This window comes from Alligator mississippiensis, chromosome 4 (assembly GCF_030867095.1).
Source record: "Alligator mississippiensis isolate rAllMis1 chromosome 4, rAllMis1, whole genome shotgun sequence".
NCBI classification, from domain to species: Eukaryota; Metazoa; Chordata; order Crocodylia; family Alligatoridae; genus Alligator; species Alligator mississippiensis.
In genome coordinates this window covers 169,450,340-169,508,206 of record NC_081827.1, presented here as the reverse complement: position 1 = coordinate 169,508,206, position 57,867 = coordinate 169,450,340, and the positions used below count along the sequence as shown (strand labels likewise).

Here is a 57,867-nt window from a genome sequence, read left to right as displayed (position 1 = left end):
CACCTTTGCTCTGAAATGCCCCCTGCAACCACAGAGGCACACCCATAGCTCAAAACCCTGGCAGGACCCCTGGGCTAGGGGGAGATTTCCTTGCTATAGGATGGCTGGCTCATCATCCCACCCCTTCAGAGGAAGCTCAGGCTATTCATTAACCAGGCCAGGGCCCATTCACCTTGGTGGCATCACAGAGGAAGGCCCTTGGACTACTGAATCAGGAAGATTTGCTGTTACCTGCAGCCATGGAACATGAGTCAGAGCCGAGGGGGTGGGGGTCCATCCTCCAGCTGGGACAGGAAGAGCAGGCAGGCGCAGCCAGGATGCAGCCTGTGCCCTCCTCTTTGACCTGTTTGCTTGATTTCTTTCCTGTCCACTGAGAGATCAAACAAATCCCTCTGAACCAGTCCCCACCCCCTCCAGCCTCTCCCTGATCTTGTGTAAACTATAACAAGCCATTGAGCGCCAAACAGGGCAAGGTGGGGAATGGATATGGATATCACTGGGATTCCCCTCTGGCTCTGATGGACTTTGGATCAGGCTCCCCACAGCCAGGAGAGCACAGAATCAGGACTGCACAGCCCAGATCAGCTAGCTGGCAGCAGGCAGTTCTCCACCTCCATCCTCCCCTCCCCAAACAGCGCCCCAGGAAGCAGCTCATCCCTATTCCAGACATGTTGGGGCAGGGGAGGTATGGGCAGGCCCTGTCCTGCAGAAGAAGACAAGCCTGGAGGGCAGAGTTCCCTGTGAGGGGGAAGGGAAAGGCATCGTGGTGGCAGGAGGGTGAGGGTCTGCTTCCAAGCAGAGAAGGCGAGTTGTAGCATTCAGGGCTTTGCACAATACTGGGTTAGACTAGCTCCCCATGCCCCAGTACTGATCCCATGGCACCTCAGCCCGTACCCCAATCAAGGTTGTTTAACCATCAGCGCTCTGCCTCCCCAGTAAGCCCTTCTCTCTTCCACCCCAGAGGCTTTTGCTGACAATAAATAGCCCTCATGGCAGCTCACCCTCTCTACAGCCAAGGACATTGCCTCAGCAGCCAGAGGTCAAATGACTCAAAGATCACAGCATCAGGCAGAGCAAATTCCTTGGGGCAGAGACCTGCATGAGCAAAGCTCTGGCTCCTTGATGTCTAGGAGCTCCCCAGGGGCCCCAGGCCTCCTGGATTGGCAGCTGCCAGCTCTATGCACCACATCAAAGGCCCTCACAGTGGCTCATACAATAGAAGAATCTGGGTAAGTTGCACCCAGTGGAAAAAATAAATAGAAGGGCTTGACTGGCCCAGTGTCAGCTGAATGTGGAGCAGGGGGAGCAGTATTCAGCATGCTCTCCAGAGGCACATGGGGCTGGAGCTGAGTTCCAGAGCAGCCCCAAACTCAATGCTCTGGACAGCCCATTCACTGCAGGAGAGCTCAGGCTATGCTTGCCATCCATTTCCAAAACAGATCCATCCAGCTTGTGGATGGGGGCTCTTGTCCCCACTTTTCAAATCAACTCTAATAACAGACTGTCTGTCACAGCCCAGGCCACAATTTGAATGGGATTAGTTTCCTTGGGCATTCACTTTCAGGTCTGTCAAAAGAGCAGGTGCCCTGGGTTATCTAGAGACCAGCGCCTCTCCCTTCCCCTATATGGGTACCTCAGTGCTAAGTCACCCCTTACTCACTATGAGTTACCCCTGAACAATCTTGGCCAGCTACAGCCTGCAGGGCAGAGCAGAGCAGGAGCTGTGAGTGGGTCACGAGCAGGAGAGAGACACTGGTGAAGCACAGGATATTAAACCAGCCTTTAAATAAAAACATATCCCAAGCCGGCGCCTCCCTTCCCTCCTGCAGGGGAATGCCAGGAATGTGATGGGCTGATAAGGATTTGGACTCCCACCCTACCTGGTACAAGGCAGTGCTGCACCCTTCCCACCTGGCACCAGAGAAGGGAGTCACAGAATCCCACTTCTCAGCTCAGCATGGTTGTATTTTCTCCCCCTGCCTTGCCCCTCTGACCTGGCTTTCTTTAAGCCATGCCCAGCAGCTGCAGGTTGATTTCCAACAAGCCTAACAAGATGAGCTATGATAGGGACAGCAGTGGGTCCTGCTCCTGCAGCCCAGGGGGGTGACTGAAGCCAGGGGTGCCAGCAGGATTGCTACTGCTTCCTGCACAGGGGGTGCCAAGGACATGAGGGGCAGGGCAGAGCATGCCATGTTGCACAGCTGGGAAACTGCTAGAGGTTAGAGAAGCCTCAGAGCCAACTTACACCAAGGGCCGTACCAGCCTCCAGAGTACTCCAGAGTGCAGTAGGCACTACAGGAGCTGAAAGCTGCTTTTGCCCTTCACGCCATGATTTCCCCAGGACAAGAGGGGATGGGGCAGTACAAACTCTGGCCTGGTGACTCCTGATCCGAGCCTGAGCCTGGGTGCCGAAGTCTTAATACAAAGGCTGGAACCCCAAGGCTGGAGCATAAAGAAATTCCTGGTTGTTAAGACTGGACAATGCAGCACTGAGTAACAAGGACTGGCAACAGCTTCATGGATACAGGAAGACCAGGAGCTGCAGGGCTGGGGCACAGCTTGCCACAGGTTCCACTTGCTTACACTCTGTCCTGGATCCTGCTTTTGGGAGGCACAGATGCAGATGTGAAAGGCAGAGGAAGAGCAAAGACTCCTGCCCTGAGCAGGGGGGAAGCAGCTCTTTCCCTGGGCAAGAGGTTGAAGGCTGGGAGTTGCCACTTCTCTGCCCAGAAGACACAGCCCCTTGTGATGAGAACCTGGTCTGATCTGACACCCAGGACCCTGCCCCCTCCCCACACCAGATCCCTGACTACAAATGCTGGCCCAAGCTTCACCAGCCGGGCCTAATCAGAACGCAGCTGATGTCCATGCCTCCCTCCCCCTCTGTGCCCGACACACTAGAGACAGGGTTGTGTCCCCCTCCCGGAGCCTGCACCTCTAGTTCAGCTGTGGAGGTCACTGGTACAGTCCTTGTCTTGGCCAAGAGAGTGGCTGTCATACTTGCATCCTGGTATTGTGAAGCTTCCTGGGATAGACTCCTTGTCCTGCAAGGCAGTAGGCTCAAGAGACAGGCTCTGTGCTCCAGGTCACCACGAAGCCTGCTGCTCATAGCCGGTGGAAACAGAAGCAGCCCCAGCCCGCTCCAGGAAGCCCAGCCCACAGTGAAGGACATTCTCTTCCCTGTCCCAGGGATCTATTAGCAGCACGGCTGATGCCCAGAGCACGTCTTGCTCTCCTTCCTGGTTGACGTCACCTCTTGGCGAAGATGACCTAGGCTTCCCTTGGTGACACGGGCTGAGCCCCAGCGGCAGGAAGTCTTCACAAGCAGTTTTTACAACAATGCAACTTTTAGGCACCACTGGAAATCATGACTCAAAGGGACAAAGCACTGCATGACCATCTGCTGGAGCAATGAGAACAAGTGTGGCCAGTCCAGCTTGGATATCCCAGCTGGTGAGCAGCCAGAGATGCCCTATACCATCTTGGCTCCATGTACCACTAGCACTGCCCCAGCCAACCTTGGGCACAGGAACTCTACAGCAGATATTTTGCCAGGCAAGCCAGAAGGAAGCTCACCTGTGCCAAGGGAGGAAGGAGCCTTTTTGATTCAGTGTTGGCCAACTGGCCATACCAAGAGACAGTATCAGCTCACGTGGCATCCTCCAACCAATATGGTCAAGCCAACAGGAACTGTATTGGCCTCACTGGGAAGTGGCACATGGTGGTTCCTACTGAAGACATGGCCTTCTCCCGTAGCCATTTAGGAGACCTCAAGCCAGGCTGTAGGCCCTGTCTAAGCAGAATCACCCTTCCTCATACAATCAAACCCACAAATCAGTCCATTCCTATGGGGGCCCATTGGCTTTTCTGCCTCTCACTTGGCTTGGAGGAGGGCTGCAAAGCAGGCCAGTTAGGTTTGCTTTCCAGGTCTCTTGCCTGGAGGGTTCTGCTGTATTCAGGCCTCCAGCATGACAGCGGAGAAGGTTTCCATCCAAACAGACTTCCTGGGCACCATGGAAATACGGATAGCAGCTCTGGGCACTGTTTTTGACTGAACCTACCTTCAAGGAGATGGTGATGTCTTCAAGGCCAGGCTGGACTTTCCAATGGTTGGGAACAGGACCTACAAGAAGAGAGGCCCCTGTTCTGAGCATAACTATTCTTATTTGTTACTGGTACCATCCAACCTACCTTCACATTTCCCTTTCAAGCCCTCTCTTTTCTGACACTGCCTGTAAGGACAGGATTTTCCTTAAGCCTTTGTTGTGAGCTATTCAGCCCCCACCCTTCCCTCTCTTTTAAACCCGTGCTCCATTTTCCGTTAGGAGAGAGGAAGGAAGATTTTGTCATGAAATCCCTGCATCTGGCTTTTAATCCCAGTTTGACTGCCAGCTTGTCGGCATTAGCTTGGGCAAGCCACATCCCTCTGTGCCACCCATATGTGCGGTACGGACCCACTCCAATGGGAAATCCGGAGATTAAAGCTCCTGGAAGGCTCTCAGATCCTGACATGAAAGGCAGTTTTGATGTACGAGGCATGTTTGCTGCCACCCTGTGGCTGCACCAGCTTCTTGCAAGTGAGTCCACACTGCTGCCTAGCAGCCAGACCAAATTGGCAGGGATAACACAGGCAGGTGAGTTCATGCTTCTCCAGATTTTAAAGTGGGCAGAAAAGGGGAAAGGAAATGTTCTGCATGACATCTGGAAGTTCAGAGATACAGAGTGTCTGAAAGGGGAAAAAAACCCCTAGCTTTGGTTAGCAGGAATATTGACCGACCTGTCAGTCGGTCAAACATAGATTCTTGCTTCATTGGAAAGCAGCACTACTACTACAGCACACGCTGCTGTCAGTCTTCAAGGTGTCTGTTATCGACATCCAGGCACTCAGAGAACAACAGAGCAATACAGGACGCGCATATACATTTTTCTGAGACACCCTTTAGTTTTCGATAGTTTAAAAGTGACTGGTTTCTTCCTTCACCCAAACTGTTTCTTCTCATTTCAGCTCTTCCTTTCTTCACTTTTTTCCCTCTCTGGTTTGTTTCCTTCTCCAAATTCATTTGAGAAAGAAACAGAAAGAGGATTTTAAAAGAAAATCCCGTTTCCAAAAATGGCCTTAGTGTCATTAAAAAGGTTGTTCCCCCACTCTCCCCAGCAAAAAAATACTGTTAAAAAAGTTAAAATGCCTCCAGCTCCATCCATCCTCCCTCCCTCCCAAACTCCCTCCCTCAGCCCCTTCTTCTGGTTTGAACTTCATGCCCTTGCTCTCCCCACTCCAGATCCCACTTGTGTCCTGTTGCTCTGAACTGATCCTTTTAGTTCTGTACATTCCCTTCCATTGCTCTGTTTTGTACTGTAGACCAGGGCTGTCCAACTTCTTAGTAGCCGAGGGCCACACACCATGGGGGCTGCACCACCAGGAACCCCGTGTCTTAGGGGAATTCACAAGAGGGGCCCACGACTCTTCACCTTCCTGGCTACAAGCTCCCTCTGCACTATGTGGGCAGGAAGCCCCTTCCACTCTTGCCTTCACCTTTGGCCGTGGGCTCCCTGGACGCTGCAGGCTGTGCTGAGCTGCACTGCCCTATCCTGCCCCACCCCCTGGAGACAGAAGACAGGAGGAGCCTGGGGACCCTGGCTGCAGCAGCAGGAGGAATGGTGAGGGGGGACATGGGCCAGGGGCCACAGATTAACCCTTTATGGGCCACATGCAGCCCACAGACCACCAGGTGAACAGCCTTACTTTAGGTAAAACCTATGTGTCCTGAGACACTGGTGGGAGTAGCAGGCCAGCAGCCTTTGAACCACTTTGGCCCTGATGCTATAACAGGCTGAACCCCTGCATAGTCACTGACTCCCCAGGCTGGAAGTACACTCAGCACCATGCAGGGTCAGACCATTTGCTGGCCTTCTGTTCCTTATTTCCCCTGTAGCCTCTGCCTACAGGGAGTGAGTTCCTGGAGGTACCACTGTCGCCTGGTGGGACCTGGTCTGCCTTATCAGGAATGCTGCCAGCACCCCTGCAGCATCCCAGCACCCCAACACCTTGGTAACAAGTGCGGTTACAGTGATACAAACAGGGTATGGGGTGCCTGGGGTCTTTGGGGTGCTGTTGCAAGCAGAGACAAGCAGCGAGCAGGTCCAGCTGAAATAACTATGAAAGGACAGGCTCTTCTGAAGCCAAGCCGGAGTATGAATGACAGAAGGGGCCTGAGCAGTCAATATCCTTCCCCTACCTGCCTTTCTGAGCCCCCAGCTCTTGCCTTCTGTGGAGAGTGCTTTGAATGAGGCTCTTCCCAACCCAACCACCAGCAAGCAATACCGGAGGGCAGGCCAAAGGGCTTGTTCATAGGTGTTCTCCATCCAGTTTTGCGGGTTCAGGGGGTCTCGGAGCAGGGGGCTGATGCCATACTCCTGAGGGTCCAGAGCAACAGCCAACCCCCCACCTCACCACTACCTCACCACCACCACCACTTGGCAACAAGGGAGCAGCTCTCCTAGCTGGGCAATCCCTCCAGTTAATGCCCATGGCCTGTGCAGCTCCCACAAAGACACTAGGTGGAGCCATTCCCCAAGCAATGCAGCAGAGCCCAGCAAGGCCATGTAGACACCGTTGGCCCAGAGGCACCCACCCCACTCCTCTGTGCACAGGCACCAGCTGAGCAAGAAGCAGGCTCCCGTGGGCATCAGATCCATTGCAGCCTACAGAGAATGTCTCAGGCGGGTGGGTCACAAGAGGGAGAGTTACTGATCCAAGCCTCCCCTTTTCCAGATGCGTGGGGGAAACGGTTGCACCAGGCAGAGCAACTGGGGAAAGGGAGGGAGCAATGCACCTTAAGCTGAATCCCCCAAGTGGAGTAAGCCAGCCTAGGCCCAGCACTGTCACAGCTCCACTGACTGAGCCAAGTCCTTAGCACAGGACTGTACTCTTGTTGCTGAGAACTGCAACATGGAGAGAAATGACATCACATTTCTGTCTCATAGCAGCTCTGCCCTGCACCCTTCGTGGCATGAAGGCCTGTGGTCCCAAGCAGCCATATATGAGAGTATAGCACCTCCTGTACTGCTTGCACACATGGAGTAGCTCCCCATTTCTGTCACCTTTGCACCCTGCATTGAATCTGGAGCTCAGGCAAATGAGAAAGTAGTGAGCCAGCCCATGCTGACCCACTCACATGCCATACCAACACCCCACACCTTGTTGCCCTACCACAGCATCTAGCTCTAGACCCACAGCCCCCCTCCACACCCCATCAATCCACTCATGGGGCCCCCACAGCTCTTCCAATACACTTCAGTCCTGCCCTACTCTTCCAGCTCCAGATCCGTTCCCCCACCCCCTTCCCCCCCACCTCATCTTGAGCAGAGCACTCTGTTCTGTCCCACAGGCTTTTCATTCCTGGAGAGGATGATAGGCACCATCTCCTTCTAGCCAGGTCAGTAGTGAATGCTGAGACTATTCTCCTTTAAAGCACTTTGGCTTTCTTCTAGAGCTTCAGGCTCTTTGAAACAGCCACACAGAGGGTATCAGTGCCTGAAGGGCACCTGCCTAGTCAAACCAGCTACTCTCGCTACCCCAGTATGGTCCTGTTGGCTTCATGGACACCTGCCCTTGATTAGACCACAGCTGGGCAGGCACAACAGTCACCAAGCTGGCCTCAGCAGGGTATGAACCGAGGGGCTCCAGAGTTACACGTGGGAGGTCCTGCAGCGGGGCTAAAAGGCTCCATTCGCTTCTTACAGCACTAATAAACTTAGTTTCACATGTGCACATGTACACGTACACACACATACAAACACATGCACCCTCCCACTTCCCTCTGTAGCATTTCAGATCAGATGCCCCAGACCACTGCTGGCAGAACTCAGCTATCCAGCGGCATGCTCCGTGGCACTCAGCCCCTCAGAGCTTTGTCACAAAGCCTTAACGCAGCATAGACTTAAACCTCAGGAAACCAGGACAAGCAGAGTTAGGCACACACCACCCACACAGCACAGTTTAGCTCCAAGCCTGAAGCTGGAATAGCCAAGGGGGAGGGCACAGCAAAGGGTGGGGTCTCAACCAGCACATGGTGTATTTTGCAGTGCTGAATGCCAGCGTTTCTCTACGTGCACTTCAGCAGCATTCAGGGAACTCACTGGTACTGCCTGCCACTATAGCAAACAGCGGAGGGCAGAGCCTCTGTCAGTGCCCTGGCACCCCCTGGTGACCTGGCCTGGTAGAGCAGGCCTTCTATCACCCATGCCTCTAGCTCAGAGGTGGGCAATTATTTTGGGCGGAGGGCCACTTACTGAGTTTTGGCAAGCCATGGAGGGCTGCATGACAGGCAGCTAGGGGCAGATAAATATTAATTTTCTAAATTTGTTAGGGGACCCGCAGGCCGGATACAATGGCCTGGCTGGCTGCATCCAACCCATGGGCTGCATTTTGCAGGGCTTAGGGGTGCACCCCACTTGGGATGACAAAGTGCAAACTTATCTCAAAGCCCTGAGGCCTGAAGGCCCAGCTTGGGGTCCCCTCCAAGTTAATTTTCTCCCCTCCCAGAGAGGTGGTGCAGGAGCCCAGGCTCAGCCTGTCTCTACAGTCCAGTCCAGGGACCCAGGCTAAGCAACTCTTCTGTCCTTCCCTGGGCTGGTGCCTACCTTCCACACACGGCTCTTTCTCTCATGTTGCTCCTTCCACACTGCTTCCAGCCTGCCCCTCTCCATTTGCCAGTCTCAGCCTGTCAGGCCCCAAGCCTATGAAGCAGCTGCTTGCTCACAGTTGGAGTAGGTAAAAAGGCCCTTCACTTATCCTTTCTAGTCTGGTGTGGGATGTCCAGTCCCCTTGCACATGGAGGATTCCTTGCAACATCCAGGCAGAGCTTCTACCTGCTCTTCAAGGTGCCCTTGAAGGATCCAGAGCTTTGTTTCAGGGCTGAGGTCCATGGTTTGGTTCAGCATCAGGGCAAGGGGTCTTCCTGTCCTGGAGACTGTCGGCAATTGGGTGCCAAGGGCAGTGGTGTCTGGGTTTCGTGAGGGTAAGCAAAGGCAACTTCTCAGCAGGAATCTTCAGGGCTGGGGTGAGTGGGCAGGAACACTGAACAGGTCGGTGGCTAGTGGGGAGCACACTCTGAGCTGAAGGACAGCTAGGGGCAAGCACCTTCTGGCCCCTGTGCCTGACCTAGCCTTAGTTCTTGTGCATTCAGAGCTCCCATACAAGGCACCATTAGCTCTTCCAGCCTAGCCTCCTGCCCCACACAGGCCATTAGTTGTAACCAACCCTCCTGGACAGAAGCCAAGGATGTGTGTTTGGCTTGAGCATCTCCTGGGAAGATGTCTAGTCTAGACATGAAGAACCAAGAGCAGGAGAAGGTGCCACGCCACATCCCTTGGGAGTGGGTTCCAATGGCTTGTCCCACTTCTCTGCCATGCACATTGCTCATAGTTTGCATCTCCAGCCAAATGGTTCTCTTTTTGCATTTCTCTGCTGAACTAAAGATCACCTTTAGTCAAATGTTTGTTTCATACAGCTCTGACTGAACGATGATGATGGTCTCTTCTTGTCAATGAATGTCCGGCCGGGCAGAGAATGCCAGCCCCTAGGTATATCCAATATAGGGAACAACAGGGCAAGTACAAAGTGGTGTGGTATTCTTACAAAGCCTTCTATGCACGGGGCACGAAGAACCTCTACAGAAGGAGTTAGCATGCAGTAGTCAGTGCCCTGCAAATCCACACTCCAGCTTGCTGTACACTGACTTCCCTGCATGCTATCAGTGCCCTGGATCTCCATCAAAGTATCTAAGTGCTACTTGAATAATAAGGATTATGTTGGTAATAATAATGGCATCTGTTCTCACGTGGGCCCTTGAAAATCTTCCCATTTAAGAGATGCATTGTGCTGGAAATGAAACAATTGTCCATTACGTAGCTATGTGCCCTGCAGCCCATGCAGTCCAAACCTCCTCCAAGGTGTTCTGGCATTGAAGGTATCTGTCATAACTCCTTTCTCCCTCTCCCCAGGTTTCCTTCAAAGCCCGTTGCCAGAGAACATGGGGGTTACCAGCAAGATCAGTCCCTCTAGAGCTGCAGGAAGTTCTTAGAAATGGCCCTCACTTTGGTTCACAGACCCCCAGCCTGCCGAGAGCTCTGCTTCTGAAGGTGGACATGTTGCAATGCACTTGCTTCACAGAGAGAAAAAGATTGTGGGAAGGCATTCGTGTCTAACCTGCAGCATACCTGTACTAAGAGAGAGCTGTGTTTAGTCTAAAGTCAGTCAGAAGGGAGGGCAGATTTGCATGTAACTGAATAATATATATATAGACAGCACAAGCTACTATGAACCCAAATTCATTTAATCAAATGCTGCAGAAAGCAAAACATAAGAAAGAGAGATAAATCAGAATACAAAAGACAAAGGAGGGAGAGAAAAAGGGGGAGGGGGCAGTGCCAGGATCGAAAAGCAAAGGAGCAGTAAACCCATAGGAACAAAGTGGGTCACAAAACTGAATCCAGGTAATGCGAGAAGAATCCATAGTCCCTGTTTAAACCATACATAACATGAATTTGTGGATGATTTCTTGCTCCCCTGTTTCCCATACCGACTAGGCCTGGTCCTCACCTGAGGAGCTGCCCCTGGTGGGAGAGATCTGAAAGTGCAGCTCCCTTTCCTGCATTGCCCAAGGCAGATTTAGTGATGTCTGCCATGGGGCACTCTGGAGAGAATAGGTCCTCTCCACAGCACCACTGTCCTTGCCTCTCCTGCTAACAAGCAGAAAAGCTGGGGAGTAGTATGAGTGTCCCCACAAATAAAAGACAGGGGCACCAGGGCAAGCTCCCCAAAGCCACTGGCATAGACCATGTCATTGTTCTCTTCCAAATCCTTCCTTAACACATGACTGAAAAAACTGAAATACATGATTGAAAAAATCCTGGCAGTGTTTGAGCTGCTGCTAAGGTGAGACCAGCCAGCCCTGCTGCCCTGCCAGACATGTTGCTTCCTGGCACTCCCCTCTCTGTCTGGATCTCCCTGGTGCCTCCTGACTCTCAGGCTGTGTCTACACTGTACACTGAGAAGCAGGGTGGATTAGAGTGAGCAGAGCTCTAGGCTACCATGCCTAGACTGCTTCTGCTCATTCAGGGATAGCTGGGAATTGCTACATTGCAGAGGTACATACAGGTACATCATGTGCTCTTTAGGACAGGGACCATCTTTGTGCTCCAGCTGCATGCAATACCTAGCACCATCCAGACCTGGTCCAGGACAGATCCTAGGCACCACTGCAACACACACTGGCTGCTATTGTGAAAGACTTGCACTCTCCTGGCTGATATTTCTGGGCCCCATCTGTTATCTAAAACATATGAAGGTTGTATACAATCAGCTGCAAAATGTTGTGGCATTTTTAAGGCATCCATAGCCAGAAACCTACTGATTGTGGAGAAAATTAGAACAATGCAAAAGGAATAGACACAGCTGCCAGCACCTCCTCACTTGCCTACAGATCTATCAAGTGATTGATAACTTACATGAATGCCTTCCAGTGCAACAGCACCCCTCATCATCATCCCACAGGGAGCATGTCTGGTGGAATGGAGGAGGGCAAAGAATCCCTGACATGTACAATAAACTCAGCAGAGAGCTGCCACCCATCACATGATGCCCTGGTGATACTAGTGTGCAAAGCATGAGAAGGGGGCTCTGATCCCAGAAAGAACAAATAAGAAATGCATAGATTTGAAAGGTGGGAATAGACCTTTTGAATCCTCTAATACGATGTCCTGTGTGACACAGACAAATAAATCCAGCATTAAACCCCAAACTCCAGCAGTTAACCCCCAGGCCCCATTTACAAACTGGTCTAGAGCACAGTGTTCAGAAGGATATCTTGCCTTGATTCAAAGAGCTTAAATAATAGGGAATCCACCACATTAAGCAGGTCAGCTGGTCCAAGGGGTATAAGCTTGCCCCCTATTTCCAGTCTGAATTAGTGATGCTTCAGCCACTGGCCCATGCTCTATTGAGTTTCTTTGTGAGAGCCCCTGCTGTCGGAAGCCTTTTCCCCAAAGAAAGTCCTGTCAACTGGGATCAAGCTGCCTGTTAACTTTGTCTTGGATCAATTAAATATGTCAAAGCCATATTCCATGCTCATTGGAAGCTCTTATTTATTTGATACCCACAAGGGGAGTGACTGAGAGGATCAGGCAACATCTTCCCTAGCTGTTTTCTGGTTGCTTCCCTCAGCTGGGACCTGTGTTTCCCCTTTTGATTTGAAAAAACCCAGGCAAGATGCAGGTAGGTTTTCAGTCCCAGAAATACTCTTGCCAGGGACAGCTCAACTGAGGGCGAACACAGGGCCTGCAGCCCTATGGACTGCCCGGCAGGTGGCGGAAGCGCTCTTTGCATCCCAGCCTGCTTGTAGCCTAGTCTGATCCCAGTGACTCCATGCCCTTGGTTTGGGAGAACTGGGGGGTGGAAGAACAGGGGAGGTGACTATCTTAATTTGAGGGTAGAAGAACATCAAGAAAGACTAAGAAAACATACTGTCCTCTCCTTGGCTTGCCCCAGGCCAGGGGTCGGGGCAGGGTGAACTGGAGCAGAGAAGATTGCTATGAAGAAGAGAAGGGAGGAGGGGGAAAGGAACTAAAATGAGCCAAAGGCAACATTCCCTAACTGGTCCCCTCCCTTGCCCCATTCAGGCTGGGAGATGCAGGTGGATCAGAAGGACCAGGAAAGCCACTCACTGCAACCCCCTCTAGGAAGATGAGGCCAGGGTATATTTGTGTAAGAGAGGACCTGGGACAGGCCAGATGGGGATCTCACCATCAGGATGGTCTATTCAGCACTAGCCTGCTGGAAGCCTATTCACTCCCTAGCTGGTACTACTTGGGCACTGGGTTGAGTCCTTTGTGGATAGTGGGACAGGGTAAAGGCAACTCTCACTCAGTACCCAGGGGCTGAGCCCTGGAAGAAACCTGCAGGGCCGGCAGGGTCTGCACACAAGGTAAGGCACAGCTGGGTGGCATAATCTGCAAGGGGCTTGCACACCACACTGAGGCTCTGGGGAGCTGGGGGATGGAGCAACAAGACCTTGCCATGCCAGGAGCCATGAGACAAGGGGAGTTTGTTAGTTACTCCTATTGGCTCCTTGTTGCCCCTAAAAGCTATGGACAACCCCCACACCTACATTACTAGCTCTTTGGACACATCACCCCACAAACCTACTCCTATAAACACCCAAAGACCTATACATGTCCCTGCAGATACACCCCATCCAATAGACATTTTTCTACTCCTATAGACATCAACCACACCTTCCACATACCATGACAGACCCCCACAGACCTATCCCTCTGCCTACAGACATCCCCAAACCTACACATAGCCCTATAGACACCCACAGACCTCCCCCTCCCTAACCCTATAGAACCTGCCAGTGTATAGAAGCACAGGCACCCTCCAGACCTACACACAGGAATCATCTCAGCCCCTCTGAAATACCCTACACAGACACCCTACAGCCAGCAACCCCCATTGGGGCACCCCTACCCCCTGGAGACAACCCCCCAGCGACAGACAGACCCACCCCCACCCCTGTGTGCCCCACTGTGGAGCCCAAGAGCTGACAGGCTGGGACTGGGGCTTCTTTTTTTTTTCACCCACTCTTTGTTGTTTCAAAAAAAGGAAAAGAAAAAAAAGTCTGTTTTGCCTCCCAGGCAATATTTCTGGAGCCAATCGGAATGCAGCATCCACCCCAGCCTCGCCATAATTAAAGGTTTTAAGCAGGCTGCCTGGGCTGGAGTGCCCTGCACACTTGCTTTGCAGCAGCCTGTGGAACTAGTCCTGTTCTCACACAGGAGGAGGAGGAGGCAGAGGGAGGAAGCTCCCGTAACCCTCTGGGGAGACATACGCATACACGTACCCCAGCAGCCCCTGTGCTCTACTCACCCCCACGGCAGTCGTGGGGGGCAGGGGTGGGCACCATGAGTGGATCCTTTGACAAGAAGATCACCAGCATCTTGACCGATATCTCCAGCTCCCTCAGCTGCCATGCGGCCTCTAAGGACTCCCCCACCTTGCCTGAGTCCTCCGTCACCGATCTGGGCTACTACAGCACCGCGCACAGCCAGCACGACTATTACCCCAGCCAGCCATACAGCCAGCCGATGAACCACTACTCCTATCACCACCAGTTCAACCTCAATGGACTTGGAGGGGCCGGGACTTACTCCCCCAAATCTGAGTACTCTTACAGCACCTCGTACAGGCAGTATGGGCACTTCAGGGAGCAGCAGCTGCCAGCCCAGGAAACAGGTACAGAGCCCAGGGGAGGTGGGGAGCCTGTGTGTGGGTGGGGGGCTCTTAGCAGACAGTGTCAGCTTCCCCCCACAGCCTTAAGGGTGTTGGGAGGACAGCAGAGATCTTGGCAGTGTCACCCTTTTGCCGAGACACGAAGTTGAATCTTGGGTGCCAGCAGATGTGGGGCCAGGGATCGGGGGGTAGGCAGGCAGTACTGGGGTTTGCTGGGTATCCAAGATTCTGGATCTCGGTAGAGATGCAAACTTCTCCTGCTCCAAGTGAGGAAGAGTTTCTCTTTTCCACCTCCCCCAGCCCCTCTCCCCCCATGCACACGCTTCGCCTTTTGTTCAGGAGAAAATTCCTCCCATTTTCTTTTTCCCCCGTGTCACTGGGAGCTAGTTGCTCCTGACCCTAGAAATCATAACATCCTTCAGATCAAACCACCAGTGAAATAGGTGGAAACTGGGAATGATATTTTGGGGACAGGGTGGGGAATGGATTTTGTCCGTCCAGCCCAGACTGATGGGACAGTCAGACTATCCCATGTTAGGAATGAATAAGAAGGCAGTTGTTAGCTGGCAGCTTGGAGGTAGGGAGGTGGAGGTGGAGGTGGGTGAAAAAATGGTTTATTTTGGAACTAATCAAACTTTTAAATCAGATCTGAAATGCTGGGGAACAGGGAGAGCAGGGAAGCCTCAGACCTGAGCCCACAAATACCAAAGAAAGGAATGGGAAGGGGGATTGAATTTTTTTTTTAATTTCCTCTTATTGGCTAATTCCCCATTCTGGGAAGGCAGCAGGCAGTTGGGACCTGCTGGAGACTGAGAGTCGGGCTGGTCACAGCCTTTTGTACTGGCTGGGAGGGGAAGAGAGGAGCCAGATGCAAGAACCAGTTGGTTTGGAGCAGATCAGAACCAGCTGGTGCATTGCTCCCGCAGGGGAGCCGGCAGGCTGGGACAAGAGCAGGGACTGGAGAGCTAAGGGAAGTGGTTACCATCCAGAGACGTGGGAGAGAGAGGAGGAAAGACAGAGCAAGCCAGCGGAGGAGAGAAAGAGACACAAACAAAAAGCCCCGCAAGGGAGAGCCAGGCAGGGAAAGCAGGATGTGCCAGAGGAAGCGGGGGGAGAGAAATGCCACAGGAGGAGAAGCCCCTTCAGGGAGACTAAAGGCAGAGGCACCAGAGAGAGAATCCCCCACTTCTAAGTCCTCCCTGTGTGGCTGTGATCCTTTAACCCGGGAAGTCTGTCCAGAGCCTTCTCCCCGCAAAGAGCCTCGCCCAGGCTCCCATCAGTCTACTGCCCCCGCACTCAGCGACAATCTGGACTTTTGATAGCTTGTGGCTTGAACACTTCTCTGGACAATTTTTTCAGTTTGGGTTTTCCCCTCCACACCCAGCTAGGGCAGGAGAAATAGCCCAAAGCCCCCTGCTCCCAACACGACCTGACCTCTCTCCTTTTCCTCTCCAGTCTCCGTGAAGGAAGAACCAGAGCCGGAGGTGAGGATGGTCAACGGGAAACCCAAAAAGATCCGAAAGCCCAGAACCATCTACTCCAGCTACCAGCTGGCCGCGCTGCAGAGGCGGTTCCAGAAAGCCCAGTATCTGGCCCTGCCAGAGAGGGCAGAGCTGGCTGCTCAGCTGGGGCTGACTCAAACCCAGGTAACTTCACAAAGAACAAACAATTCCATTTACCTTCCCCTTCATGTGCCGGGAGGCGGGGAAGGAAGCAGGAGGAGGAGGAGGAGGAGGAGGAGGGAAGAGACAGAGCACTTGTTGCCAGTGCCGCACAGCCCCTGGGTTTAGTGGGCTGAGATGAAAGCGATGGCGCTTACACAATCAGACAGGGACCCAGCACCGAGGAGCCAGCTGTCTGGGATGGTGGGAACAAAACTGTAGGTTTTCCTCAGGCGCTTGGATGGGCTTCTTGGGTTCATCTGGGGGAAGAGGAATTCCCTTCCCCCAGAGGGGCCCGTTCCTCCTCCCTGGCACCAACCTAATTGTGCTGACTTCAGAGCTGCTCCAGACTAGCTCCAGCTCCACCATGTGGCCCAGTGAGATTAAAATGGATCCCCCCTGCCTCCCCAGTCTTGGGAGGGATCTCTGCCTCCTTGCCACAAAGTGAACCCATTCTGAATGTTTCGGGGAGGATCCCAAGCCCCCTGAAACTGGCTTATAGGTCCTCAAGGTCACCCGTCTGCCCAAGCCACACTGGCCCATGGGGCTGGCATGGGTCAGGGCCACTGGTTTCTATCCCCAGAGGGTGATGCAGCCAGTATCACTTGTACTGGCCTTGGATCCCTGGTCCAAATGCCCAGGTGCCCATTCCCAGCTGGGGCAGTTGTGAGTGGTCTTTGGTGCAAGTCTGGAGCACAGTCTAAACACTGCAGTGAGATGCCTGGAGCACTCTGCTCCTGTGCCCTGTGCCCCAGCCTCCCTGCAAATGTCCTCCCCTCTGTGGCTCTCCCCGTTGGCATCCCAGCACGGCTGCAAACCTGCAAAGCCAGTTAGGCTGTGGCGCGCTAAACCCTTCGCTTGACCTAGAAAAGCAGCAGGAACCCTCCCTCCCTCCCCTTCCGCTCCTCTCTGGAGCTTTCTGGGATGAGTTTAGTCGCCTCTTAGGAATCCAACGGCTAATTCAGACCAGAGAAGTAGACGAGGGAGAAACAACATCAACCGATGCTAAGAGCACATGGGCTGGTGGGTTTCCTGTTGGGACAATCCAAGCCACCTCATCTAGACCTCCAAGCTCAGACCCCAGCGTTCCTCTCCCTAGACCCAGGTTTTGCTTGCTGTCAGGCTCCAACCTTTACGTAGTCCTTTATTTGTTGGAAAGGACGAGCATTTCCTAAGTAAGAATCACTTGGCCACATGCAAAGAGAAAAGTGACTTTTTTCTAACCCTCTCCACTAAGGGCTATTCCCCACAGAGCCTGCTCTGTTTGGGGGAGTAGAGGAATGAAGACTTATTTTGATCTGAACGCCGCAGTATCTAGGCGTGTATGAGTCTGCTCTAGGGAAGCTAATGACTAGGAAGGAGTCCAAGCTACTGCTCCCCACCTCTCCCTGGAGAGCTGAGATGGGTGTAACCCTTTCATGCCTCTCTCCACACCTGGAGCCCTCCCAGGTGGGGAGGCATTGCTGTCACAAGTGGCGGTCAAATGAAAGACCCAGTTCTCCCGCCCTACTGTGGGCTGGGTGTCCACTGGGGACAGCGGAGGCGTTCGAATGCATGAGGCAAGCTGGGACCGGTCCTGCAGGCCTTCCACAGGCTGCAGTTTCATGGCCTAGATCAAAATGGAGTCTCAGGCCAGCATGTTTCCATGAGCTGCCCGTCCTGAAGCAGCCGCTCTGTGCAGCAGGACGGCAGGATGGCTTCAGTTGAATGTGTTTAGCTCTAGTTTGTGGTGGTTGCTATACATTAGCTGCCACAGGGACAGGGTCCATGAAGAGTCCTGAGCATGGCAGGAGTGGGATGCAGGGGTTTGGAGGGGAAAGATTTTTCTGTTCCTTTGTAGTCTCACTATCATTAGGGATTCTACTTTCTGAACAACATTTAGGCTCTTCCAAAAAGGAGCCTCATCACAAGATTTAGTGAGGGACACATGAAGCCCCTTCCCTGAGCCACAATGGGGCCTCAAGCCTTTAAAAAAATTGTTCTTCTTGGGGTCGGGGAGGTTGGGGGTTAAAAACAGTAGCCTTAGTTTGCAGTCTAATTTACCATATTTTCCAGTGTACAAGACACGCATATACCTCTCAGAAATATAAAAGGATAACATGGTGGTGCTGTTGGTGGGGGAGAAGTGTTTAACATAAATTAGTCTGAATTTTGGTCTGCTTTTTGGACCTCCTTTTTCAGGGTGGGTGGGGAGGACAGTTCTTACACATGGGAAAATATGGCAATACCAGTGTGCGTTTAGTATGAGGGGGATTTAGAGGCCCTATGCTTTTTTTTGGAGGGGTTGTATGCCATACATAAAAGAGCCACATCTGTTTAAGGTGAGCGCCCCTGAGATAAGGGTCCTGAGTACTGCAAAGGTCTTATGGAATGACCATCCTTAAATATTCAAAAATCCTTTGCTCAGAGCCCGGGAGCCTCTCTGAACTAGAGTAGGCGCCCACCATGGCGTCTGTCTGATGTCCTCCAAATCAAGGCCTGGTGAGCCTGCTGGGGAGCCATTTTAATCACAGCCCTCCCAGACAGGTGACACTGTAGCAACAGGGACACTTATAAATGTCTGAGGGAGTTCGTCATCTGCTCGCAAAGCAACATCCTGTTTTGGTGACAACTGCCTCCTCCCTGATGCCCTCCCCCGCCCAGCTAAGAGGAGAGGCAAAGCTGCTGACATAGTAGCATTTCTGTTCCCCATCCTTGAGTGTGTCCTCAGATTTCCTCTGCATTTTGCTGTTGCAGTGGGACAGCAAGAGTCACCTTTCCCTTCCTTCCTCCCCTCTTCCAGGTGAAAATCTGGTTCCAGAACCGGAGGTCCAAGTTCAAGAAGCTGTACAAGAATGGGGAGGTCCCTTTGGAACACAGTCCCAACAACAGTGACTCCATGGCATGTAATTCGCCGCCTTCTCCTGCCATCTGGGACAATAACTCTCACAGTGGCTCTTCCAGCAGAAGCCAGCTCCCCCAGCCGCTTCCCTACAGCTCTTCCCCAAGCTACCTGGAGGAGCACAACCCCTGGTACCACCCACAGAACCTCACTGGACCTCACTTACAACATCAGCTTCCACCCACCAGCACTATGCATCATACTTCTCCCGGGCCGCCTCCCAATCCAGGGGCAGTGTACTAACCTCCTGCCTCCTCCGACTAGTGGAGCAAGAAAGGAAACAAGGACGGTGACAGTCAGAACACTTGAGGGGGTTTCTTAACGTGTTCATTTCCAGGACAACAGCAACACACAAACACCCCCCTCCCCCTCTGCCCCCCATCTCAGGACCAACAGAACTGCAAAGGGTTCAAATGACAGGCCAATGCAAAGTGAGAGAGGAGGGGAGGTAGGGGATTGGGGAAGGGGATAAAGATTAGGAATGGAGGAGTCCTTTTTAGCCACACCCCATGTCTACATGAGTCCCCCCCACACAGCACCTTCCCACCCACTGCCACCCCACTCCTTGCAGAGGACACTGAATGGGAAGATTCTTCTTGCCTCCTGCTCTTTCTGCCAGAGATTTGCCTTTCATCTGGAAGGAGGCCAAGACACATTCTGCACAACGCCTCGCTTCCAAGAACAGCACAACTGTTTTTTTTACCTTCCCAAGTGAGCTGTTTGTGGGGTGTCTCCTTGAGGACTCTGGAGGAACATCTCAGGCTGGCAGGACTTCGCAACCACTCATCTTCTTCCACAGTGGGGTAGGAGTTTTCTACTCACCCATGTGATAAAGAAAGAAAGAAAGATATAAATATATAGAAAAATATATATGCCTTGCCATCAATCCACCCACGCAAGGGTCAAACTGAAGATGAAAGCACAGTTTAAGCTAAGAGGGAAAACAATTTGTAATAAGAGTTGCCACACTTTGTAGTCTTTAAAAAAAATCCCTATATATGCTAAAGAGCTAAAGTCAATTCTTAGATATGTCTAATGTATAGAACTGGATAGTATATAAATGTTAAATAACCTTATTGAAGGGAGCACGGTTAAAAAGGATGAAATTTCTAGTACTGGGGAGAGATCAGATTCAGAGCTTGTTTTTATGAACTTAAATCAAGTGTTAATTCAGGATCACACCAGATTACTCCTGGTCTATAGTGAGGAATTACAGTTCCCCATGTCTGATCATTAGCTGGTAGAAGCTGCAGGACCAAAATCCCTGTACTGAAAGAGGGCCAGATTCTGACCTTGGTTATACCAGAGTTAGAAAACAGAAGTTTGACTTTCTTGGTTGGATTTGCAAGCACGGTAAATTCCCACTGAATTCCAAGGAAGCAGTTCTGATTTCTGTTCACTGAGACTCTGACCCTTTGTTAGGACTCTGGGGAAAATAGAGTGGTTATTTAAAATGCAAAAAATATATATATTTTAATATTTAAAAGTGTGTTTCAGGAATGATTTAAGTTATTTTAAACCAAAAGTAAGACTGCTACAGTTGTCGGTTTTCTAACAGTGCCCTCCACACAGGTCGTTTAAGCTAATGGCAAAGAAAATGCCTATTTTTAAATGAACCAATAACCCAACACCCCTCCAAAAACTGAAAAAAAAAATCTCTTGAACATTTTTTAAAATAAGAATACTATTTTTTTTTTAAAAAGCTGCAGTTTTAAGAAGTGTTCTTATGTGTTGTATAGTCCCAGAGTTCTTATTTATGTCGCCTCATATAAATAAGGGCAGATAGGGGAACAAAAATGTACATAAGGTTCATTTGTATAAAGTTGAACAAAATAAGGTGGGGTTTTTTTGGGGGGGGGGTTTAACCTGGCTGTAAAATAAAAAATAAAGAAGAGCCCTCAGGGCTTTGCTCTAAATTTCTTTCTGCTTTGTTAGTGGACAAAACTTTATATATAAATGTTAATAAAAATACTTAGAATTTCTGACTATCCAAAACCCCGTTTTTTTCCAAGTCGCTATGGCAAAGAAGTAAGGGGCAGGGAGGAGGTGGGAGTGGGGGAGTAAGGTTCCAGCACGTAGAAAGATTTCTCATTGTCTGTGATGAAGTAGGGTTGTATATGAGTTCCGAACCAGCTTGTTACTGCGGCTTTAATACACTTTTATGTGGGAAAGGACTGGACTGGTGAGACTGATCCAGCTGCTGTTGGAGTCAGCAGAAGTCTGTGCTGGGGTTAGTGCAGGAGTGACTCGGAGGCATTCGGGGGTCTGTGTTATGTGGGAAGTCAGAATAAAGCCCTTTCTGGTTTTAAAGCCAGTGAGCTCAGTCGTGGCTGGTCTCAGGAATGCCAGTGAGACATTCTGTGTGCTTAAAGTTAGGAATACATGCAGGTGCCTAACAAACAGAAGGGCTGATCTCCCCCTCCTCCCCTCCAACTCCCTATCCCCAGAGACGGCAAAGGCAAACCCCCCGGGGCACAGCTGGAATGAACTGATAAATCAGCGAGATGGGAGCAGACATTCAGGTGGGAATGATCACAGAGCATGCAGTACCCCCCCCCACCCCACCCCACCCCACGGGAGGTGCCCCAGGGGCAGATTGCTGCATCCATCAGGGGTGTCACAGGGTGATGGCCAGGATTGACTAAGCATAGACAAGCTGAGACAGGGATGATGTCTCCTTCCACCTGGGCTGAGTCAGGTCTGGGGAACAGGACCCTGCTGCTCCTCAGCCCAGCACCTCTGGTTACCACTGCGCTGGCAGCACCCAGCCGTAAATGACGGTGCAGAGGCAAGACAGTGGAAGGCATCAGGCCTAGGCCTTGCACTCTCCAGGCAGGAGGCAGCGAACCAGTGCACAGTTGTACTTGGCCAAAAGGGCACTCTGTTCTCTCCTCCCCTGAAAGATGATGGCCAGTCCCTGGCCTTGATAGCTTATCTATGCCCTGGGTGCCCTTTGGCTGCCAGAATGGACTTGCCAGAGCCGTCACAACACAGCTTGTCATGCTTGCTGGGAAACTGGCTTGTAAGTGCTGCAATAAGAGCTGAGCATTTCAGAAAATCTGGCCCTTATTAAGGTCCCTCCAGCAAATCTGGCTCCACTGGTGGGTGCTACATCCCCGCAAGCCCAGCTCTCTGCTCATTTGAGCTGCCGGCCCAGCAGAAACTCCTTGTGTTTCTTTGAGAGGCAGCCGCCTCCAGCAAACCAAGCCTGGGAAGGCGCCTGTGTTTCCGACTGCTGGAATCTGTCCTGTTCTCTTCACGTCTCTTTCTCCACAAGTTCCAGCAGGGAGTGATGGGAGAATGGTGACTTCTTAAGAGCAGCCGTGCACATGGCTGGAGTCATGCAAGGAAGAAATCCTGCCACATGAAAGGAAGTCATCGATACAATCTACGGCTGCTTAGCAACAGCTGGAGAGCCAGTTGTGGCTCTACCATTTGGATAATGGTGCTAGGAAACGGACTCCAACCCCCAGCTCTGACACTGACTCTCTATGTGAACCCAGGCAAGTCACTTAAGCTGCTGGTGCCTTCATCCTAGACTCTTAAACAGGGGTGTGGGAACAGCTGCTTCCCCCAACAGAAGCATCTGACCTAGATCCAGTGGCTCAGGCATGTGGTGTGGATCACTTCACATGCTGGGATGGTCCCTTTTGACTCCACTGGCAATGCTTAGGCAAAAAGTAGGGCAGGGTGGCACCTTAGAGTCTAACTTAGCATTGGATGAAGGCAAGACGGTGTGTTGGAAGTTGCACATGTGCATGGCGTGTGTTTGCAGGAGCCGGGGGCTACACTGTAAGCTTCACAGAGGGGATAACATTTACCCGGCGTTATCATGCTGGAACGTCTAGAATCACATTACAGAAAATGCCCCCAAGAAGGTAACCCTCTTGTCTGTCATGCTGAGCCAAGCGGAAATCAAGGGGGCTGCATCCAAATGCATGGACCTGGCTCTCTGCTGCACGTGAATGATGTGTTTCCAAAGACACCCATCAGTTGCAAGATCAGCTCTCTGAGCTGCAGGAGTCATGGCCTAAATAGTCCAAAGCAGTTGTTTGTTCTTGGAAGCCATCCAATTTCACACCACCAGGCCAGGGCACCTGGGGCCAGTTTCTTAGATAGCTTCTTCTCCATGCACAGTTGGCTGGACCCCTGGCCACAGGCTATATGAAGGCCAGGCTAGAGCCTTTTGCAGAGTTGTCAGATGTGGTGATTTTATTATTGATCTTGCAGTATGTTTCTTTGAACCACAGCTGCTGTATTCCTAGGAAGACTAGCAATCACAGCTATCCTTCAGCAACAAAAGAGTACATTTCCAGCTCTGGTGGCTATGTGGAAAAGGGGATGCCCTGAACCAGTTCAAAGCCAGACAGTGAATAATAAGAGCCCCTGAAGCATGTGTTGCCCATCTCATGACTTTTAACCCAAAGTTCATGACAGTTTGGGTCTCTGAGTGCTTTGCAGGTTGGCTGTGCTGCTTTCCTAGTTTCCTTCTCACCTTGCCAGGGTCCCTGAGAGCAGTGACATGGAGGCAATTTGCTAATCCACACAGGTGCTAGCTAACTGGGTTCATCAGCCTTTCCTAATCTAGCAGGACCAGACCACTTGCATTTGCATGGAGGCTTGAGAAAGGCATGGGAATCCCAGTCAGTTTCAGAGGAGTTTAAATCTTTTCTCCAACCAGCTTTTTACTTGTATGCGAATTCTGTGCATGGATGAAAAGGTTATGGCTGGGTCTGACTACTACATTAGCTTACTAGAGCAATTTTTCTCAACCTTTTTTGTACCAGGACCCATTTGTAAACATCAATGGCCAGTCCAGACCCAGTGCCCCTCATTCCTGACCCACTGTCCCCCATACCCAGGCCCCAGATCCCGTGTGTGGAGTGGGGGGAGGTATGGGGGGCCACAAGCAGCCCCTTGCAGGCTGGACCTCTGCTAGCCTGCAAGGACACAGCCACCATTTTCCACTTTTTTCTCCTAGAATCTATTTTTAAAGTTTGTTCTAGACCCTTTCATATATTCTTGTGACCTACTTTTGGGCTGTGACCCACAGCTTGAGAAACACTATCCTAGAGGGCATCACAGACTGCATTTTGCTTTTTTAAGTCCCAGCCTCTCAAAAAAACCTTCCCTGCCCTGTTGCATATTCTCCATACTGTGATGTGGGATCTTCTCATCCTGTGTCCAGACAAAGGCAGCCAAATTATGCTGCAACCCCCTGTGGCAGCTCAGAAATTTAGCCTAGTGCATGTGGAGTTGGGGCACAGGGCAGGAAAAGTGCCTGCCCCTGTCTTCCTAGATGGGTATGCCCAGGTTTGCTGCCCTGAGATGCTGAGCCACATAAGTATGGGAAGAAGCCATGACTTGACTGTAGTGAACCACACTATAGTTGAGGCACCTTGACTTCAGTGGGAGTTAAACACAGGCATGGAAACCAAGTTCTTTAAAGTCTTTGGAGTAATGGTGACAATATCCAGCTCTCTCCTGCTGAAATCTTTGGAGCAAAGTCATTTTTAAGGTGGTCACCATTATCATCGTCATTGTACAGATGAAGAAACTGTGGCACGGAGCAGGAGAGTGATTTGTCCAGGGTCACCCAGGAGGTCAGTAGCAAAACTGAGGACTGAATCCAAGTCTCCCATGAACCAGGCTAGGGATCTATTCACTAGGCCATGATGCTCTGAAGAGAAACCAGGGAATTTCCGGCATCTAGTGAAAAAAGACAGAGCGACATCGTGTATAAATTAAACTAGCTAGCCAGCAACACAGCTATAAGCCAGCATGCTAATGAGCCACTAAATATTCCTGATGAGCGGCTGTATATTCATGGTGAGCTGGTTGTCATGCAATTCACGTACTGGGCGCAATCCAGCAGTGGTTTATTAAAGGCATATTTTTTATTGCAATGAACGCAGAGCCCTCCCCATGCTCCAGCCAACATCCCTCCGGCCCCAGAGTTTCCACTCACATCACTTCACTTGAGTTATGAACCCGCTGCTGGCCCAGCACGGCTCCCGCCAAGGCCAGCGAGAGCTCTCCCCACACCTGCAAGCCGGATCGGGCCCCTCCACATTGCAAGGCCTTTGAGGCCTTGCCAGCTGAAGGCGGCTTGACGTCAGCATGGCTGACGCGACATAAACAAGCTACCTAATGTCTCCAGGCAGCCCTGCCTTGTGTTTGTCCTCCGAGGAGGAGGAGGAGAGCTGAGGATGTGACTCATGGCTAGGGTGCCTGAGGACTCCTTGGGCTGTGGGGCCAAGGGCTCCTCACCCCAGAGCCAAGCAGACCTGTGCACAGAGCATCAAGCACGGATCCTGGGAACTCCGTGCAAGCACAGAGGGAGATGAACAAAGAGGCAGCTCTCGGGAGAAGGCAACTTCAAAGCCAGACAAGGCTCTGCTCCATGAATGAGGCATGCAAAGAGATACCAAGGGGTTGGGGGCAAAAAGGGGGCCTGTGGGCTGCCCACCTCCTACTAGATCTTCACAGTTGCATACCCCCTTCCGCAGCCCAGCTGGGTTAGTAGCATCTAGCACCCGCACCAGGGTCAGGGCCCTGTGGTGCCAGGTGCAGCCCAGATACCTAGAAGGAAAGAGAGACAGAAAGAGAGGGAATGCTTATAAACTGGTTCGTGTGTGTGGTGGAAGGGGTACAGGGTGAGGGAGATGACGTGATGTGCCCAAGGGTCACATGGCAGGTCAGCAGCAGAACTAGGAACAGAACCAGCCTTTCCCCTCAGCCACCTGGCAGCCTCTAGATATCCATGTTTGTTTTGTTCAGCCCCAGCAGCTTTGAGCAAGCCAACCCTCTGCTTTGCCCCACACAGAAGCATGCCCCTTCTGCCCTGATGCCTCCCTGCGTGAACAACAAACAGCACAAGTCGCTGCGCTGGCTACCAACCAGCTGTGTCTCCCGCCTTGGCCAGCTCTGCATACGCTTGGAAAATGCTTTCAGCACTGGCAAAACTGTGACTTTGATGGTTACCTGCACCCATCACCCTCCCTCTCCTGGAGCCAGTCAGAACGTGGTGCACGTAATGTCAAGCTATGGGGCCAGGGAGCAGCTGGCTGTGCTGGGCACCCGTGCATCTCACCTGACAATATAGGTGGCTTCTACAGAAACTTCTCTTCCATCTGTTGCAGGGTGATCCTTCACTTGCTTATGGCTGGCAACACACCCTGCAGGTCACCCCTGCACAGCACCCCAGGAAATGCTACAGCTCAAGTAGTCAGAGCCTGCCTCACAACAGCACACAGTCAACCCGGAGCCAAACTGGTCTTCCCCACTCTTCCTTCCAGTAGATTGTAGTGCTGCTTTCCTGCCTGCCTTTCCTTTAGACTCTGCCATCTGTCCACCTGCTTCCACTGATGCTATCTTCTCCTTTACCTCAGCTTTCCCATCTCAACCCATGGCTACATTAGGCTGGCTATTGTTCTCTGTGCTGCAGCTATAAAAAAGGGGATTTTCCCAGCTTTTTGGAACACATACTGCTTCTTCTTAGGAGCTCCTTTCCCCAGTGACCACACCTATTAATCTCCGAGCAGCCTGGAAGCTGACTGAGCTCTGATGGGACACTGAAGAAGCTATTTCTGCTTCTCTGCTTTTGTGTTTCCCTATCCTTTGCATCCTTTTATTTCTGCAAGGAGCAGACCTAGAGAATGAGGCTGGGTAAGGAGACGAGTTACGCTTGGGACATACAAACCAAGTAAGATCCACTGAGAGAAAAAAGCTCTGGACGACCACGATGCAACCACTTCGTACCTCTGTCCTTCCAAGCCAAACACAAACTGCACCATACTGCTTTTTCTCCCAAAAGCTCCAAGCTGGCCCTGGTTTTGGAAAGTGCAGACCGCAAGGGGTTAAGCCAAGAAGCCACCCCTTGGGTTCTCTGGAGCAGTTTGGTTTAAGGGCTGCGTGCAAATATGATCCACACGCCGGCAGGCAGGCAGACACAGTGGAGACACTGCATTTTATTAGGGCGAGGTTGCCAGCAAAAAAAGAGAGAGAGAGAGAGGGAAAGAGAAAGGGAGGCGGGAGGGTTGAGTGAGGAAGCCGCCCAGGCAGCACTGCCTGGAGTTAAAAGCATGTCAGGAACTCAAAAAAAGCAATCCCATGCCTCTCCATTGTGTGCAAATGCTGGGTGCATCACGGCAGCTGCAAAAGACCTGAAGGCAGCTGCAGGAGCCCTGCTCAAGTTGGAGAGGAGCTGTGAGCAAGCAGGATTTCAGCAGCCTCCCACCTCTGCCCCATCCTCCATCCTTATGCCACAGTATGTGGACACCCTGGACATAGGGGCAGTGAAAGAGCCTGAATAGACAGGTGCTGTGCTACTCAAGTAACACCACCGGTGTAATGTTCTTCCATCTGCAACCTTACACCCTGCCATCCTGCCTGGGGACAGGGTATTTGTGTTGTGAAGGTAGGGCAGTAACCTGGCTCGCAGGACAAGCTCTCTAACCCCTCTGAGAGACTGCCCCTGAGTGGGGAGCCCAGAGGCCGCACAGGAGCTGGAGAAAAATCCTTGTGCCACCTGATTTGTCTGGACCAAGAGGGAAATCCTAGGCAACCCACATCTCTGTCCAGGCAGGACCCTGAATACCATCTGTGGTTCAGCTATTCCCAGTGCCCCTTGGCTTGAACCTAACCTTGTCCTGGGGGCTGTGATGGTCCCAACACATCTGGCAAGTCTTGGCAACTGCAAAATGACCCTGGCCAATCAGGACCGTGCAGAAAGGACCTGTACAAGCTTTCCCAGCCACAGTCCTGCCTTGCAGGGCATTCCAGTTCTAACCCTGGCCTCCCCACCATAGCTTTGCAGTGTACCTCAAGTCTGGCTTGCATTGCTTCCTTCTATCCCAACTCAGGGCTCCCTACACCAGCTTTGCCAATGCAGCAGGATCCCTAACCCCCAGGACACCCTGGGCTCTGCAATGTACCTCAGCCCCAGCCTGCACCCTCCATTCCAGCTATTCTAGACCAGAGCCAAGACAGGCACTTACCACAAAAGAGGCCACTAGCCTGAGACTCATGGCTCTATTAGATGTCCTCATGACTGCGGACTGCCGCATCAGGTCTCAGGATGGATCCAGTCCACTGGAAGACCCCTCCTTACTTGAGCCAAGTGGTCCAAGCAGGGGAGCAGAGACGTAGTTAGCTTTGTTAGTCTGAAGTCAGGCAGGAGGCGGGTAGATTTGCACCTTATAGACTAACTAAATAAGATATATAGAGAGCACAAGCTTTTGGGAATTCCAGTTCACTCCATAAGCTGCTGTGAAAGGGCAGCATAGAGCAGGGTATAAAGCAGAGTGAGTGGTTTAAATACAAAAGGTGAGAAAAGAGAAGTGAGGGGCAGGAAGACCGAGGGAGAGTGGAGCAGAAAAATGGACAATGCTGGGAGAAACAAGCAAAGAAGCCATAGGAATAAAGTGGTCACAAAAGCTAATCCAGGTAATGGGATAGGAACCCATAGTCCCTGTTTAGATCATGGTTAACACAGTCCAGCCTGTCGGTGATGTCTTGATCCCCAGTTTCCAAGTCAAACTGTCTTTTAAAATGTTGCTGCCTGTAAAGAGCAATCCCAAGGTCAGTGATGGAGTGTTCAGGGAGGTTCACGTGGCCTCCTGACACAGGCCTTTGTGTCTTTCTGCAGCTGATACCAGATCCGTGTTCATCCATCCTTGCACGCAGAGATCGACCAGTCTGGCTGAGGAGAGATGACAGGCATTGTAAATGGGTGAGGGTGTATACAAAGTTGGTAGAGTTGCAGATGAGTTAACTTCGGATGTTGTATTCCTGGTCATTTGGTCCTGTGCCAGGGAGGCCACTGGATAAGGGACATCTCTAACCCCAGGGATCAGGTCATGTCCTTGAGACCCCAGACTGCCGGTGACAGCACCAGCTTGCAGGTATGGTACATAGAGTAGGGCTTGGCCCCTTTGCTGTAATTGTAAATATGAAACACATGGGGGAATGGGGCAGGGCTGTGGATTCCATGCCCCGCCATCGGCTCCTCAAACCCAGACAGCACAGTAGAAATTAATTATTCCCTGCCATAAACCTTCACCTAGAACTCCCCCCACCTTGCTGACTGGAGATCCACCATTTGGGCACACCTGCCTAGCAGCACTGTGTTCTGCTGCTCAGGAGTAAGGGCCTCTGCCCTTTTTTATCCCAGTTCCCTGTAGCCCGGGGTCTCTGGATGACCCGTGTAGTGACCCTGCTATCTGCGTTCTAGCAGCAGCTGAGGGGCTCATGGAAAGCAGTGCCCTGTTGTGTCAAGTATTGCACCACATTTAGTGTGAGGGACAGCGCCAGCCCCAGAGGACTCCCAGAAAGTGAGGGAAATCAGACCCTGTGGGCTGTCCTGCAAGAAGCCTTGTGGGGTAGACGACTCACCTCTGAAAGCCAGGTTTGACCCGTAGTCCATATGTTTTGACACACTTGCCCTAAACAATAGGCCATACAGCCTCTCCGGGTCGCCCAGCAAAGTCCCTCTGGTTAAACATTTGCCATCCCTGTCCCCCCTGTACAGGCATATTATGTCTCATGTGAATAGGGAGCAGAGCACCGCACTCAAGAACCCGGCCAAGGCTATGGAATGGCAGTGGTTCTGGTGAGCTCAGAGCTAAGGCATGAAGTCTCTCACAGGGCTGAGGTTTTGCCATGAAGCAGCTGTGCTAGGAGAGTGCATGTTTCCTGTGCAACTGCATCATGCCAAGCCCAGTTGCTTGCATCACACTGCTGGGGGCCAGGCGTGTGGGCTGCTCTGCTTCTGCCTTCCCTGGTGTTTTCCAAGAAGACTGCAGTGTCTCAATCTATGGCAGAAACTGTTTGCTAACCATCTTAGGGAATCAACGGCTTACTGGCATCCAGTCTGCCAAGAACACATATGCTCCAGGAGGGGCTCAGGAGGTGGTGCACGGAGGTGGGAATCCAGGTTGGCTGATGCCTTGAGGAGTTCTGATCAGCAGGCTGGAACCAGACACAGCCCCAGAGTGTGAAAGATGCCGTAACCCCAGTGCATTTGTAGTGGGGAAGAAGTTGCCTAGGGTGGTACAAGTAATCAGAGATAAGAACAATGGGGTGGTCCAGAGGCCCTGAAATACTCAACCTCCCGCCAGCCATGTGCCTAGATCTGCACTGGGCAAGTACTGCCCAGCATCCTTCCAAGGAAAGGTTACCAAGTACTACACCCTTTGCCTACACATAGGACTGAAGAGGGGGTGTGAACCCCCACTTACCCTGCCAGAGAACAGGATGGATCCCCTAGCGCTCAGAAGAGAGGAGGTCTGCTTTCCAGTCCATGGCTAGGTTGCTGTTCCCATCACTGTTGGCCTGTGCACTTCAGAGCCGGGGAGATGGAAAAAGAATGACCACCTTGAATGGTCCATAATAATAATACTAAGTAAGTCACCCACATATGGGCTGCATCAGACTTTGCTCTTCCCATTAGCCTCATATCTAGATTCCTGTGGCTGTGAACAAGGTCTGAGAGCCACAGGCTGGGAATGGCTGCATTAAGACATCCCAATCCCCCAGGATGGAAGGGGGCAAGTGATGGATCATGGTGACTGTATGGGCCAAGCCCCAGTGAACTCTTGAGCTCTGAAAATTTTCTAGGTCAGTTTCTATCCATGCAGCCACAGACCCTTGTCCAAGAAGGGGACCAATGGCTGGAAACACCATAAAACGATCTCCAGAGTTTTCCCAGTGCCTTTGGTTTGCTCCAAGAGGCAGAGGATCCCAAGGCTAGGAACCTTTCAGATTTGCACTAGAAGAATGGGTCAATTTTTGTAAAGTTGAAGGAAAACATCCCAAGAGTCACCTGCCCTCCAGAGCAAACCAATCCATGGCACAGAAAAGACCTGAGCTTTCTGCAAAACTCCACCAGGCACATGGGAATGCATAGAGGACCATTTCCAGCCTGCTCCCCAGCAGTCCCATGCTCCGATTGGGCCAAAAAGCTCCAAGCAAGGGGGAGAAGTTATTCACTGGGACTGGAATGACTCACATTCACAATGAAGGGGCTCACACCATCTTTAATGGCTTGAAACCTGCTGAACATTACAGCCCATCAGGGGAGCCAAGCCTTTTGGGAATACAATTAGCACTTAATGCCTTGCAGAGGTCGGAGCCGGTGACAATGTTACAGACTGGAAACCACAGCAGTTTGTACAAATCGGAAAAATGTGTCAAGGGAACACTTGCTGGGTGAGCAACTTAGAGCAAAGCTGCAGCTTTACGGCAGAGCTTTTCTGTAGCCATGTCGGGGACTAGACATGCCATTCCCATCAGAATCCATGAGTGCAGTGAATCTAAATCCCAAAAGTGAGTTGGAAAAGCTCAGCCTAGCAGCACCTGATGACCAGAATCACAACTGATACTAGACGGAGGATGACCTGGTGGTTAGGATGCTGCCTTTGGACCCCGAAGACCAAACTGCAATTGTACCTTCTGCCACAGCATGCCAGTGTGACCTTGGGCAAGTCACTTAGCTAAAGGGCCTTAGACGATATTTAGGCAGTAGCTTAGCAATGTGTGGGTGAACAAGCCCTGCATGCTAACTAAGGTGGGGGGCACCAGAATAGAGCTAGGGGACACCTCCCGCTCCTGCCCCCTCCTCCCATGTACCCAATACCTTCCCTGTATCAGCTCCAGCTCTGGCAGCAGGTGGTTGGGGGACAGAGCAGCAGTAGGGTCACATGGTGCAGAAGCAGCTGTGAGAGATCTTGCCTCATTATTTTGCTGCAAAAAACAGTGTTGAAATGGCCACTCAACCTGCAACATGGCAGCAAAAAAAGGTGACATCTTCCCCGGTAGCAGCCAACCTCCAGTGGCTATCCTGCTGTGTGCCCCTCTGCAGTATTGGCCAGTGATGCCTCTGTATTTATACACCTAATGCCAATAAAATAGACCTTTCCAGTCTTGCCGGGTGGAGGGGGGGAGGTTGGAAGACAAATTCATTTCTGTTTGCAAGGCTTCCAGATGCTACAGAGGTGGAGACAAGGTCAACTCTCTGGACCTATTGTCTTCCAGCAAAAACAGCCTGAGATAAATGGAAACACAGCCAGCACAAGAGAGGAGAGCCAGGGGGGAAAAATGGTTGCAGGAAATCAACCATGTTATACACTCATTTCTATCCAAGAATCTCATAAATCTCTCACAACTGAGCATTGGGGGTGATGGCCAAAAACAGGGGTGAGAGAGACAGCCTTCATCTGTTTCCAGTTTTTCAACCCAAACGCAGAAATCCTCCACCAGAGACGCCACTCGGGGTCTCTTGTCACATGTCAAAAGTCGGAGTTGGGCAAGTGGTCTCCTGAAGTCAACCTATTCCATGAGAAAGATGCAATTAGCTTGTGGGGGAAAATGGGATCTAAGCAGCACATGCCACTAGTTACAGTCTAGGGAGAGCTGAAAACCCACACACCAGGGGTGGGGGACCACAGACATAAGGAAAATGGATTTCAAAACAATGCTGCAGGGAAAAGCTGAGACAATGCTCTCTAAACCCCTGAGGGAAGTACCAGGATCTTTCCCCCGCAGCCCCCTCTCCAGAGCGGTCACTTTCTCTCTGGTCTTTGGCTGCTGTAGATGTTCCTTACAGGGTACACTCTCCAGCTTAGTGTCCTGTAAGGAATGGCTCATGGCGTAGTTTCCCTTTGGAAACTACTCCCCAGACTAACCCTGCCCTTTAGGCAAAGGCTCCCAGCACAGAGAAGATGCTTTGTGCAGAGCATAAATCTAATACCCCACAAGGATACTATCACCATGGTTATTATGTACTCGTATAGGGCACTCCCTGAGCTCCCTAGTTACAAACAGCACAAACCCAGAATAAAGAGCAGGCCGCTGCCCCAGAGGGCTTCCAGCCTAAAGCAGACAAGAGGCAACATAAAGAGATGTACAGTGGGGAAAGCGATTTGTTCATTACTGTTCTCCTTTGTATTACAACAGTATGTAGGGCCCCCATCACCAATAGGGTCCCACTCTTGGCAGCACCTCTTTTCTCCTTTGGGTTCAGCAGCACCTCCACTACCCTGTCTGACCCAGGGCTGGGGGGAGCTCCAGAGCAGCTCTTGCCCTGCTCCAGCTGGGGTGCACAGAGAGCTGGGCAAAGTTGTGGTGCTGGGGGACGACAGGTTCCCCTTCCTTAAGCCTGCTCCTTGACTGCCAGGGAACACCTGGATAGACCAGGCAGGGAGAGGGGACCAGTCTGCTGCCACCACTGCTACCACTGTCCTCAGCTGAGCCCAGCTATCTGCACAGCCCAGAGGGAACTGTGGCTCTATATCTCCCCTAGCCCTTGGGTTAGCCAATGGGCAGCGGCAATGCGGGGTGGGAGAGGAGAATGGGAGGGAAGGGTTGGTGCCAGCAGCATGGAGGAGAAGGGAGGGGGATACTTACCTGCTTTGGGGACTTAAAATTTAAGTCCTTGGCCACTGCTCACAGGGCATGGTCTGGAAGGAGGGTGTGACTGCACCACTGTGCTCCCTCAGGATCCACCCCTGCCCGCGGGTTTGAAACTGGAATCTTTCAGTCTGAGCCCATCTTGCAGATGAAACGAGCTGGCTGTGTATCTGAGTATACAGAAGCTACTGAAGAAAGCGTGCAAAAGCACCGGGCCTTGCAGGGCTTAGAGAGAAAACACTTTACTTAAAGACAACCCAGCATTCCAGATTCTCATCCCCTCCGCTTCCAGCGTTGCAGAATCTGGGCTCCTCAGAGAAATACGTTTTTCCTCTCTTTGCAAGATGGGACCTGCAGCTGGGCTCCTAGCTCCGGGTCCTTGGCACCAGATCCATCACTGAAGTCAAAACAGATAGTTACCGGGCCTTGTCCCTCTGCTCTGCTCACTCTTGTCATGTTCTTGAAGAACAGAGATCAAAGAGGAAAACGAGCAGACTGCATTTTACAGCGTGAAGGCAAAATTCGCCCTTGTGCTGAGAGTTGGCCAGAGGCCTACACATTACTGAGGTCCAGGACTGCCAAACCCAGGCATTCAAAACAAGGAGCCAGCTCCTGCCCCTGGAATAATGAAATTAGTTTAAAAACTGTGAGATTTCAAAGATAAATTGTAATGTGTGGGCTTCTTTGCTTTGCTTTCTGGATTTTAAGCCTCAAATGATATTTCCAAGCCTTTCTCCTTAACAAAAAGGGCTTGAAATCTGTGTTTTATTTTAAAATGAAAGATCCAGTGTTCATCTAATCCTGTGACCCCAAAAACTGGGCTGAATTTTGTGAGAGCTGGCAGCACTGGGAGTTCCAGTAACTCTCTCAGAAGTCCTCCTTACATCAGTAAAAGGCTGCCCTAAGAGTTACAGACCCTAAATGTAACACGAGTGGGGGGGGGGGGGGGTGCCTTTCTCTGTAGTGTGGGGTATAGCCCTCTTCTTGTGATCTCTGGAGTGTATATTAGCAACCTTTACCACAGCAGGACATAGGCTGCTGAGAGCCCCCTGCTTTGTCTGTGGCAGGTAAAGGGGTTAAGTCTTGTGTCAGGGTTGATTGTGTAGTTTTGTTAAGAGGTTAGACAATGGGTTTATATAGGATGGTTTGGATAGGAATGAATGATCCTCCTTCATTCATTGTGAAATCCTATGAAATTTGTGAAATCCTATGAAATATCAACTTTCATTTCTACCCAGAAAAACTTTTACAATCTTTTCTCCAATGCCTGAGGAAGGGTGTTTGTGCCCGAAAGATTGCAATTAAAGAATTTTTTTTTTTGCAAAAATCTTGTTGATTTAATAAAAGATATCATCTCTACTATGAGACCTGATTACTTTTCCCTCTAGACCAATACGGCTACAACCGATCCTCCTTCAGGCAGGGGGTTGGACTAGATGACCTGTGGAAGTCCCTTCCAGCCCTACTTCTCTATACTTCTATGACAGACTATAGAGTGAATTGTCATTTCCACCAGTGTAAACGAGAAGTAACTGCAGTGAACCCAGTAGAGATATTCTGGATATACTTCCAGTGTAAAAAAGCAGAATTTGGCTTCCTTGCTGATACAGATTCTTAGTAGGAATGAGGAGTGAAACTTCTTCCAGGAATCAGATCCAGCAAAGATTTAGACTTTGGTGTAACCTGTCTGGTTGCCCTTTTTTCCTGCTGAAGGCAGAAAGTTGAGTCCTGCACACACAACTTGGCAATAGCAGAGCTTTTGTGGGTAAAACGACTTAAAAGTTTACAGTCGTAGCTGACAATTTAAATTATATCCCATGCCATAATCAGATGTGCTTTTGTGTTAGAGGAAGTGTATCAGCAACACACATCTATCAACAGATCTGCTGAAGACACTTCCTTTTTCTTCTTTCTTTTTCTTACAAAAGAATCTGATTTCAAGTTGCAGGTTGTTTTTGATTAGAAAAATAAGAGACAGAATGCAAACTGGAAAAGAGTTGTTTGCCATCCTTTCTTCTCCACCTCTTGAAAAGGGTTTTTAAAATGTGAGTTAAATGTCATTTCAGGTTCAGCACTCTCTGTCTGTCCTTATAAAATCGTATTTCCCTATGATAAAACTAGCATTTGTCTTGCCTCTTCTGCTTTTGTGAAAGGCCCAGAGATTTTACAAACATTGGGACCTGTGAGTAACTTCACTTCCAGGAAAAAAATGCACTGTGTTGGCTGGTTCTGGTCTTCACTTGCCAAGGCTGTACCAAGGAAGGAGTGACACCAATCACACACAGGGCCCCAAGATTTCAGGGGCTCAGTCCCCACCCCTGGACCTGGATCTTTGAAAGATGTCAGTGTCCACGGTCTACAGAGCTCTTCTAAAAATCTGACCACAAGTGCAAACAAAGTTCCTCTGAAAAAATGGCCTTAAAGTGCCTTCAAACGCACACTACCATACTGATTGGTATCCTAATCCAGACATTTGGCAACGAAACGATCAAGAGGCTATTCAGTCCCTGCAGAAGCATGACTGGGGCAAAGGAAGGTAAGGCAGATGCAGAAAATCCATTTGTGACTGGTTTTCAGTTATTAATCCTTTTTTTTAACTTAAAATTTCAATCACATTTAAATATGTGTATGTTACTATAATTATTTCGTTACTATCCCTGCGCCTGTTATAACGTCCGATCATTATTACTATCAATCAACCTAAGTGACTACTCTAACTATACAGGTCTAATTAATCCAGTGCAGCCTCCTATTGGTACATTTGTTGTTATACTGGTGTCAAGGTGCTTTATTCTGGCATGGTAATCCTTTGGCTGCATTCCAGTACAGAGCAGAGCTGCCTCTGCACCCGGTGGATTGTGCTGGCACTGTACACACATGTCCTCCTAACAAAGGGGTGTCTAAGGCCCCTAGGCTGGATGTGGTTCCCAGGAGCCCTGTCATCTAGCCCAGTGCCGCATGCAGTAGATGCTGGATCTGCCCTGTGCACCGCTCATGACATGCAGGACTGGTCTGGGACATACACTACATGTGGTGCCCACATCAGTCCAGCCTCACATGCTGGATGCAGCACTTAGGGCCAGTTGGCAGACCCAATCCAGCCCATGGACCATCCCCACACCATTCATCCAGTCTGTGGCTTGGCCCTGTACTATTCCTCTGGCCTGTGGGGCCTGATGAGTTTGACAGTCCTGTTCTAGCAGTAAGTGACCCCAGCAGAAGACCTGGCCACCACCTGTTGCCTGTCTCTCTCTAAGTGTGAGTCCCATTCCTGCATAGGGGAGTGGGAGACTCTATGAGCCAGATTCTATGCCCATAGGAGAGGGAAGAGGAGTCAATATCAATGAATGCTCTTCTGACAGCTGCTACTCCCCTCTCCCTCTCCAAGTGCTGTTGGCTACAAACATGTCAGCCTGAGGGGCCACATAGGCTGGGGATGACCCTTGGACTTGGACACAGTCCATTTGGGCTTGTCTGGAGGTAGCCAGACTGGCACTGAAGCAGACAAACAGAGCAGGGGGTGACTCCCACATTGCCTGGAGTTACAACATACATTGAAACAGGGAGAAAGCCACCCCCCCTTTCTCCCATCAAACAGCTATAAAGTCAGGATAACATAAGATGTTTAAAAGAATCCCAAAGGAGGAAAATGTAGGGTTTTGATTCCCTGTGCACAGTAAAAATCCAGTTTTGCTTTTGAAGTTGTTTTTTAATGGTCGTGTTAAAGAGGAACCCTGGGGATTTCACCGCCAATAAATCCCAAGATGGGGATGGGCAAACACTTCTCTCCCCCTGCCTAGCCAGGAAATTCATTTCCACCAGCCAGTGGGATAGTCAGTCAGTTAATTGAGTGGGTCTCCTCTCCTTCCCGCTGCCGCCCCAACACCACCACAGAATAGTCAGTATATCACATGGCAAGGCAAACGGGTGTGGGGAGTGGATGACAGGGAGCATGTCACCTCTGCCTGCTTCTAAAGAGAGTGAGTTCACTTTGGCTTTTGATTTTAACAGGAAACCAGGGCAACTGGCCAGCAGAAAACAGGGCAAGAAGGAACAGGATTAAACTGCAACATGCGAGATGCAAACTGGTTAAGAGGAAGAACATTCTCCCTCAGAGTGGTTTAGTCCTGTGACAAATTCTCTATAGAGGCTGTGGAATTTCCATCCCTGGAAACGTTCAAAAAGGTTGAACAAACACTTGCCTAGGATGATTTAGACAGGAGTTCACAGTAGGATCATGGGAAAGTAGGGCTGGAAGGAACCTCACTAAATCATCTAGTCTAGCACCCTGCTCAAGGCAGGATCACCCCTGACAAAACCACCCCAGACAAGCATTTGTCTAACCAGCTTTTGAAAATGTCCTGGAATGGAGATTCCGCAACCTATCTAGGTAGCCTGTTCTAATGCTTGACCGACCAGCCTCATAATCAGAAAGGTCTTCCAAATCCCCAACATAAATATCCTCTTCAGCTGCAGATTGAGGCCATTGCTCCTAGTCCTGTCTCCTCCAACTACAGTGAAAGCCCATCTCCATCCTTTTGGTAACTGCCCTTCAAGTATTTGAAGACTGTAACCAGTTCCCCCATCCGGCTCCTATTCAGTTTATGGTCCACTGTAATTCCCAGGTCCTTCTCTGTAGTACTTACTGCAGTTTAGCCATCATTCCCCAGTCTGTATTTGTGCATGCAGTTATTCTGTCCCATGTGCAGCACTTTATTCTTATCTTTGTTGAATTTTATGTGGTGGATTGAAGACTATTTTTCCAGTCTGTCCATTCTGGATCATAGCCCTGCCCTCCAGGGTGTAGGCAACTCCTCCCAACTTGGTGTCATCAGCAAATCTGCTAAACATACACTCAGTCCACTTGTCCAAATCATTAATAAAGATGTTGACCAGTTCTGGACCCAGGATAGACCCCCTAGGGATCCCCACTTAATACCTGCTACCAATTACCCATTGTTGGCTATTTGTTGAGTACAATGATCCAATTAGTATCAGTTTTGTACTCTTGAGTAGGTGACCTCCTGAGGATCCTTCCTGCCAGCTCTGCTTTTCTATGATTCTGTGATTCCTCCCCTCAGTCCAGTTTAAATATTACTATGAATAAAAATATTTTAACCATAACATTTTCAGACTCACTGGATATTATCTTAGTATTACCAGTGCTATGTATCCTGAGAGATCTGACCAAAGAGATGTATATTTCCAAAGGGATCTGAGGAAAATGAGTAGGTATTTCCACCATAATATGCACAAATGGACTTTCCTTGAGTAGTTCCCACCACTGGAAGAGGCCACTGATCCCTTCCGTATTTTGGACTCGACTTGCCAACTTATGCTGTCCATGTTAGGAGAAGAAGCTGCTTCCAGGCAAGTTTCTTAACTGGCACAGGTGAGTGGAGTGGTCAGGAAGAAAACCCACCTGGGCAATCCTAAGGAAGGGGTAAATCCTGGCAGAAGCAAAGGAGACTTGTAGGGTCTGCAAGCATGGAGCAAGCCAACAAGAAGGGTCCGGGGAGACCCCATGCTGTCCCCATAGAGCTGGCATCTTCACCAAGCCTTTCTTGGATAAGGCACCCATTTATAGCTGGACTGAAGGAAAATGATGCTGGAGCATGGCCTTGCCTTAGAGCACTGCTAACTCTGTCCCTGCCTTACTGCCCAGGGGCTCTGCTTGCAATAGCAGTTAAGTAGCCACCAGGGCTGCTAGGAGTCTGGGGGGCCGCTGCAGCCAAGGGGGCTCAGACTGAATCTTTGAGGGGGGAGGAGAGCACTACCTCCCCCTTTCCCGCTGGCAGGAATTGGGGGGGGGGGGAAGGAGAGGGGTCCTGTTAGCAGGTGTTAAAGTTGCTGAGCCCCATGAGATTGAGTGCCACTCCCCCAGTTGTGAATAGATCTCACCACCACCCCACACCTGCTGGGGTGCTGCACGTGGGCTACCCACCAAGGCCTGCTGCTCTCCTGCACCTGCAGTTTCCTGGGTGAGGCCTAGCCCCTAACAGCCCTGCCTCCCCCTTGGCAGCCCAGTGACCCTGCCAAAACCTGCCATGGAGCCTCTCCAGGCTGGGGGCTCCTTAACCCTCACCAGCCTGGAGCCCTCGCAGCCCAGGTACCCCTTGCAGCCCAGGTACCCCTTGGATACCCTGGCACGACCTTGACCGGGCTCCCGCCTCCACCCCTGGGTTTAACCCCTTGATTGCCTGACAACCCTTGCCGGGTTGGACCCCCTGCAGCTGGGTTAACCCTTTGATTGCCTGACACTACCAGCCAGGCTCCCCCATCCCCCACCACCCCATCCTTTCCTTTTCTTTTTTGTTTCCTTTCTTTTTTAGCAGACTCAAAAATCTATACCCCCACCCCTCCCTGCCCCATCCTGGGTATATAATCCTGCCTTGCCAAGGGTCAGGAGAACCCAATCCAGGAAGCACTGGGTTGCCAGCTGCTCCCTTAGGAGTTAAAGGGAAAAGGAGTACAGATCTCTGAATCTGCTCGTGGGGGCCTAGTGACAGGAGCTTGACAAAGGCAAAAGCGTGTCCCTCCTCTCCCTCCTCCCCCAGTGACAGTGAAGGGCCAGGCCCATCTAGGTGGGGGAAGGGCTCCCAACACTGCACCATGGCGGGGGGGGGGGGGGGGGGGGGGGGAGGAGGCAGGGGCTCTGAGCCTTAAATGTTATGTCTGCCAGCTGGGCCAGGTGCACCTGGAGGCACGGGGCCCATGGCTGGAGCACAGGGGCTGCTCAGTTTCCTCTGCACTCTGGGGATGGGGAGGGGGGGGGTGATCTCTGGGGTCCCAGCAGATCGGACCGGGAGCTCGGGGCCAGGGGGCCCGCAGGGCCGTCTGTTTCCAGGTCCCCCGGGCCTGATGCCCCGCACCAGCGCCCGAGGGGAGGGCCTCGGGCGTCCTGATGCGAATCAACCCCGCGCCCACTAGCCCGCATGTGGCCCGGGAGACACCCGCCGGGGGGGGGCGAGCGGCTCAGGCAGGATCGGGGTCTCCCTCCACCCGCGATCGCGACCCTCCCCCCCAGGGCTCCCCCGCCCCCCACCTGCAAGCAATTTCCCGACCCGGCTTCCAGCGCGGATCCCGCCGGGGCAGCATCTGCCCCTCCGTGGGGATGCCAGCCTCGGCCCCCTCCCTTTCCCCCTCCCTTATTAACCAAGACGCTTTCAACGGCTGCAAATTGCTTGTAATTACCCCCATTGAAGCATTTGGGGCGGGGGTGGGGGGGAGCCTTTCTTCAGCAGCCCGGGTCCCAAATTGCTATAATTGCTGCTCCGTCTCTGAGGGGCATTTGCGGGGCTTAAAATAGCAGCGAGGTTTGCTTGTGCAGCTGCAAGGGGGAGGGCGGCCCCGGGGCCCCCAAACGGGCAGAAGCAAAGAGCCTTGCCCCCCGGGCTGGGCTGGACCCTCCCCCGCTCTCGGGCTCCTTTGGTCGCTGTGGATGTCGCGGCCTCAAGGCCCCGGGGAGGGCGGTCCCCGGCTCTGCAGCGGGCTGATCGCGCCCAGCAGGTCGCGTGGCCCCGGGCCCGGCTCGATCCTCGCTGCTCCGCGCTGGGCGCCGGGCTCCGCAGGCAGCGGGGCCCGCAGAGGCGGTGGATCAAGGGCTCCGCGCGCTCCTAGCTGTTTGCAAATAAATAAAGGCGCAGGGGTGGATCCTCCCCCAGGCTGTTCCCCTGTCACTCAACAGGTGCTGCCTCCAGCCTGTCCTCCAGGCAGCCGCGCTGAGCCCGCTAGAACCCTGCAGCGCCCCGGCTGCGGTGGCACCAGCAACGGTGCGGGGATTTTTTTTTTAATTTTAATTTTCTGCGGGGCAGATCTGCCTCCCGGGGCCCGGCTCCGCCGAGGGGAGCTCGTCTCTCCGCGCCGCCCCGCGCGATCTCTGCCGGCTGCCCGCGCCGGAGCCGCCCCCTGGTCAGTTTCCCGGCGGAGGCTCCCGGCCCTGGCAACGAACAGCCAGCGCCCCCTGCCCTGCCCGGGCAGCCAGTACCCCGCTTCTAGGAACTGATGTCCATGTCCCCCCCATTCCGTATCAATCTGACCGGGGGGGACTCCCTTCCCGACCGCAGTACCGGGCAGCCCGACCCCGCATCGCTCCTCACCGAAGGGCAGATCAGCTGCACGAGCCGCGCCTCGGCCGTGCCAAAAGTGCAACCGACTTGAGAAGGATCCCCGCGACGAGTGAAAGGCCCGGGGTCTGGTGCCAGGCGCGACCCCGGCAAACGTTTGAGGCGCGGGGTTAGAGCCGGGCGTGTCGGCGGGGGGTCGCTGTGATGCCGCTTGCAAGGGATCGCGCTGATCCCTACCTGACTGCGCGGCCGGCCGGGGAGTTTCTGCAGCGGCTTCGGAGGCATCCCGGGCCAGCACGTGGGAGCCGCTGCCCGGAGCGCCTGGCGTGGCCGCGGGGCAGCCTGGCTTGGTCCGATGAGAGCCGGGTCCCGGCCGCCTGGGAGGCGGGTCTGCTGCACCGCACGCAGCTGTACAGAGGGACAGCAACGTGCCTGGGGGGCCCTGCCCCTGCCCGGGGGGAGCGTGAAACTGCCCAGGGTGTGAGCGCGGATTGCGCAGGACGGGCAGGGGTTGGGGGGGCGGGGGAAGTTAAACTGAGGCAGCGGCGGACAAACGAGCAGGCCCAGATGGAGCCCCCCAGCCCGGCCTGGCCCGGGCGCTGCGTGAGCTGCCGATGTGCGGGGCCCGGGGTAGCCGGAGCCGGGCGCGATGACACGGGAGAAACGGAAAGGCTGCGGAGCGGAGCCCTGGCTATTCGGGAGGCTGATCGGGGCGGAGGTGGATGGGGAGCGGGTAACAACCAGGGCGAGGTTTAATGGGAGCTAATTACACAGCAGAGACGCTGCAGAGAGGCCCCTGCATTGTGAAGGGAGCGCGGACCCCGGATCAGGGACAGCTGGCGGCCCCCGCCCCTGCCCCGGGGATGCCCCGGCTGGGCTGAGGGGAAGGGCGGGCTGGGAGCGCCTGGCCTGACCCGCGCCCCCGCGCTGCGGCCAGGGCCCGGGCAGACGGATCTCACCTGCCCGGGGCCTGTGCCCCCTCACCTCACTCCCCACAAGACCCTCTCCCGGGGCCAAGCCTGCTCCAGCTGCCCTTGCCAGGACGGTGGAGGGGGTGGGATGAATCCGGAGCCACTCCGGATTGCCGCCCAGGCACCTCGAGGAGAGCCACACTGCCACTTGCTGCCGTCCCTGAAATCCTCCGGCGCACCTGCACCCCTCAGCTCCTGGTCGGGCTGGCCCCGCGGCGCGGACTGGGCTGCTCCGAGCTGCGCGGACACACGCCCCTCCACCGTGTTATTTCTCTTTGCAGGGGTGGACACCCCGCTTCACTGGGGGCGGGAGCGGGGAGGCTTCCCAGGCTTTACCTGCCACCACCACCCCCAGCTGGCGATCTCCTTAATCAGCCCATTAGAGCTGCTTCTAATTGCACGAAATGCAAATGCAATTTGCTCCCATTGTTTTCCCTGGGGACGGCCCCCCCGCCCCCCGCCAGAGGCCGGATCCCGCGGCAGGCTGCCCCGCGCATCGGAGCAGGGCCGATCGCGGGTGCGGAGCGGCGTGGCAGGGTCCGGTCCTCACGTGCGGAGTCATCGTGGGATCGCTCCCCGCTCAGAGCAAGAAGCAAGACGCTGCAGCCGCTGATTGGAAACCACTCGTTTGCTTTTTAATGATGATACTAAAAAAAAAATCCAACCCCAAACCGCAGCCCTTAGCTCCACGCGCGGCGCCGGGCCGGGCTCCTTGCAATGCTCCTTTTGGTTAAACAAAAATTGAGACACTTATTTTGCAACCCCGGATAGAGGACCCCCGCCGCCTGGCACCTCCTAGGGGGTGCGATCTTCCTTCACGAGAACGCAAGCGGCATCGGAGCGGGCCTGGTATAAAACACGCGTAAAAAAGAACAGGGAAGGGACGCTGTGCACTGTACAGCTGTACATCCTGGCCGGAGAGAGCGGCGCTCTTCATAAATAAGGCTGGCAGGGGCAGCCGCGGCCTGGCGGGGGGAGCCCGGGGGGGTCCGTGCCGGGGGGGGAGGGGCAGTCCGATCGCCAATTCTCCCCGAAAGAAATGCCCGGGGCTTGGCGGCGGGAAGGAGCCGCCCTCTGCCTTTCCGTGGGGGAGGGAAACATGCCTTCAAAACGACCGGGGGGGATACATTCCTCGTGCTCTTTCAGATCACTCCCTGTAAACATAATCCTGGTATTAAAGCACTTCACACGCACACACACACACGCACACACACATATATGCGCACACCCCAATACAGACACACACACGTGCGCCCACACACACTCTTGCACAGACACATACATACGCACTCCCCAGTACAGACACACACGTGCACACGCACACACACATACGCACACCCCAGTACAGCCACACACACACGCCAATAGACACAAAGACACGTGCACACGCAGATACACAGGCATACGCACACCCCAGTACAGCCATACACACCCGCACGCACAGATACACAATCACACACATATACGCACACCCCAGTACAGACACACACACACGCACAGATACGCACACATATACGCACACCCCAGTACAGACACACGCACACGCATGCACACACATACACACCAGGACAGACACATATACACGTGCACAGACACAGGCACACGCGCGCGCACACATATGCACACCCCAGTACAGACACGCGCGCGCACACACGCACAGGCACAGCCGCGATGGGTGCGGGGGAAGCGGGACCCACCTGCACGCAGCGGGGATGGAGCCACGGGACAGAGACGCGCCTGTGGGGGCCCCCAGCTACTGAGCGGCGCGGGGCTCTCGGAGGAGCTCCCTGCACGGCGGGGAAGGGGTGTAATATTGCAGAGAGCTCCTAGAAAAAACAAAAAGCAAAGCCTCGGAGCAGCGGGCTCCGGCTGGGCGGTCTCCAGGCACCCCGGGCACAACGGGGTCACCCTCGGAGTTGCCAGGTCGTGGCTGTCACTCGGTTGGTGACAGCAGGGACCCGGGAGAGCGACGCTCCCCGCGCCAGGAGCTCCGGAAGGGCCGCAGCGCCCAGCGGCTTTGACTCGGGGGCTACTGTTGGAGACTCTCGGGCTGCTCGTGTCCGCCCCCTGCGGGCTGGCACCGCCGCACCCTTTGCCCAGTTGCGATCCACTGTCTAGCTCACGTGTCTGTCCACCTGCCTGTCTGTCTTTGCATGTGTGTGTGTCTGCATCTGTGTATGTGCCCGTGTCTGCACGTGTGTGTGTCTGTGCCTTTAGTGCTTCCGTGTGTGTGCATATCTGTGTGTGTGTCCGTCTCTGCATCTGTGTGTCTGTGTTCTTTGTATCTTGTGTGTGTGGCGGGGGTGTCCTTACACCCCTTTAGCGTGTGTAAGCGGTCCTGGCTCCCTGGGCCTTACACCAGCTGGGGATCCAGCCCCCTGGTCCTTCCATGCCCGGCGGGGATGGGGGGCGAAGCCGCGGCTCCCTCCGGGGCGGGGGTGCCCCCTTCCTTCTCGGCCCCGGCGCCTAGGGAGGTCCTGGCGGGGCCCCGACCAGGGGAGCGTCCGCTCTTCTCCCTGCCCGCTGCGAACAGGGCAGGCGGCTCCGCGGATCGGGTCCGTGCGGCGCGGGCCGGGGCTGTCACATCATGGGCGGCCTGGGCAGCGCGTCCTGCGGGTGCGGCTGGTACCAAGGGCCGAAGCTGTTGATGTAGCCGCCGGGCGGGAGCGGGGGGCCGCCTTTGCCCGCCATGGAGACGTCCCAGAGCGGGGGCAGGCCGGGGGAGCAGGGGGACAGCGAGGAGCCGTGCATGTGCTCGCCCTCCTGCACGCTGGAGCCCTGCTTCATGATCTTCTTGTACTTGGAGCGCTTGTTCTGGAACCAGATCTTCACCTGGTGGGGACACAGCACAGCGGGGTCAGGGGGAGAGGGTCCCCGGGGGGGGGGGAGGGGGCAGGGCTGAGGCCCAGCGCCCTGCATTGGCTCCTCCACCGCGCCCAGTGATCGGCCACGAAGCTGCGGGGCAACCCCGGCTGCCACCCCCGGCCCCGGACTGCCCCCAGCCCGGGCTCCGCGGCCTCGATCCGAGCCTGAACGCGTGGCAAAGCCCCCGGCCCGGATCAATACGCCTGGGGCGGAGGAAAGCTGCGGCTGGGTGCCGGTGAGGATGGGAGTCACTCCCAGCCAGTGAAGACCCCCCCCCCCGCCCATCCCACCCGCACCCTCTGGAGGTGGGTCTACACGTTCAGCTCCGTTCAGCTGTAAAATGTGAGCGATCGGCTGTAAAAAAGCACCCCCGCTTGCGGGGAATCCGAATTCACTCCGGAACTGACCCGTTGTAGGGGCCAGCTGTGGGGCAAGACAAGCAGGAAAGGCACATGGACCCTGTGGCTTGGGTTGGGAGCCAGCAGGAAGGGGACCAGCTGGCTGCGGAGTGAATCCGAGTTGGCGCTGGGGGGTGAAGCAGGGAAGCAGGTGGAGCCGCACGGGAGAGCGGAGCAGAGTTGTGACCTAGGGAGGCCGCACTCCGGTGTGAATCCGAATTTGCTCCGTTTACACCGAGAGCAGGGCTGGGCCTGGGGAACGCCCAGGCCGCTCCGGGATTCCCTGCAGAGGAGCCAGGCCAGGGGCAAGCCCTGCTCTGCGGCACCCAGTGCAAAGGCGGAGTGAACCCGGACTCGTGGGGACAGGCCAGGACCCCGCGCCTTTCTGCCCCGGTGACCCTGGGTCCCAGGCCCGGCCCTACCTGGGTCTGTGTGAGGCCCAGCTGCGCGGCCAGCTCGGCTCGCTCGGGCAGGGCCAGGTACTGCGTCTGCTGGAAGCGCTGGTTGAGCGCCTGGAGCTGCAGGCTGGAGTAGATGGTGCGGGGCTTGCGGATCTTCTTGCCTTTGCCGTTGAGGCGGATCTCGCCGTTCTCGATCACCGCCGCCTTCTCGTGCTCTGCGGGGAGAAGACCGGGTGAGGGGCGCGGGGCAGCAGCTCCCCCTCCCCGCACGGCCAGCCCCGCCATGTTCCCCGCCCGGAGCCCCGCTGCAGCCAGACCTTGCCCACGGTCGGCCCCACGGCGCGGAGCCCTCTCCCTAGTGGGACCCAGCGCTTGCAAGCGGGGCAGCTTGACACCCCCCCTCCCCCCCCACACACACACACTTCCCCATCTCCTTTCCGATCCCCCGGAGGAGCCGAGGCCGCTGGAGCGGCCCCAATCCCGGCCCCACGGACGGAGCGGGGCTACAGCCGGGCCCGCGACCGCACTCCCCGCTGCTGCGGGGCCTCTGGCTGCTGCCTCCCATTTCCCCCCGGCGAGACCCGCAGGGGAGCGCACCCCGGGCTCAGGCCGAGATGAAAAGCCTCGGGTTTCCCCCCCGTTAGCCCCAAGGAAGAATTTCCCGGGCAGGCCCCGGCGCCCGGCGGCTCGCGAGCCAACCCGGCCCGCGCCGCCCCGGTCCCTTCCCAGCTGCAGCGACCGCCCCTCCCCGGCCCGCTGCCCCCGGCACGACTCGGCGGGGAAAGCGCAAGCGCTCGGGCCCCTTCCCCTGCCTGAGCCCGCGGGCCCGGGGGACCCCTGCACCCAAGGATGAGGCCAGAAACAGCCGGAACCCTTTGTAGCTACGCGTGTTTCTAGGTAGCCACGCGCGTGGGGAGCTCTCTCCCTCTCTTGATCTTTAAATCCAGCCTTTGTTCCTCCACCGCAAGGAGCCTCGCGTTCGAGGGGGGAAATACTGAGGGGCTTTCTAGTTACTTCTGTGCTTTTGCGAAGGCGACCAGATAATAATTCAGCCCCAGCCGATAATAATTCATCCCCCGCGGGGGGCTGATCTGTTCCTAATCTCCGACCTGCCAGGGAATCGCGATCTGTGCGATGTGGGAGGCGAGGAGGGGTTTCTAGGAGTGATCCGCGGGTGGAAGCGACTTCGAATTGGACAGAGAAGTAAGCAGAAGCAGCGGAGGGCTGCGAGGGCACGGAGCCTCCTTGACAAATAAAATAAAATAAAATAAAATAAAATAAAATAAAACGATCGCTAGCTAGATACACACGAACACAAACATGCACACTCATATACGCAGCGACACATATATATACACACATACACATATGCACACATACATACACGTATATACACAAATATACAAGCATACACACATAGATAAATATATATATGCACACATAAATACACGCATATATGCACTTATACAAACATACATATACACACATATACATATGTACACATGTACACACACGCATACATATATACACACATACACACACATATGCACATAAATATGTACACGCATACCTATATACGCACATATATGGTACGTACACACATATACACATACATATGTATATATATACACACATACGCACGTTATATTCCTCACACACACACACACACACACATATATATATATACATACATATATATATATATATATATATATATATATATACATATATATATATATAAAATACATACATACACACACACGGTCGTATGCGTGGCGTTAATAACACCAAGGTTACTTTTCTATGATATTATGATATACACACACATACATATATATGCACACATATATTTATATGTTATTATCTCAATATTAATTATATTAATGTACGCATCGGATTACTTGGACCAATATAATTATCTAGAGCACGATATATGTCAAAAAAGCCCCGGAGAGGCAGCAGGGGCTGCGGGCAGCGCCGCTCGCAGGGAGCAGTTGTCTCTCCTTCCGCGCAATTCATGAGTCTCATGTGGTGCCGTTGTCCCCTGGCCCCCAGGCCCCCAGGCCTGCCCGGGAGCCGTGGGACACGGCAGCGGGCTGGAGAGCCCTGCAAAAAATTAGCACCGCCGCTCTAATTGGATTTGAACATTTGCAGGCGGCGGAGCCGGGCCGAGCAAAGCAGGCGCTGCGGATGAACGGGAGCCCCGGGAGGGAGGACTTGTTCCCGCCGGGGTCTCCGCGCTGCACCCCGGGGCGCTCTGCAGCCGCGGCCCGGGTGCCGCGGAAGCCCGAGCCTGACAGCCGCGTGCCGCCCCGCTCGGAGCCCGCATCCGACCCCCCTCCACCCCCCAAGCCTCGTCCCGCAACAGCTGGAGGCGGCGGGGCCGGAGCAGGGTCCCCCAGGGCGCGCGGGGCTCTATGCTGCAATGCGGGCCGGGCTTTCGTTGCAAGCAGCTAGCGCCGTGTTTTATTTTTCGGGGGCCAAAACTGCAGTGATTTTAATGAGGATTTGTTTGTTGTATAACAAGAAGGGAGAGGGGGAAAGGGGAGGATGGAAAGAGCGATCGAGCTTTTTTCCCCCTATTAAAAAAGGACTGGTTCCGAGCTAGGTTTCGTTGGGGGCTGTTTTCTCTTGCAAGCGCTACCTGGGGAGGAAGGAGGAGGAAGGAGGAGGAGAGCGGGGAGCAAGCCGGCAGGCCCGGTGCTCTGGCAGCTGCCTGTCACTGGTGGCAACTCTATTAAGTCCTCGGCGGAGCGTGTTCCCCGTAATTAAGATGCTGGCATTTGCAGCGCTGCGGTGTGTAATTAGCTGGTGAATCCACATCCCCTCACTGGCACGGAAACCCCAGCGGATCCGGACACCCGAGCACGGGCATAGCAGGGGCCTGGACAGGTCATGCCCACCGGCCCGCCTGCAATCTCCCCCCCCTCCTCCCCCCCGGGCACCCCGGCGGGTGGCAATGAAAGGAGCTTGGCAGGGCACCCTCCGAGGCCGCCGGGTGGCTGGCAATGACGGGGAGGCACGGGCGCTTTGTAAGCCGCGATGTGCCAAGGCGGAGCGGGGCCCGAGCGCCTTGGATGGCAGAGCTAGGCCTGGCCTGGGTACGTGCCCCGTGCCAGCCTGACCCTGCCAGGATTTGCAGCTGGATCGCCCGCCCTCTCCCCCGCCCCCCGCAAGGCAACCTCAGGAGGGGTCTCACTCTTTCGGGGTGCAGCCCTCGCCCCTCTCCAACCAGAGCCCCCCCCTCGTTCTAGTGCCAGCAAAGGGATGACCCTCCACAGCAGCGGGGGTGGGGGGAAAAAACTCCTTCCAGGACATTTCCCCCCCTGCTCCGCACCTGGATATTTGTACCTATTGATACAGAGGCAGTGGGCTCGGCTGCAGATCGCGAATCAAATCATAGGAACAAACCCGCGATGTTTCGCGTTAGAGTTGCATGTGTTTCCAATCTGGCTAGGAGACTTTTTCGGCTCTTTTAGCTTGTGCGTCTTTTAATTTATTTATTTTTCCCCCCTTCCTTCAGAAAAAAGGCAGCGCGGCCCAAAGTAAACAATACCCCCCAAAATAAAATAAAACGGGATCCTCCGACTCCAGAGTCTCAGGACACGCGCCAAGGCCTTTGCTAGGCTAGCCACTGGCGGCACAGCAGAGATGCTCTGGAAAAGGCAATTTGAAGGGGGGGGGGATGTCTGTCGTCCTCCAAAGTTGGCCTTTTTTGCATTGCAAATGCACCCAGCGAGGAGTGAGCGATTAATAAGCATGTTTGTAGGGATGGAAAACCAAAATAAGGCCGTTTCCTATTAAAGGAATTCCAAGGCGCCGGGTTATTATTATTGTTATTACTGTTGTTACTGGGGCGGGGGACATCTGGCTTGTGTCAGAATTCTTATTTTGTTCCTATTTTGTATTTAAGCGCTGCCTTTCCGGGGGGTTGGAAATAAAGGACTTTTGTTTCGCTTTGAAAGGATTTGGCCAGAGGAAGCCCCGGTGGATGCACCCCGCCCTCCCCCCCTTGAATGGTTTGCAGGGGGCTCGTGCGACAACCAGGCGCTCCCAGCCCCGATCCCCGGCAGCGGCGCGGACTCAGGCTTACCTGCGTCTGCCAGCCTGCCGCCGTGGCTCAGGGGGCTGGCGTGCTGCTGCCCGCCGGGGTGCTGGTAGGGCAGGTAGGGGCTGCCGTGGTGCGGGTGGTGGTGGGCGCTGCCCGGCGCGCCGGGGTAGGGGTACGCCACAGCTCGTCCGTAGGAGGCGAAGGGCCCCGGCTCGTGCTGGGGGTGCCCGGCTTGGAGTGGGTAGTGGCTGGGGGCCAGGCCGGGGGAGTGCTGCGGCTGCTGGTGCTGGTGCTGGTGGTGGGGAGACGGCGGGTGCCCAAACTCCAGGAAGGCGGACTTGGAGGGCCCCGGCCCCAGCAGGCTCTCAGCCATGGAGCTCATAGTCATCATGGAGCGCGGGGGCATGCGGCGCGGGGCGCGGGGCGAGCGGGCTCAGCGGCGGCCGGGGGGGGCATGGCCGGGGCCGGGGCAGGGGCGCAGCTCAGCTCGCGGGAGCCCCCCCGGCGCCGCCCGCCCTCCCCCGCCCTGTCCCCATCCAGGCCCGCACGGCTCCTCTGCGCAGCGAGACCTCCCTCCCGCCGCGCGCCGGGGGGTTCCCCTGCTCCTCCTCGTGGGCCCGCCCGCGCCCGCCCCCATTGGCCCGCCCGCCCCGTGACGTCGCCGGGCCCCAGGGGCAACCCCCGTGCGGGTCAGCGACGCCTAGTGCAGCCAGGGGCGGGAGGGAGGCCGCGGCGCCCCCCGGAGCAGCGGCCCTGGAGAAGTGGGGGCCGACAGGGACTTCATGCCCCCTGCAGGGGGGCACGGAGAGGATGCAGGAGGCTCTTGGCAGTGGGGGTAGCTGGCAGGACAAGGAGCCGCGGTGTCAAGGTGCAAGCGCAGCCCCTTGAGCCACGGGGTCGAGGGAAGCTTAGGTTAGAGACCAGGAAAAACTGTCTCACTGGGAGGGTGGCGAAGCACTGGCAGGGGCACCGCGGAGAGGTGGCGGAGTCTCCACCCTTGGAGGTTTTTAAGACGTGGGTAGACAAAGCCTTGGCTGGGAGGATCCAGCTGGGGCTGGTCCTGCTGAGAGCAGGGGGGTGCACTAAATGCCTCCTGAGGTCCCTTCTAGCCCTGTGAGACTACCACCCTGCACAAGCCCCAGCGCACCCACTGCCCCCTCTCGCCGCGGGTCAGAGCAAGGCCCCCGGCCTGTGCTGGGGAAGCTGGGGAGGGTGCTCCCTTCTCTAGGAGCTGCTAGGAGACAAACTAACATTCACGGGGAAATCCCGCACCCCGCGTCTAAATTTAATTTAAAAACCTGGGGGGGAATCAACCAGCTCTAACCAAGAAGGAACCCTGCAAAGGGAGCTGAAGTGACGTCATGCAACGTCACACCTCCAAAGCCCCTGCCGCACGTGACTGAGATTGGGTAAGACCGGCCACAAGTGCAAAGGACCAGTCACTCCATTCACTGGCGCATCCCGAGTGCATTTAGAGCGGACACACGTGCAGATTTAGCACAGCATAGGGTGAGCCGGGTAGAAAAAGAGCCAAGCAGCTAGTGGTCGTCAGTGCCTGGTTTCTATCCCGTTTTCATTTGAACGTGTGGCCAGGCCCCACCAAGCGGTGGCGGGGACAGGGCTGGCTTACTGCTGGGGCCGTCAGCTGGGACGGAGGTTTCCCGAGCTCCCAAAGGGATTTAGAGACGCGCGGAGGCCCCTTCACACAGCCCGGGGAGTTGTGACGTCTTAGCATGAACTGGGCATCGGTTGTTTTGCGTCATCATCGCGCCCGGGAGCCTGAGGCCGCGCTGCCAGGCGGGCACTACCACCGGGCACTGCCCGCCCGGGGAAGAGGCGGCGGAGGCGGAGCTGCTGCTGGGTTCCCGCAGCGTTGCCGCCCTTGGCTCCGGCCCCGGGCGCTGCCCCCACACCTCCAGCCCCGTCCCTCTGCCTCTGCCCCTGCCCGGGCTGGAGCCCTGCGGGGCTGGGTCTTCCCCAGCTTCCCCCGGCGCCGCACGGCCCGGGCCGGAGTTAACGCGGGTTAGGCTCGCTGGGCTGCAGCGCGGGCTCGGTGGGGACCCAGCCTCCCCCGACTCCCCGCGTTGCCCGGGCAGGCAGCGCGCCTGGCGCATCCCGGGAGATCTCCCTTCCCCGGACAAACCAGCCTCACTTATCACGGGGCAGCGGGGCATCAGGGACGCCCCCCAGCGCAGACCTGCAGACGGGCGCCCCTCTGGAAAGGATGTCGGGGTCTGGGGGCACGATCCCGTCCTCTAGGACAACGGTTCTCAACCTTTTCCGGACCAGGACCCATTTGTAACCACCGATGACCAGTCCCGATCCAGTGCCCCTCACTCCCGACCTGCTGCCCCCTGCCCCCAGCCCCACAAGGTGTGGGGTGTGCGGGGCAGGGGGGGAGGTGTGCCCCACACACCCCACAAGCAGCCCCTTGCAGACTGGAACTCTGCCAGCCTGCAGGGGAAAAGCCAGTTTCCCATGATTTTCTCCTTTAAAGGAGAACCATTTTTTAAAGTTTGTTAGTGACCCTTTAACATATTCTTATGACACACTTTTGGCTCATGCACCGCGGATTGAGAAATGCTGCTCTAGAGGGAGCTCAGCAACGTGCCTGGGGCTGAGGTTGTCCAAGATCCACAAAGGGATTTAGACACAGGCTGGTCTGAACAGGGTAAATGGCATGGGAAGGGGGAGGAGGGGGGTTACTTACGCCCTGTGTGGAGGGCAAGGACAGAGACATTACATGGTGGTGGCTCTTAGGTACAGCACAGGAGCCCTCCTCCTTTTGAGATACACCTCTTTCCTTGGGAGGGGAGGGAGAGTGACCCACCATGTCCTCTGGAGAGGGCTGGCATCCAGACCAGGGGAATCAGACCCTTGGGCAGCGGAGAGAAGCAGGTTCTTTGCTGTCCATCACCTGCCCACTCTCAGCCACATCTATCCACATCTGGAGTACTGTGTACAGTTTTCGCCCCCCCCTCCCCCCAACTACAGAACAAATTGGAGAAATTGGAGAAAACGGTTAGGGGACTGGGGCACATGACTTGTGAGGAGAGGCTGGGGGAACTGGGCTTATTTAGTTTGGAGAAGAGCAGCCTTCGACTACCTGAAGGGGGGTTCCAAGGAGGATGGAGCTGGACTGCTCTCAGGGGTGGCAAATGACAGAACAAGGAGCAATGGTCTCAAGTTGCAGCAAGGGTAATTTAGGTTAGATATTAGGAAAAAAAATTCATGAGGAGGGTGGTAAAACCAGGTTACCTAGAGAGGTTGTGGAATCTCCATCCCTGGAGGTTTTTAAGGCCTGGCTAAACAAAGCTTTGGCTAGGATGATCTAATTGGGGCTGGTCCTGGAGAAGGCATTGGACTAGACGACCTCCTGAGGTCCCTTCCAACCCTCAATTTCTATGATTCAATGATTCTGTGGTTCTATCCCAGGAGAATAAAGTCCATGTGCTTTGCCCCCATGGAAGGCAGCCCTGGCAAGAAGCTCCTAGCAGCTGGATCAGCACTTGCCCCAGGGGATCGCTCCTGCATGCCTCCCTCTGCATCCCTTGCTGGGTCAGCTACCGTTTGAACAGCAGAGCATCCACCAGCCCGCAGAGCAGGGATGCCAGGTCTCCAGCTCAGCTCAGAGTCTTAGGAGTCCCCTCCTTGGTGCCTGGACCAAGGATTTCAATGGAAATGGGGAAGGGACCAGAGCTGGGAACCCATGTTAAAGGCAAATGGAGGGAAGGGACACTTCTTCCCTAGATCATTGTTTTCTGTGTAGGGTACTTGGGTGATGGCCCATTTAACCCCCCTCCCTGCAACATCATGCGCTCAAGTCACAGAAAGCAGCAGACATGTCAAAGGCAAGTGGTGTATCTAGAAAGGAGGAGGGTCTACTGTGCTGTATCTATGAGCCATCTCCTTGATCAGATAGACTCATCTAATGTCTCTCTCCTTCCCTTTTAGAGGGGACATCTTCATCCCTGGAGGGGCTGAAAGCCTGTGGGTACTTGGCCTTTAAGGAGGGGAGCACTTGATTTTTAACTGAGGGAAAACATAATCTATTTGGAGCTTTTTCTTTTAAAGGAAATATCTCAGTAGCAGCCAGATAGACAATGAAAGATGCATTTATCTTACATTCTGTACTTCCATGCAGAGACAACATGATCCAAAAAAATCACTTTACACAGGAAAAAGTCTGTTGTAAATGATCTATCAATGCTCAGCAGAGCTTAGTGAGAACATTTAGGCTGTAGCCCTAATCCTAACCAGCTCTGTGCTAAGCTTTCTGCACTTGTGAATAGCACTATGGACTTTCAGTAGCACAAACTACAACCACCTGCTGAAATCCATTCCTGTTCAAAGCACTTTATGCACGTGCTGATGACCTATTGGCCTCAATGACTTAAACACAGCCTAAAATGTAAGCCCCTCCGTGAGTGAGGCTGGACAACTGAGTCAGGGGTAGGTTGCACAGTCAGGTAGGTGGACAAACCTTTGCAAGATCTGGGCTTACAAATGTGCACTATTGCTCCAAAATGACATGTCAAACAACTAAACAGTCCTGGAAGAGACACAAAAATCCTAAACCCTCTCGCTCCATGAATGAGTGGAATCAATGAGAACTTTGAGAATGATTTGCAGAGGGAAGAGAAGGGGACAGATGTTACGTCAAACACATGTGCCTAGCTAAGTCCTCTGAAAGGATTTCAGCAACCCACCAAACATTCCTCAGAAAGGATGAAAAGGGTAGATCAGGGAAAATACCATTTTTTAACCCCCACAGCCAGCTCTCATTTTTAAACATTCTTTTTGTAATTAGTTTACGTAAATCCAAAGAAAAAGAAGTTGCTCCCAGAAAACCAGAGGCAGGGGCTTTTCCACCTGTATTTTTAACAGAGACGCTCTAACAAAAAGTGTGTGTGTGGGGGTGGGGGGAGTGCTTTAAAAAAAATCCTCCTCATTTTCATTTTTCAAAAGACAGATGGGACCCAAAGCCCAGAATGGGACCCAAAGCCCTGGGCTGGATTACCACATTTTCTTATACAATATACAACCCTGCTCCCCCTGCCCCCAGCTGCTGGAAATGGGAATGTGCATAATATGTGAGGGAATATGGTAAAAGCAGTTCCTGCCACTTGGGGTGTGAAAGGGAAAGTAAAGTAAGGTCTGCACCTGCTCCACAGGGAGCAGAACAAAGAGCAGGCTCCACTCCCTAGCTTCTCCTGTTCAGTTACTTGTTACAAGGAAAGATTTTTTTCCCCCTTCATTCTGCCTTTCAAAAACAAGGTACATATCGTATTTTGGGACACAGCATATGCAAGAAAATACTGTGCTTGCTCTACAACAGGCTTTACTCTCTTTCTCTGCCTTGGTTTCTCATCTATAAAATTAGAGTAATAGAGTTACTCAACAACATTATGCAGGTACTTCTAACTCTTATCTGTGTTACTATAGTACCCAAAGGCCCTTCTTATGGGTCCTGGGATAACTACAGTAAAGACTGGGAGATGCTTAGATATTACGATAGTAAGGCTGTATATGAACCTTAGACATACCTTAGGTTTATGGCAAACTGCTACATGACTATCAGCAAAAGTCAAAGTTACACTGACTTCAGTGGAACAGGATCAGACCCCATATTTGTTTTGGAATTGGTCCCTTTTTCAAGAGGAAATGAAATACAAGGGCTTCTAGGTCATCAAGGCATCATCTCAGGCAACCATATAAAACAATCCCTATGTATAATACAGATTGGGTGTCTTTTAATTTTTCATGTTTTATATATGAAAATAAAAAGGTAGCTATTAGGCAACTCCTTTACTCCTCTGTCGTTACTATAAAAATCCAATAGAGCTCAAATTGTTACTTTTCTAAAGAGCCATCATTTTCCAAAAGGGAGCTGGCAGTTTTTACACAGAAAAAGCTGTTCATTCTGGACAATGAATATCACAACCTGCAGGTAACTTAAAAAAAACCAAACATATCCATACAACCTGATGAACACTTCTTAAAGAGCTGACAGGCTCGAACAACTGAGATTTGGCTCTAGGATCCAAGCAATTTCAGCTACTGACAGATAAACCTGCCAAAATATACACAGTAACATTATTAAAGCAAATGCTCTTGCAACACAAATAGATATCGTTTTGTAACTGCACTTCCAAACTGGAGATGACAGTGTACAAGGGCAATGGATTTATTTTTGCTTCTCTTCCTACACCTGTTATGTTCAGTTACACCAGCTGAACATCTGGTTTGCTGTTTCAGAATGGAGCTGCCTCAGTATCAAGGGAGACACCAGCTGGATCGGGGCTCATAGACTTCAGTGCACATTGTAGATTTGACTGGGAGCTAAATATGTTCCAAATTGCCTGGGTGATCCTGTGCTGGTAAAAGATGTGCAGACATGTCTTGGAATCATGCAGTGAACATTTTATCATGATCCTGCTTGGGTCTGAGTTGGACAACAATCTCTTGCTTTCATCTTTATTCATTTTGCCTTAGGGAGACAATGTTTCCCCAGACAGAACATGTTATTTGTATCTCAAGTTTAATTTCACACACATCCTGAAATCCTTGAAATCAGAGACATGGACAATTCAGCAAAGTTCCCAGTTTCACTTTCCTTCTTGTCTATCTTCCATCCTGCAGCAATCACTACGGATCATCCAGGAGACTCAGCCCTCAGATCACACTCTGTGAGGTCAGAGTCATCTAGATTGTGGGCCTTTATCTCTATGGTCTTGTTCCATGCACTGTCATTTGCACCTGCTGGGAAGAATGTGAGTGTGTAGAGAGCCCAGGTTTGATGGCCTTTTTGTACCATTCACACGGTATGGATGTCAGTGCAAGGTACAAGGTAGTGGGAAAGCAGTTCCTCTGTGCATCAGCAAATCTGCCCCTCCCCACAAAGGTGTGATGCTAGCAGTTCCACCTCCAGTGGCCTGATGCTCTCTACACTGGAATAGCAGGGGAGAGAAAGCATTCACCTCACCCCTTTTTGTCCACCCCTTCTCATATGACAATGCTACCAATGACCATCTGTCCCTAGGACATTAAGGAGGGAGCTGCAGAGATGGGAGCAAAGCCATGGAGGGAGAAATCCTTCTCTATGTATGTATTCTCAGGCAGGGGCTGTCCTCAGAATAAGTACCTCGGCTGCCCGTTCCCAGGGGTAAAGCGAGGGAAGGGAAGTCATGTCAGTTGCTGGAAAAAGCTGAAGGCCAAACCCTTGGGGGGTAAACAGTTTAGCCCCACTGAAATCAATGTTGCTATGCTGATTTACACCACCTAAGATATGGCCCCAGTTCTTCTGCCTGAGATTAGTTTCTCTGGATTCAAAGTCAAGAAGCCGCTGGGAAATAGGTTAGAATATGGAAACCCAGCCACCCTGGCCTTTGCTGTGATCCTTGATGACTTCATCCTCAGTCCAAGTATCTGCTGAAAAGCTTTGTTTATAGGAGACGGTGCAGATTAAATCTGAGGATTATGATTTCAATTTGGCTTTGTGCAGTAGGATCTGAATTTATTGCTCTGAAGATAACCCACTGCACACAGATGTGTACGCCATATTACTACACCTGTACAAGATAATCAGTCAGGCAATTAACTGAAGTGTGCAGCTATGCAAATAGGACATACTTTGCATGGGGAAGGGAAGGTTTGGTTGGGATTGCAATTGCCACAGCAATTGCATATTTAATGGCATGTGGTTTTGTTGGACTCTTAGACCCCAGTTTAGGAAGGGGAAACAGGGGTTGATTGAGATGTGATTGAGATGTGATGTAATAATTGTACTGAAAACTGGCTTGGAAGAGAACTTCCAAGCAGCAGTTTGATGTTTGCTTTCTCCAGGCAACAAAACTGCACCTTCCTTTGGA

General features: G+C 53.3%; 2 protein-coding genes and 1 long non-coding RNA gene across 9 annotated transcripts; 1 reads left to right on the top strand and 2 right to left on the bottom strand.

Moving 5' to 3' along the window:
* The first annotated feature begins 13,778 nt into the window (after positions 1-13,778).
* DLX3 (distal-less homeobox 3) lies at positions 13,779-20,817 on the top strand. The gene is made up of 3 exons (XM_006276684.4): positions 13,779-14,296; positions 15,749-15,939; positions 18,737-20,817. Exons 1-3 carry the CDS (start codon positions 13,966-13,968, stop codon positions 19,076-19,078), a joined length of 864 nt encoding a protein of 287 aa, XP_006276746.1. The 5' UTR covers positions 13,779-13,965; the 3' UTR covers positions 19,079-20,817.
* An 893-nt stretch (positions 20,818-21,710) lies between these two features.
* On the bottom strand, positions 21,711-42,606 carry LOC109281984 (uncharacterized). 5 transcript variants are annotated; one of them, XR_009462025.1, is made up of 5 exons: positions 41,344-42,604; positions 30,076-33,641; positions 29,698-29,879; positions 25,305-28,538; positions 21,711-24,544 (listed from the first exon to the last, which is right to left on the bottom strand). It is a non-coding gene; the product is annotated as an uncharacterized LOC109281984 (long non-coding RNA). The 5 variants fall into 5 exon arrangements; XR_002088840.2 differs by having other exon boundaries at positions 25,305-29,879; positions 30,076-32,164; positions 33,242-33,641; XR_009462023.1 differs by having other exon boundaries at positions 25,305-29,879; positions 41,344-42,606.
* Positions 42,607-42,894: 288 nt separating this feature from the next.
* On the bottom strand, positions 42,895-50,518 carry DLX4 (distal-less homeobox 4). Of its 3 annotated transcripts, XR_009462022.1 has the most exons (5): positions 50,039-50,518; positions 47,055-47,189; positions 45,967-46,160; positions 43,979-45,113; positions 42,895-43,435 (listed from the first exon to the last, which is right to left on the bottom strand). XR_009462022.1 is itself a non-coding variant. In XM_059727057.1 (4 exons), exons 1-4 carry the CDS (start codon positions 50,400-50,402, stop codon positions 44,862-44,864), a joined length of 945 nt encoding a protein of 314 aa, XP_059583040.1. In that variant the 5' UTR covers positions 50,403-50,518; the 3' UTR covers positions 42,895-44,861. The 3 variants fall into 3 exon arrangements, 2 of the variants coding, with proteins under 2 accessions (XP_059583040.1, XP_006276747.2); XM_059727057.1 differs by having other exon boundaries at positions 42,895-45,113; XM_006276685.4 differs by lacking the exon at positions 47,055-47,189 and having other exon boundaries at positions 42,895-45,113; positions 50,039-50,515.
* Between the last annotated feature and the right edge of the window lie 7,349 nt (positions 50,519-57,867).

Bases quoted from the DNA above. Each gene is read 5' to 3' on its own strand.
- DLX3 (XM_006276684.4), top strand. From the start codon at position 13,966: ATGAGTGGATCCTTTGACAAGAAGATCACCAGCATCTTGACCGATATC. The intron at 14,297-15,748 runs GTACAGAGCCCA...TTTCCTCTCCAG, and splicing joins GCTGCCAGCCCAGGAAACAG to TCTCCGTGAAGGAAGAACCA. The intron at 15,940-18,736 runs GTAACTTCACAA...CCCCTCTTCCAG, and splicing joins TGGGGCTGACTCAAACCCAG to GTGAAAATCTGGTTCCAGAA.
- DLX4 (XM_059727057.1), bottom strand. From the start codon at position 50,402: ATGCCCCCGCGCTCCATGATGACTATGAGCTCCATGGCTGAGAGCCTG. The intron at 46,161-47,054 runs GTCGGAGATTAG...TTCTCCCCGCAG, and splicing joins AGATCGCGATTCCCTGGCAG to AGCACGAGAAGGCGGCGGTG. The intron at 45,114-45,966 runs GTAGGGCCGGGC...TGTCCCCACCAG, and splicing joins TGGGCCTCACACAGACCCAG to GTGAAGATCTGGTTCCAGAA.